Source organism: Mytilus galloprovincialis, chromosome 13 (assembly GCF_965363235.1).
Source record: "Mytilus galloprovincialis chromosome 13, xbMytGall1.hap1.1, whole genome shotgun sequence".
Taxonomy (NCBI): Eukaryota; Metazoa; Mollusca; class Bivalvia; order Mytilida; family Mytilidae; genus Mytilus; species Mytilus galloprovincialis.
This window is the reverse complement of record NC_134850.1, coordinates 11,490,703-11,549,844: the sequence shown is the minus strand read 5'-3', so window position 1 is coordinate 11,549,844 and position 59,142 is coordinate 11,490,703. Positions and strand designations below refer to the sequence as shown.

Sequence of the window (59,142 nt, the reverse complement as noted above, 5' to 3'; positions counted from 1 at the left end):
CTAGCCCTATCATTTTCTTTGTTCAGTGGACCGTGAAATAGGGGAAAAAAACCTTCTTTGGCCTTAAGCTTAGAAAAAAACATATTACTGGAAACATATGTACTAAGTTTCAAGTTTATTGGACCTGACCTTCAACAAAAACTACCTTGACCAAAACATTTAACCTGAAGCGAGAAAACGGACGAAGGAGCAGACGCATAGACCGGAAAACTATAAATGCCCATTTACTATCGTAGGTGGGGCATAAAAAAATTAATCATGATTTTCTGCCAATATGCACATTTACATAGCATGTCCTAACTATCTAAAAAAATCATGAAACTCTGTTGTGGTCTTTAGACAGATTTTATGACAAACTGTTGTAGGAGTATATAGAAAATCAATGAATTGATAATTTCATAATTTCCTCATTATCTACAAAAATTTATAAAACTCTGTTATGTGGTTTCAGAGGAGTTGCAATAACGAGAACAGGACTGACAGACCGATGGATCAAAAACATTGTACCATAAAGAACTTTGTTTGGTTTGGTATAATAAAGGGTCTGCTAAATAATGTAAGGCTGAGATAAATTAGTCATTTGGTCACACCAGTTTTTTGGCGAGGTTCGTTTTGTTCAGTCTGTGATTTTCTTTGTTGTGTTTTGCATTCTGTTGTTGGTTTTTTAATCTTTCTCTTTTTTTTTTGCCGTGGTTTTGTCAGTTTATTATTGACTTATGTGTTTGAATAAGCCTTTAGTATCTTTCGCCTCTCTCTTCGGTCAATTTGAGTATGTGGGACATACAGATTTAGACCCAAACTTGTCTCTGATTGTTTCGTGATTATTGCAGATGTAAATCATACTATAAAATTGAGTATGGAAATGGGGAATGTGTCAAGGAGACAACAACCCGACCATAGAGCAGACAACAGCCGAAGGCCACCGATAGATCTTCAATGTAGCGAGAAACTCCCGCACACGGAGGTGTCCGTCAGCTGGCCCCTAAACAAATATGTATACTAGTTCAGTGATAATGGACGTCATACTAAGCTCCGAATTATACACAAGAAACTAAAATTATAAATCATACAAGACTAACAAAGGTCAGAGGCTCCTAACTTGGGACAGGCGCAAAATTGCGGCGGGATTAAACATGTTTTTTGAGATCTCAACCCTCCCCTATACCTGTAGCCAATGTAGAAAAAACAAACGCGAAACAATACGCACAGTAAAACTCAGTTTAAGAGAAGTCCGAGTCCGATGTCAGAAAATGAAACAAAAGAAAATAAACAAAATGACAATAATACATAAATAACAACAGACTACTAGCAGTTATTGACATGACAGAACCAGACCTTAATTAAACTGATTGAAAGATTATGTCTTCATCATATGAATATCAGGCACAATCCCTCCTGTTAGGGGTTTAGTATTATACCGTCATGAAATATACAACCCTCTTATTTACAATATCATTTGATCAACACCTATTTACAAGGGTCTATTTGATATGATTTTTCTCATTGTTGAAGGCTGTATGGTTGCATATAACTGCTTACATCCACTTTATTTGAACTTCAGTGGATACATGTAGGCGTCTCATTGGCAATCATACCACATCTCCGTATTTTTACAGTATTGTATCAGTACTGTTACCTAATAACAGGACAAAACAAGACAGCAATTTGACAAAACTAAAGACATACATACTTGATTTTACTTCTCTAAAGATATAAACAAAATTTTCATAGTTCGTATCTGAACATGTACACAGCCATGGGAATTTTAAGGGACTATATTTCAGTGTGCATATATTCAGTAGCTAATCTGGCTACTTCCTGTTTATCAGACCGGTACCTTAGAAAAGAATTGTGACAATATATCCAATCTTTTCAAAAACCAAAGACTAACGTCACTAGGAGCAGCAGTTAGTTGTCATAGATACTCTAGATAGAAAGATAATCTGCCACTTTTATAAAAGGGACTACACATAGTTTTTGAAAGGGTATAATCGGTTTGTGCCGAAATTACTTTCTTTAGTCCAGAAACTCATTTGTGCTAAATGGTAATCTCCACCCACATTTAGGACTGGCAGTTATTTGTAGTTTTTATCAACAGCTTGCACTTTTTCTAAATTATATTTGCTTCTTTTAAGACTGACCAAAATTGTTTTTTTACCATTGTGGTTTGATTAAGGTAGTGTATATCAAACAGCTGTTGGAAATATTTTGGACAACCCTCTTATTTACAATATCATTTGATCAACACCTAGTGGTCTTTGGTGGTATCTCGCATAACATTAATAAGGTCTTTTTTAAAAGGCAACTTGAAATTATTGGTCCCATATTTATGTGCTATAGCAAATGTATGGGCTGCTGATCTGCAATATTGCAATATATGATAGCAATATATTCTTATGTTTTCAATGACCCCTTATTTCTCACTCCACTTTATAAGATAGAAATAAATGTTATTCCATATTTTATTGGTTTTTTTTAAAAGGTATCATAATTTAGACATAAAGACAAAACTAAGCACAGTGAAAAAAGTCTACTCTGTCCTGTAAAGTTTGAGATGTTTTTGTTGTTCAATCTTTATCACTTGTATGGAAACACTAAATCTTGATAACCTACAACAGAAATATTATCACTTTTATTTCAATTCAATTGTTGCAGTTATCATGCATGTAATAGAGAAAATGATAAATTAGACCAGATCTCCACATTAATAATATCAAAACTAGAGGCTTCAATGAGCCTGTGTCACTCACATGATACTTTTATTTACAATTGATGCATGATACAGAAATTGTCCATACAACCGTCAGTGTTTACCATACAATACAGTACTTCTATACACTGTCTGTATACAGTATTTGTCGGATTTTGTCCATACCTATCGTCGATGTTTGACATAAAATACAATACTCCTATATACCGTATATCAACAGTATTTGTCTATACCTACCATCGGTGGTTAACATAAGAAATAGTGCTCCTATATACCGTCTATAAAAAGTATTGGTCTATACCTACTGTCGGTGGTTAACATACAATATAGTGCTCCCATATACCGTTGATGTCTATCAACAGTATTTGTCTATACCTACTGTCGGTAGTTAACATACAATATAGTGCTCCTATATACCATCTATCAACAGTATTTGTCTATACCTACCATCGGTGGTTAACATAAGATATAGTGCTCCTATATACAGTTTCTGTCTATACCTACTGTCGGTAGTTGCTCCTATATACCGTCTATCACCAGTATGTGTCTGTACCTACCGTCGGTGGTTAACATAAGATATAGTGCTCCTATATACCGTCTATCAACAGTATTTTTCTATACCTACCGTCAGTGGTTAACATACAATATAGTGCTCCTATATACCGTCTATCACAAGTATTTGTCTATACCTACTGTCGGTAGCTAACATACAATATAATGCTCCCATATACCGTCTATCAACAGTATTTGTCTATACCTACTGTCGGTAGTTAACATACAATATAGTGCTTCTATATACCGTCTATCAATAGTATTTGTCTATACCGACCATCGGTGGTTAACATACAATATAGTGCTCCTACAATGTATATACCGTCTATCAACAGTATTTGTCTATACCTACCGTCGGTGGTTAACATACAATATAGTGCTCCCATATACCGTCTATCAACAGTATTTGTCTAAACCTACTGTCGGTAGTTAGCATACAATATAGTGCTCCTAAATAGCGTCTATCAACAGTATTTGTCTATACCTATCGTCAGTGGTTAACATGCAATATAGTGCTCCTATATACCGTCTATCAACAGTATTTGTCTATACCTACTGTCGGTAGTTAACATACAATATAGTGCTCCTATATACCATCTATCAATAGTATATGTCTATTCCTACCGTCGGTGGTTAACATACAATATAATGCTCCCATATACTGCTATCAACAGTATTTGTCTATACCTACCGTCGGTAGTTAACATACAATATAGTGCTCCTATATACCGTCTATCAACAGTATTTGTCTATACCTACTGTCGGTAGTTAACATACAATATAGTGCTCCTATATACCGTCTATCAACAGTATTTGTCTATACCTACCGTCGGTGGTTAACATACAATATAGTGCTCCCATATACCGTCTATCAACAGTATTTGTCTATACCTACCGTCGGTGGTTAACATACAATATAGTACTCCTATATACCCTCTAGTAACAGTATGTGTCTATACCTACCGTCGGTGGTTAACATACAATATAGTGCTCCTATATACCGTCTAGTAACAGTATGTGTCTATACCTACTGTCGGTAGTTAACATACAATATAGTGCTCCTATATACCATCTATCAACAGTATTTGTCTATACCTACCGTCGGTAGTTAACATACAATATAGTGCTCCTATATACCATCTATCAACAGTATTTGTCTATACCTACTGTCGGTGGTTAACATACAATATAGTGCTCCTATATACCATCTATCAACAGTATTTGTCTATACCTACCGTCGGTAGTTAACATACAATATAGTGCTCCTATATACCATCTATCAACAGTATTTGTCTATGCCTACCGTCGGTGGTTAACATACAATATAGTGCTCCTATATACCGTCTATCAACAGTATCTGTCTATACCTACTGTCGGTAGTTAACATACAATATAGTGCTCCTATATACCGTCTATCAACAGTATTTGTCTATACCTACTGTCGGTAGTTAACATACAATATAGTGCTCCTATATACCATCTATCAACAGTATTTGTCTATACCTACTGTCGGTAGTTAACATACAATATAGCGCTTCTATATACCGTCTATCAACAGTATGTGTCTATACCTACCGTCGGTGGTTAACATACAATATAGTGCTCCTACAATGTATATACCGTCTATCAACAGTATTTGTCTATACATTGTACCTACCGTCGGTGGTTAACATACAATATAGTGCTCCCCTATACCGTCTATCAACAGTATTTGTCTATACCTACTGTCGGTAGTTAACATACAATATAGTGCTCCTATATACCGTCTATCAACAGTATTTGTCTATACCTACTGTCGGTAGTTAACATACAATATAGTGCTCCTATATACCGTCTATCAACAGTATTTGTCTATACCTTCTGTCGGTAGTTAACATACAATATAGTGCTCCTATATACCGTCTATCAACAGTATTTGTCTATACCTACCGTCGGTGGTTAACATACAATATAGCGCTCCCATATACCGTCTATCAACAGTATTTGTCTATACCTACCGTCGGTGGTTAACATACAATATAGTACTCCTATATACCCTCTAGTAACAGTGTGTGTCTATACCTACCGTCGGTGGTTAACATACAATATAGTGCTCCTATATACCGTCTAGTAACAGTATGTGTCTATACCTACTGTCGGTAGTAAACATACAATATAGTGCTCCTATATACCATCTATCAACAGTATTTGTCTATACCTACCGTCGGTAGTTAACATACAATATAGTGCTCCTATATACCATCTATCAACAGTATTTGTCTATACCTACTGTCGGTGGTTAACATACAATATAGTGCTCCTATATACCATCTATCAACAGTATTTGTCTATACCTACCGTCGGTAGTTAACATACAATATAGTGCTCCTATATACCATCTATCAACAGTATTTGTCTATGCCTACCGTCGGTGGTTAACATACAATATAGTGCTCCTATATACCGTCTATCAACAGTATCTGTCTATACCTACTGTCGGTAGTTAACATACAATATAGTGCTCCTATATACCGTCTATCAACAGTATTTGTCTATACCTACTGTCGGTAGTTAACATACAATATAGTGCTCCTATATACCATCTATCAACAGTATTTGTCTATACCTACTGTCGGTAGTTAACATACAATATAGCGCTTCTATATACCGTCTATCAACAGTATTTGTCTATACCTACCGTCGGTGGTTAACATACAATATAGTGCTCCTACAATGTATATACCGTCTATCAACAGTATTTGTCTATACGTTGTACCTACCGTCGGTGGTTAACATACAATATAGTGCTCCCCTATACCGTCTATCAACAGTATTTGTCTATACCTACTGTCGGTAGTTAACATACAATATAGTGCTCCTATATACCATCTATCAATAGTATATGTCTATTCCTACCGTCGGTGGTTAACATACAATATAGTGCTCCCATATACCGTCTATCAACAGTATTTGTCTATACCTACCGTCGGTGGTTAACATACAATATAGTGCTCCCCTATACCGTCTATCAACAGTATTTGTCTATACCTACTGTCGGTAGTTAACATACAATATAGTGCTCCTATATACCGTCTATCAACAGTATTTGTCTATACCTACCGTCGGTGGTTAACATACAATATAGTGCTCCCATATACCGTCTATCAACAGTATTTGTCTCTACCTACCGTCGGTGGTTAACATACAATATAGTACTCCTATATACCCTCTAGTAACAGTATGTGTCTATACCTACCGTCGGTGGTTAACATACAATATAGTGCTCCTATATACCGTCTAGTAACAGTATGTGTCTATACCTACTGTCGGTAGTTAACATATAATATAGTGCTCCTATATACCATCTATCAACAGTATTTGTCTATACCTACCGTCGGTAGTTAACATACAATATAGTGCTCCTATATACCATCTATCAACAGTATTTGTCTATACCTACTGTCGGTGGTTAACATACAATATAGTGCTCCTATATACCATCTATCAACAGTATGTGTCTATACCTACCGTCGGTAGTTAACATACAATATAGTGCTCCTATATACCATCTATCAACAGTATTTGTCTATACCTACCGTCGGTGGTTAACATACAATATAGTGCTCCTATATACCGTCTATCAACAGTATCTGTCTATACCTACTGTCGGTAGTTAACATACAATATAGTGCTCCTATATACCGTCTATCAACAGTATTTGCCTATACCTACCGTCGGTGGTTAACATACAATATAGTGCTCCTATATACCGTCTATCAACAGTATTTGTTTATACCTACCGTCGGTGGTTAACATACAATATAGTGCTCCTATATACCGTCTATCACCAGTATTTGTCTATACCTACCGTCGGTGGTTAACATAAGATATAGTGGTCCTATATACCGTCTATCAACAGTATTTGGATATACCTACTGTCAGTGGTTAACATAGAATATAGTGCTCCTATATACTGTCTATCACCAATATTTGTCTATACCTACCGTCGGTGGTTAACATGGAATATAGTGCTCCTATATACCGTCTATCAACAGTATTTGTTTATACCTACTGTCGGAGGTTAACATAAAATATAGTGCTCCTATATACCAAGAGGGATAACGGATCTGCATCTAGAATTTATCATGCTGCCCTTTTTTTGGATTTTTAAAATTCTTGTTATCCCTCAATTTTTACATTCATCCCAAATAATACAACAGTAGTCAATTAGGGGCAGAACACCCATTGTATTATGTTTTCTTGCAGTTATATAAAAAAAAATGTATTTAAGAAAGATGGTATATTCTGGATGATATATTAGCACAACCTTGGTCAATTTGAATTCTCCAGTTACTTAGTGGGCTGTCAATTTTGAAACAAATATTTTTTCACATGAAGAATTTTGTAATACTTTAATTTATTATCAAGTTTGGTTGAAAAGTCTGAATAGTTTCTGCTTTGTTCCAGTAATCAAACATTTTGTTTCATTTGCATCTATGAACATGTTATTCATTTTACACCACTCTTCAACCCTGTATAAATCTTCTTGAACATCATCATTTATATTTTCTAGATGTTTCCCCCTGATTTATGAATAGTGGTGTCATCAGCATATACAACGATATAGGTCTGTTTCACAATTTCTAATGCATAAGGGAAGGTCATTTATAAATAGCACAAACAATAGAGGACAAGGTATAGAACATTGGGGAACACCAAATTTTACATGTTGTTGTTCAGAGTTAACATTACAAATGTATACCTTTTGTTATTCAGGTACGACTTAAAAAAACTAACAGTAGTCTCACTAAATCCATACATGTCGAGCTTTAAACAAAGAAAGTCATATTCTACCAAATCAAAAGCTTTTTTTTAAATCTTATAATATAAAATTGCTAGGTTTAAATTACCATCTTTCATTTCTTGCAACCATGTGTCAATGATATTAAATAAATGTCAAGCTCAATCCAGTATATATTCCAAGTTATGGACAAATGATAATGCTATTAAAAATACCAAATCATAACCAGTGCTTTTCTCTTTTTCTATTTACAGTATATGACTAGGTAATAATGATTACTTTTTTCAACTATTTTCATACTTTTTTGTTTCCTCTGCTTTTGTATCAAGGGCATAATTGTTTATGGCAAACTAAGCATCTGCATAATCAAACTATTCCTAACTATACTCTACCTCAAATTCTGGAAACTGCAGAATTTTTGTCATAGCAGTCTTATGGTAGCTGAACTATTTCTATTTTTTGTAAATCTGGATTAATAAGTCTTTTGTCACATTCTGGGGCTATAGAAAAAAAAACATTACAGAATTATCAAAATTATGTGTGTATAATGTTTGTGTACAGTCATTCAACTAAAAAAGGACAAAAATTATTTTTTTGTGTATAAATAAATAATTGTGATTTTAATGTCTTAATATTATGAAAAAAACTTCAAAAGATTAAATTTAAATTATAATCTAAACATGAAAGAGCACATATAAATCAACCTTTTACTCAGATTTATATCTAAAACCAGTTATAACTAGCTACATGTATAATATCTCTGACTTCACAAATATCATCATCTAATTTTACAAATCAGTATTTATTTGGTGGCACTTCCTGCACACTAAGTATGTTATGCCTTAGGTTTAATTTTGATGCAATCACATTTCAGAAGGTACATGTCTTGAACTGTTTTAATGAATAAATTACAGTTTTAAACTCAGTTTAGGCTGACCTGAGGTCAATAGTCTTAAACATTGTCATCAAACTATCAGTTTTACTGTAATATTTTGATATTGTGACATTTATGTTTTTTTCATACAGGAGGAAGACGTCAAAGCAAAAAAAAAACCCAACAAAACAAAATAAAATAATAGCCTGTCAAGACGTCCTTATATCATAATAATTTGGTCTAATTTTGGGATAATACATTTAACTTCCTTTGATGTCGGGGAGGGGATAAGTTTTGACGATTAATTATTCTTGAAACTAACAATAATTATTTCTTATTGTTACTTTGTTAAGGCAGCAACCATTTGATTTTCTGGGGGGGGGGGGCTATGGTTTTTTTTTTCTGGACAATTTTTTTTTTTCACCTGTGGCGAAAAACAATCTATTTTTTTCGCGACAAGTCGAAAACAATTTTTTTCTTTCAATTTTAGCATTACATATAGTGGCAGCTGAGGGTGAAACAAACAATTTTTTTTTCTCAGAATCAAAAACAAATTATTTTTTTCTCCAAAAACTGGAAACAAACTTTTTTTTTCCAAAAAAACCCATAGCCGGCCCCCCCCCCCCCCCCAGAAAATCAAATGGTTGCTGCCTAAGCGAGCGCGATGTGTGGTTCTCGAGTTATTTAAAAAAAAAGGGGGGGGGGTTGTTGTTACTATTATATCAAATTTACCCAGTTTGGAGACAAGAAATATTTAAAATCTAACCATAAACTCCAATGTTCCTGCTTTTTTTAGAAGAACAAACACGATGGCATTCTCGTCTCTGTTATAATCAATAGTTAACTCATTTCTTCTTCCAGGTTATTTCTTAATCAATTATGATTATCAGCTGTCTATCTATTTACCATGTTTATGTTAATTAAAGGGATAATTCGCGATTTTTCACTTATCATCTTATTATGTTCATAATACCATAAAAAACATATTCACCAAGTTTTATTTTGATATGAAATCTAATAAAGAAGAAAATTGGGAATTATTAATTTTATTTCTTGAAGCTTCCTGACTTATGTGACGTAGTTTAAGTCTTTGATGCATGCCGGGAGTGAAAATATCTCATTTAAGTCTTGTTCGTTAACAATCTAATTACGCGATTTAAAGCGCATCGACGACTTTTGGTGTAGCTATTAACCAACGAAAAATAAGTGATAGCCATGCAACTTTTAAAATTAGATCGTGTGGATATTTTAAAACGAATTTTAATAATAAAATTAATTCATACATAGAACATTTTTATGATTTGTTTTGTACAAATACTTTAAACAAACATATGAAATTGACATGATCAATAGTGTATTAAAAATACATGTTTGTATTCTGACGTTTTTGCTTCATTACAGCAAACATTTTCACTTGCTTGTACGGTGGAAATAAAATGTGTATTGTTTTGTGACACCTAAAGAATGTTGAATGCGTAGGTTAACTCAAGGTAATTAAAAGATTAGCATTATGTAATTCTAATCCTTTCATCCTCATTCAGTGAAATCTAGGCGTCACGGTTCACTGGCATTCAGGTGTGAACAACATAATTGTAAACGGGACTCCGACAAAATTTCAGACACATGAATGTAAAAAAAAAATTAAGATTAATTAACGGGAATAATAAGATCGCACAATTACTGGATAGCTGTTGTATATTTTTATATTTTGCATAAGATCACTTTTTAATGAATTATGACTTTTGATTACTTTAGTAACGATAAAACACTGAATTATTTTAATTGAAGAATTTATAAATAAAAATAGCCTTCTAAACACGAGTTTATGAACTAAAAATTGTACTATTTCAAATAAGGATCGGCAGCCTTAAATATTTCAAACAGATCATTAACAATTGCAATTATATATTTTAGTCCATCCAAAGTGATCTTTAATTACCTATTTAGAAATTAATGTGCTCATCAAAATATTTTAAATCTGACAACACATGAAGACTTCAGATATTTAAAAAGAAAAATGTTTAAAAAAATTCACAGGAAATTAAAGGATCTAATTGGAATGGAATCGACAAATTACGAACAGATATGCTTTTCAAGTGTGAAAAACATCAACAAAATGTATACATAATCGGGAATATGTCCTTCTTAAAATACTCTTCGTCTCACACCGTAACTATATATAATACTTTAGCTATTTGACCAACGATGTATAAAAAAAGACAACGAATTTAATGTCATCCTTCCCTATTTTTTAATGTAATTATAAGTCTGTTTCAACTGGCAAGAATACCACTAAAGCGGACAAGCAGTTTCTTTAAATTGCTGTCATTGAATATCTAGAGAAAAAATAAATCCCGAAATTGATTTGAAACTTTGATACTCTATAGTTTTCCCGGAAAATATTCACATCCCTCGGTATAAGTGTACTTCCAGTGGCGTATGCATTTTGGAACAATTGTGACGAAGACGAATTTCTTCCTTTTTTCGAGAACAATCTAATTGAATTATAAATGTCCATAACTTCGATGAGCCAAATAAAGTTATATATCGACCTGTGTTTAAATCTCTTCTTCTTCTCCTTCTTCGTTTGGTATACAATAATCTATCGACATTTGATCATTACTTACTGTTGGCATACGTGGACTTTTCATTTTACAAAACTTTTACCCCAATTTACGCAAAATATATTATTCTTTCTTATGTTCTATGTATAAATGTATATATTTTAATTTGCGCTATAGTTCCGTAACTTATAATCCAGGCGTATATACGAATGGTCGACTAGTGCGTACCTTTTTTTAAATCAATATATTTCTGGTATGTTCCAATCTGTCCTTCACCATTGACAACGAGTATATATTACATTTTACCAAATTTACTGTTCGATTTTTTTTTTATTTCATCAGATCTGGTTTTTTTTTTTTTGGTATTATTTATATTTTTATAAATAATTTTCTTTTAACCAGAAATGTTATTCATAAACAAGCGTATATGTTTAGTAATGACTATATATTATATCACTTTCGGACACGCAAGATAGAGATGTATATTATACACCTAATAGTTCAAAATGGAAAGTTATAAGTTATCGGCCGTGTACACTTATCAATACACTAAGAAGTGAAACGATGCATGAATTTGCAAACTCGACAGGAAATCGCTTGAATACCTGGACGTGTCACCTCACACCCCCTACAATACCTTTGGGAGTAATACCTTTAGCCATGCGGGTGATCAGTGGAGCGAAGATCCTAATTTATTTGAATAAAGTTTATTACATAAAAGAATTATGAACTAATTAGATTGCCGAAAACAATTCAAGTTTCACGGAAGACTTATTTATGATTTGAAATTTTGACCTTTTCACTAATACCTATATTATCAGTCTTAAAATAACAGATCATGGTTATTAAAAAAAAAGAAAATTTTCCGTATCAAGTTAACTAGTCGGATAAAACAACCGTACGATTGACGAGATATCGACACGCAATTACGACTACATCGGGTTACTGTAGTTCTGGTCCTTAGACATATCGCGACTGCAAATCGGACAAGGTGACAAAATGGCCGACCGGAGAGAATTGATACACTAAATTTAAAATCGATGGTGATCTCTTATCTAGCAGAATAAAACTTTAATACCTATGAATTTGAGCATTTTTATACAGAATAAACATAATATCAATTTTTGATTTTTTTGCGAAGTTTCCCTTTAAACTGGTCCGTAATTCCATCGTAGTGTATCGATAAGTGAACACAACAGGGATCCAGTTTATTAAACGTCTGTAAACCGAGGTATATAATATACAAGGTTCCTGAGTCAGTAACCGTAACTATCACCGTGCTTTGTGCGCACGCGCAATAAACACCAACAACAAGGATAAAACAAGGTACACAGTTCCGTAATTTCGTATATTTTTCTTATCTTCATACTAAAGAGCTCCAAAAGTAGGCGTGCTTAGGTGCACTGGGCGGGTCTAAAAACCGACTCTCGGTGGTTAACGTCTCTCGATGGTTAACTTTAAGTGCCTACCGTACTTTTCCGGTAATCGTCCTAAGGAGTCGAAAAATTCTGATGGACCCGATGCGGGGAAATGAAATGCAACCCAATGACTCCCCTTTTGATCACAGTTGTCCGTATTGACCACAAACCTTCTACGCCTGTCGCTCACATATCTAGGCAAGTCTTCTGCACAGCAAACGGTCACGGGCAATCCACTCAAAGCATCCTCTACATCTTTCCCGGTCATCGTTAAGGGCAATGCCGTTTTTATTCCCACAACCTTGCTGACGTTGGGCTTCTCATCCACGTAGGTGAGCAAACACTAAGTACTCCGCAATCCTGACAGGCGATGAGATCTTTCCGTGTTTCAGCATCCTCTGACGAAATATGTGTTGTCTCGTCGGCAATATCTTCGTCTGATGAGACCGAACTATCGTCTTCAAAAGTATTCGAGAGACGGTCGTCATCCCTCTGTCCGTCTGGTGTCTCTCCTTGACCGACCTGCAAGACCTCTGTGTGCAATCTGGAGGCTTCTGGGGTTCTAGCTTTTAGGTCAACAAGAAATTACCCGAAAGGTGTCCTCTTTGCCTCTTCAAATTTCCGGAGAAAGAAGTCCCCTCGAGAAGGATACATCTGTCGGCCAAGAGTCACGATGGGCTGTCGATCAATGGGGTTATTAAAGAGAATGAGATAATGACAGTTTCGTCTCTGGGTGGGGTCTTTGCCAAAGTATAAATTCTGATTAAAAACGACGACCGATAAATTCCTATGGTGACACCCTTCCGTAAACAAATCATTTATTCTGGAGTCTTTGTCCGATGTCGACATGAGGTCATCTAATAGGATCATGTTTCGAATGTTGGGATCGAAAAAATCGTCCCTTTCGAGATCAAAAGGAATTCCACGAATGAATTCAACGCGTGGAAGCACTGCATGTTCGTTGTATTTCCTCGTAAAGAGGTTGCCACCTTTTATACAACCAAACGATCCTGTCTGGACTAGGACTTCACAGTTTTTTTATGTGTTGAAACAAATAAAATAAAATAAGTTTTATCGCAGGAGGTTGGACCGGACACAATCATGGTGAAAGGGTGTCTAAACACGAAAGCCTTCTGCTGCTGCTTTTGCTGCTGCTGCTTCTTTTTCTGCTGCTGCTGTTACTGCTTTTGCTGCTGCTGGGTAACACCTGGGTGGTATAGTGGCTCATCGGAAGAATGCTTACTCCTTATATGTCTTTGACGATCGTGCGGCCACACATACACTTTACAGCAAATATTGCAATTAAACATACTCGTAATTTCCTAAATGACAGTGAGTAGTTTCCTCTTATAGATTTACTTCACTTCCTTCGAAAATATAGCAAGAGAAATACATGGTCATCTTTTAGACGACATATTTGAAGATGATCGTATCTCAAAACAAATTCGATGTGATACAATTCATTCCTGGTTACCGTGAAATAGACTGGTTTCCCAAACGTCACGTCCGTGATATCTTCATTTAATCGCATCGACTGGAGAATATGGAGAGATTTTTCCTAACGTACGACTGGTGCACGAAATCGGAACAGAAGTACATACGTCTCGTTTAGGCTTCTAATTCCGGTATGAACGACACCTTCAATGCACATTCCCACGATCCATCCAACGTATAGCGTTTTGCAAGACGCACTTTGAAATTGCCACGTACGTTATTTTCAAACGATGGATGAAAGCGAGTTTTCGCTATTAATAAATAAACAAAACTCGTCCATAGTGTTAATTCCAGTGAAACCTTTAGTATCTCTCTTACAGCTTTGTTATACTCAAAGCCGTATTTAAGGAAATAAACGGAAATAGTAATTGATTGCTTAACGTCCAGTGGCAAATAATTCATGAATGTTTAGAACACGTTAACCATAAATACAATAGGTATAGGTCTTGTAAAAGAGGCCACCCCGCGGGATAAAGGGTATATTGGATAGGAACATAAATTTTGCCTTGCAATATACGGTTGAAATAATTTTTATAGTCAATACAATTTTTTGTGTTTCTGTATAATTAATGAATCCTCCTGATCATCTTTCTTCCTTAAGCATTTAGTAATCTTCATCATTATTTTATGTTAAGGACTAATAGACATAAAACTTGTTTAATTTGACCGTATGCTAAGAGCCGGCCACCTACAGAGCCAGAATCATCTCATTTATACCGGTTCAAACCGGTTCTTGTTTCTCTGCACGGACATAATTCTTGCACGTGCACAAACAAACAAAAAATGCTACTGTAATTATATACTGTTACAGTCGTATTTGTTTGTATTCCTTTATAATTTTTTTTATAGTTTAACATCCCATAATTTTTAATTCCTTATATTTAAGCAGCCGTATATTTCTCTATTCGATATATTTTACCAGTCCCTATTTCACTATTCTTTATATTTATTTTGGTCATATTTCTTTATTCTTTATTTTTCTCGCCCATATCATTCTTTATTTATTTTTTCGTCCATTATTCTCTATTCTGTAAACCCAATCCAAACTCCTTGTATATAAATATTGATTGATTAAATATATTATCCGTGTATTTTTGAAGATAAAAACCAACTACGACCGTGGAATTTTCAAATATATAGTTAAGATTATGTTAAATGAGAAACAATTTTAAATGACCAGACGTGGTTTTAGTTAATCATTTGGGTTGAAATCCTAATCATATGATAGTTATTATATGTGGTTGAAATGAGTTGGAATGCAATACTACTCAATGTTTACGGTTGTCATTCTTATCTAAAAGATAAAGATAATTATTTAATGTCACAGACTATATTTTTATAATTGGTGTCCGTTAATTAGAACCAAATAAAAAAGTGTACACCTGTAAACATGTTATTGAAAGAAAGTGTATAAAGATACTTATTTTTAATCACCACATGTGCTTTATCTCTTAATCTAATTATTTGAGATGTCATGTTAAACAGGACCATAGGATATTAATTAAGTGGTTCAAATAAGTCGGAAAGCTACGGACGCCCATAGGACCTCCCACAAATATAATTTGAATTCGAAATCACGAATTTAAATCGTTATTACGAATTTTATAAGTCGTTATAACAGCTTAAATTTGTGAGAACGAATTGTTGGAAATCGTTATATCAGATTTTGTAATTCGTTACGAATTATTACGAATTAAATTCGTTATCACAATTTTTTGTAATGTGTGATACCGAATTAAAATCGTTATAACGCATTGTATAAATGGTTATTACGGATTAAATTCGTGATAACGAATTTGTGGAATTTGTTATCACATTTTTTTTTTAATGTAATTTGTGATTCCAGATTAAAAACATTTTCACCTAAATTTGAACTACCTCACCTGGCACACAGGGTTAAGTTAGCTTTTTTCTCTTTACTGAAACCTTTTGGTCAAAGTTAAACAAACTTGACCACGAGCAATTTAGTTTTAACGATTTCTATTTTAAAAATTAGCAAAATTGATTGGACACTTAATTTGGTTGTTTGTTGGTTTTGTTTTGTTTTTGTAAATTAGCGCTGAATGGGCACAAGTTCAGAACGGTAAAAGTGACGTCACCCAATTTCAAACTTGATCATCAGACTCAGTGTTTTGTGTTAATAAACATTGTGTATTAATTCAATAACATTTGGTTGAGGCAAACTAAATGTAGAGAGCGGAAATTACAGAATAAACACTACTTCTTTGACCATTTGTAAAGGGGCATAACTCACGAACTATAAAAGAGACGCCCTTCAATTTCAAATTTTATCTGTGTGTTTTAGTAATTGGCAAAGTGTATAAGTTGAATTTATAACATTTGGTTGAGGCAAACGGAAACCATTTCTGGGAACGTACCCGACAAACGGACTGGACTGACGGACAAGGGCTAGACTAAACTTCTCCCACGCCTAGCGGCGGGGGCATAAAAAATGTGTTTGATACCCATAATTCGTGACAGTAACATTTGTATTCCTTTTTCTTAATTTAAAGTCTTCTCAGACAGGCGATTTCCTTCGTGTGTATCGCCAATTAATATATTTTACACAGAAGCAAAAGAATTAGTTTCGGCAACATGGTTAAGCGAAGTGTAATACCTAAGATTTTAATCCCTAGGTTTACATTTCGATAAACCATGTTGGCGAAACTATTTCCGTTGCATCTGTGTAAAATGTATCCAGGTACACACACTAATGATATTCACCGCTTAAAAAAACTTTGGTAGAAAATAAAAAATAAAAATATTTCGGTCAAGAAATATGAGAATTAGACATATTTTCCCCCGGAGAGTTTCGGTGTGTAAACTGGGTCACTGGCTAATAAACCCACCCGTTTACACGACAAAAATTTCTAGGTATAGTGTAAAATGCGTTAAAACTAAATTGATTGCGGTCAAGTTTGTTTCACTTTGTCAAAAAGGTTTTAATGAAGAAGATTTTTGTAAAAGTAATAAACAGCGATGGGTGCAGAGTGAGGAAGAAAGCTCTCTTTATTCTGTGTGCCATGTGAGCTAAAAATCTGTGATAATGAATTTTAATCTGAAATTACCAATTACAATAAAAACTGTGATAACGAATTCCACAAATTCGTTATCACAAATTTAATCAGTTTAAACAAATTCTACAATTCGTTATAACAATAAAATCGTTATAACGAATTTATCGTTATCACAAATTACAAAAAATTGTGATAAGGAATTTAATTCTTAATAACGAATTACAAGATCTGTTATAACGATTTTCACCAATTCATTATCACAAATTTAATCTGTTAAAACGAATTATAAAATTCGAGATAACAATTTAAATTCGTGATTTCGAATTCAAATAATTTTATATTTTTGGGAGGTCCTAAATGGGCTTCCGTAGAAAGCAATACTACTGAATGTTTCACGATTGTCATGTTAATAAGATAAGAAATCCAAAAATTAAAAAGATAAAGACAAATATTTTATGTATTGATATCAAACATTTTAATCCAATTCTCTTTACACGGGAATAGTTCCGCCTACTGCATTGAGTGACAGTTTTTCTGATTAATATAAATAGTATATCTTGGAGAATTCTTACAGTTGTTATAAACATGTATAAGCAGTTAATTATTTAAGAGGTAGAAGATTCTTTTCAGAATTATCACAGACTTATTACCTAGGGGTTGGGTAAGCGTTGATCAAAGACAAATTCTCGTCCATTTTCGAGAATATACCGTCCACTTTTAAGGGTATGACGTCACTTTAAAGGGTAGTCTGATGCAACATTAAGGTATAGCGTCCAAGTTTAAAGCCCAAATATGACGTCGGTGTCTCGATGTCCGAATCATACGGTCCAACCTCAAATTCGCGTCCCGATTTCATGGTCGACCATGGCGTCCGCGTTAAGGCCCAAATATGGCGTCGGCGTTCACACCCAGGTCCAAATATAGCGTCAGCGTCCGACTTCCACCTTTATGGGTTCATTCTGTCCCACAAACACTACTGACAACTCTCCACAAGAGACCAAAATGGCACAGAAATTAACAACTATAGGTCACCGTACGGCCTTCAACAATGAGCACAGCCCATACCGCATAGTCACCTATAACAAGTCCCGAAATGACAATGTGAAACAATTTAAACGAAAAAACTAACGACCTAATTTATATACAAAAAATGAACGAAAAACAAATATGTAACATATAAACAAACGACAACCACTGAATTACAGTCTCCTAACTTGGGACAGGCACATACATACAGAATGTGGCGGGGTTACACATGTTAGCGGGATCCCAAACCTCCAAAAACCTGGGACTTTGGTGTAACAGTACAACATAAGAACGATCTATAAAAATCAGTTGAAAAAGGCTTACTCATCAGATGGAAAAAAATACAAATATATAAGATCCATACAATACATACAGACCATATATCGAAACCAATATATACTAAGCATTCAGCCAATCAAACAAAATGCATCTTAGAACCAAAGATCATTTTCACACTGTATATGGGTTAGAGATCTTAAAACAGAGTTTTTTGGGACACTGTATATGGGTCAGAGATACAGTTTGTATACAGACTGAATCTAAAAATTAGACCCATAGATAAAGTATACAGAAAATGCATACAGACTGTATATAAGAGCCACAGGCAGTGCACACACTTTATCTTGCAGTAACAGGCAAAACATACAGACTTTTATTTCAACTTGGAACAACTTACAATGCATACATACTTTGTCTCTGATCCATAGACGGTGTTAACCGACTAAATCTAAGATATACCGACAATAGAAGTATCTTAGACTCATAGTCAAAGCATATAAACAATGTATAAAGACTAAGAACGACGTACAATACATAAACTTAATTTAATTTACAACAAAGAAAATGCATACAGACTGTATATGGGAAGCACAGACAATGCATTGACTGTGTGTAATTAAAGAACCTTTGTGAGCACGCTCACATACTTCACAGCCCGACATTGTCACTAAGCAAACAAAATTTCAACAGATTATTTAGTTCAAACACGCATGAAATTCTGTTGTGTAATTTCAGAAGATATGCAGAAGTATATTTAGGCCGAAATCTAAGTTCAGAAGGCATAGTTCCTAATTCCTAACAAGAGTACACACGTTGAAATTTCTCGCCTTATTTATGTTGATAGACCTAAATATAAAGTTTTACTACAATTATCACATAAACTTATTAATAACATGACCAAAGAAAATGAGATCAAGGTCATATGACCAAAATGAGGAATACATTTACACCTTACAATCATTCAATACAAATCAGGTCAAGGTCAGATGACACTTGGCACAAAAACTAAACACTGAACAATGAACCTCGAAAATGAGGTCAAGGTCAAATGAGACTTGCGAGGCTGACATCATAAGATATTTCCAGACACCAAATAAAGTTGACCTATTGCAAATAGTATTAGAAAAAAACGAACAAAACTCAAAAGCTTAACTTTGACCATTGAACCAAGGAAATGAGGTCAAGATCAGATGACACCTGTCAGTTGGACATGTACACCTTACAATCCTTCCATACACCAAATATACAAGACATATTTCATATAATATCTGAGATATAGACTTGACCACCAAAAACTTAACCCTTTTCATTGATCCATGAAATGATGGCGAGGTCAAGTGAAAACTGTCTGATGGGCATGCTGACCAAGGTACGCAAATACTAAACATAGTTACCCATAATATGAGAGAAATTACAAAAAACTTTAACTTTTTTTCAAGTAGTCACTGAACCATGAAAATGAGTTCAAGGACAATGGACATGTGACAGACGGAAACTTCCAAACTTAAAGCATCTGCATTTAAAGTATGGAGCATCCAGGTCGTTCGCCGTCTAAAATATAAAGCTTTTAAGAAGTGAACTGACGCTGTCGCCGCCGCCGCCGGATCACCATTCCTATGTCGAGCTTTCTGCGACAAAAGTCGTAGGCTCGACAAAAACAAGAATGTGTCCATCGTACACCGTTCCCCACTTGCCCTATCATTTTCTTTGTTCAGTGGACCGTGAAATAGGGGGAAAAAACCTTCTTTGGCATTAAGCTTCGAAAAAAACATATTATTGGAAACATATGTACTAAGTTTCAAGTTTATTGGACCTGACCTTCAACAAAAACTACCTTGACCAAAACATTTAACCTGAAGCGAGAAAACGGACGAAAGAGCAGACGCATAGACCGGAAAACTAATGCCCATTTACTATCGTAGGTGGGGCATAAAAAAATTAATCATGATTTTCTGCCAATATGCACATTTACATAGCATGTCCTAACTATCTAAAAAAATTCATGAAACTCTGTTGTGGTCTTTAGACAGATTTTATGACAAACTGTTGTAGGAGTATATAGGAAATCAATGAATTGATAATTTCATAATTTCCTCATTATCTACAAAGATTTATAAAACTCTGTTATGTGGTTTCAGAGGAGTTGCAATAACGAGAACAGGACTGACAGACCGATGGATCAAAAACATTGTACCATAAAGAACTTTGTTTGGTTTGGTATAATAAAGGGTCTGCTAAATAATGTAAGGCTGAGATAAATTAGTCATTTGGTCACACCAGTTTTTTGGCGAGGTTCGTTTTGTTCAGTCTGTGATGTTCTTTGTTGTGTTTTGCATTCTGTTGTTTGTTTTTTAATCTTTCTCTTTTTTTTTGCCGTGGTTTTGTCAGTTTATTATTGACTTATGTGTTTGAATAAGCCTTTAGTATCTTTCGCCTCTCTCTTCGGTCAATTTGATTATGTGGGACATACAGATTTAGACCCAAACTTGTCTCTGATTGTTTCGTGATCATTGCAGATGTAAATCATACTATAAAATTGAGTATGGAAATAGGGAATGTGTCAAGGAGACAACAACCCGACCATAGAGCAGACAACAGCCGAAGGCCACCGATAGATCTTCAATGTAGCGAGAAACTCCCGCACACGGAGGTGTCCGTCAGCTGGCCCCTAAACAAATATGTATACTAGTTCAGTGATAATGGACGTCATACTAAGCTCCGAATTATACACAAGAAACTAAAATTATATATCATACAAGACTAACAAAGGTCAGAGGCTCCTAACTTGGGACAGGCGCAAAATTGCGGCGGGATTAAACATGTTTTTTTAGATCTCAACCCTCCCCTATACCTGTAGCCAATGTAGAATAAACAAACGCGAAACAATACGCACAGTAAAACTCAGTTTAAGAGAAGTCCGAGTCCGATGTCAGAATATGAAACAAAAGAAAATAAACAAAATGACAATAATACATAAATAACAACAGACTACTAGCAGTTATTGACATGCCAGAACCAGACCTTAATTAAACTGATTGAAAGATTATGTCTTCATCATATGAATATCAGGCACAATCCCTCCTGTTAGGGGTTTAGTATTATACCGTCATGAAATATACAACCCTCTTATTTACAATATCATTTGATCAACACCTATTTACAAGGGTCTATTTGATATGATTTTTCTCATTGTTGAAGGCTGTATGGTTGCATATAACTGCTTACATCCACTTTATTTGAACTTGAGTGGATACATGTAGGCGTCTCATTGGCAATCATACCACATCTCCGTATTTTTACAGTATTGTATCAGTACTGTTACCTAATAACAGGACAAAACAAGACAGTAATTTGACAAAACTAAAGACATACATACTTGATTTTACTTCTCTAAAGATATAAACAAAATTTTCATAGTTCGTATCTGAACATGTACACATCCATGGGAATTTTAAGGGACTATATTTCAGTGTGCATATATTTAGTAGCTAATCTGGCTACTTCCTGTTTATCAGACCGGTACCTTAGAAAAGAATTGTGACAATATATCCAATCTTTTCAAAAATCAAAGACTAACGTCACTAGGAGCAGCAGTTAGTTGTCATAGATACTCTAGATAGAAAGATAATCTGCCACTTTTATAAAAGGGACTACACATAGTTTTTGAAAGGGTATAATCGGTTTGTGCCGAAATTACTTTCTTTAGTCCAGAAACTCATTTGTGCTAAATGGTAATCTCCACCCACATTTAGGACTGGCAGTTATTTGTAGTTTTTATCAACTTGCACTTTTTCTAAATTATATTTGCACTTTTTCTAAATTATATTTGCTTCTTTTAAGACTGACCAAAACTGTTTTTTTACCATTGTGGTTTGATTAAGGTAGTGTATATCAAACAACAGCTGTTGGAAATATTTTGGACAACCCTCTTATTTACAATATCATTTGATCAACACCTAGTGGTCTTTGGTGGTATCTCGTATAACATTAATAAGGTCTTTTTTAAAAGGCAACTTGAAATTATTGGTCCCATATTTATGTGCTATAGCAAATGTATGGGCTGCTGATCTGCATATATGATAGCAATATATTCTTATGTTTTCAATGACCCCTTATTTCTTCACTCCACTGTATAAGATAGAAATAAATGTTATTCCATATTTTATTGGTTTTTTCAAAGGTATCATAATTTCTAAAGACATAAAGACAAAACTAAGCACAGTGAAAAAAGTCTACTCTGTCCTGTAAAGTTTGAGATGTTTTTGTTGTTCAATCTTTGTCACTTGTATGGAAACACTAAATCTTGATAACCTACAATAGAAATATTATCACTTTTATTTCAATTCAATTGTTGCAGTTATCATGCATGTAATAGAGAAAATGATAAATTAGACCAGATCTCCACATTAATAATATTAACACTAGAGGCTTCAATGAGACTGTGTCACTCACATGATACTTTTATTTACAATTGATGCATGATACAGAAATTGTCCATACCAACCGTCAGTGTTTACCATACAATACAGTACTTCTATACACTGTCTGTATACAGTATTTGTCGGATTTTGTCCATACCTATCGTCGATGTTTGACATAAAATACAATACTCCTATATACCGTATATCAACAGTATGTGTCTATACCTACCGTCGGTGGTTAACATACAATACAGTCCTCCTATATACCGTCTATCAACAGTATTTGTCTATACCTACCGTCGGTGGTTAACATGCAATAAAGTGCTCCTATATACCGTCTATCACCAGTATTTGTCTATACCTACCGTCGGTGGTTAACATACAACATAGAGCTCCCATATACCGTCTATCAACAGTATTTGTCTATACTTACTGTCGGTAGTTAACATACAATATAGTGCTCCTATATACCATCTATCAACAGTATATGTCTATACCTACCGTCGTTGGTTAACATACAATATGATGCTCCCATATACCGTCTATAAACAGTATTTGTCTATACCTACCGTCGGTGGTTAACATACAACATAGAGCTCCCATATACCGTCTATCAACAGTATTTGTCTATACCTACTGTCGGTAGTTAACATACAATATAGTGCTCCTAAATACCGTCTATCAACAGTATTTGTCTATACCTACCGTCGGTAGTTAACATACAATATAGTGCTCCTATATACCGTCTATCAACAGTATTTGTCTATACCTACCGTCAGTGGTTAACATACAATATAGTGCTCCTATATACCGTCTATCAACAGTATATGTCTATACCTACCGTCGGTGGTTAACATACAATATAGTGCTCCCATCAACCGTCTATCAACAGTATTTGTCTATACCTACTGTCGGTAGTTAACATACAATATATTGCTCCTATATACCGTTGATCAACAGTATTTGTCTATACCTACCGTCGGTAGTTAACATACAATATATTGCTCCTATATACCGTTGATCAACAGTATTTGTCTATACCTACCGTCGCTGGTTTACATACAATATAGTGCTCTTTGATACCGTCTATCAACAGTATCTGTCTATACCTACTGTCGGTAGTTGCTCCTATATACCGTCTATCACCAGTATTTGTCTATACCTACCGTCGGTGGTTAACATAAGATATAGTGCTCCTATATAACGTCTATCAACAGTATTTGGCTATACCTACCGTCAGTGGTTAACATACAATATAGTGCTCCTATATACCATCTATCAACAGTATATGTCTATACCTACCGTCGGTGGTTAACATACAATATAATGCTCCTATATACCGTCTATCAACAGTATTTGTCTATACCTACTGTCGGTAGTTAACATACAATATAGTGCTTCTATATACCGTCTATCAACAGTATTTGTCTATACCTACCGTCGGTGGTTAACATAGAATATAGTGCTCCTACAATGTATATACCGTCTATCAACAGTATTTGTCTATACCTACCGCCGGTGGTTAACATACAACATAGTGCTCCCATATACCGTTTATCAACAGTATTTGTCTATACCTACTGTCGGTAGTTAACATACAATATAGTGCTCCTAAATACCGTCTATCAACAGTATTTGTCTATACCTACCGTCGGTAGTTAACATACAATACAGTGATCCTATATACCGTCGATCAACAGTATTTGTCTATACCTACCGTCAGCTCCTATATACCGTCGATCAACAGTATTTGTCTATACCTACCGTCAGTGGTTAACATACAATATAGTGCTCCTATATACCGTCTATCAACAGTATATGTCTATACCTACCGTCGGTGGTTAACATACAATAAAGTGCTCCCATAAACCGTCTATCAACAGTATTTGTCTATACCTACTGTAGGTAGTTAACATACAATATAGTGCCTCTATATACCGTCTATCAACAGTATATGTCTATACCTACCGTCGGTGGTTAACATACAATATAGTGCTCCCATAAACCGTCTATCAACAGTATTTGTCTATACCTACCGTCGATGGTTAACATACAATATAGTGCTCCTATATACCGTCTATCAACAGTATTTGTCTATACCTACCGTCGGTAGTTAACATACAATATAGTGCTCCTATATACCGTGTATCAACAGTATTTGTCTATACCTACTATCGGTAGTTAACATACAATATAGTGCTCCTATATACCATCTATCAACAGTATATGTCTATACCTACCGTCGGTGGTTAACATACAATATAGTGCTCCCATATACAGTCTATCAACAGTATTTGTCTATACCTACCGTCGGTAGTTAACATACAATATAGTGCTCCTATATACCGTGTATCAACAGTATGTGTCTATACCTACTGTCGGTAGTTAACATACAATATAGTGCTCCTATATACTGTCTATCAACAGTATTTGACTATACCTACCGTCGGTAGTTAACATACAATATAGTGCTCCTATATACCATCTATGAACAGTATTTTTCTATACCTACCGTCGGTGGTTAACATACAATATAGTGTTCCTACATACCGTCTATCAACAGTATTTGTCTATACCTACTGTCGGTAGTTAACATATAATATAGTGCTCCTATATACCGTGTATCAACAGTATTTGTCTATACCTACTGTCGGTAGTTAACATACAATATAGTGCTCCTATATACTGTCTATCAACAGTATTTGTCTATACCTACCGTCGGTTGTTAACATACAATATAGTGCTCCTATATACCGTCTATAAACAGTATTTGTCTATACCTACCGTCGGTGGTTAACATACAACATAGAGCTCCCATATACCGTCTATCAACAGTATTTGTCTATACCTACTGTCGGTAGTTAACATACAATATAGTGCTCCTAAATACCGTCTATCAACAGTATTTGTCTATACCTACCGTCGGTAGTTAACATACAATATAGTGCTCCTATATACCGTCTATCAACAGTATTTGTCTATACCTACCGTCAGTGGTTAACATACAATATAGTGCTCCTATATACCGTCTATCAACAGTATATGTCTATACCTACCGTCGGTGGTTAACATACAATATAGTGCTCCCATCAACCGTCTATCAACAGTATTTGTCTATACCTACTGTCGGTAGTTAACATACAATATATTGCTCCTATATACCGTTGATCAACAGTATTTGTCTATACCTACCGTCGGTAGTTAACATACAATATATTGCTCCTATATACCGTTGATCAACAGTATTTGTCTATACCTACCGTCGCTGGTTTACATACAATATAGTGCTCTTTGATACCGTCTATCAACAGTATCTGTCTATACCTACTGTCGGTAGTTGCTCCTATATACCGTCTATCACCAGTATTTGTCTATACCTACCGTCGGTGGTTAACATAAGATATAGTGCTCCTATATAACGTCTATCAACAGTATTTGGCTATACCTACCGTCAGTGGTTAACATACAATATAGTGCTCCTATATACCATCTATCAACAGTATATGTCTATACCTACCGTCGGTGGTTAACATACAATATAATGCTCCTATATACCGTCTATCAACAGTATTTGTCTATACCTACTGTCGGTAGTTAACATACAATATAGTGCTTCTATATACCGTCTATCAACAGTATTTGTCTATACCTACCGTCGGTGGTTAACATAGAATATAGTGCTCCTACAATGTATATACCGTCTATCAACAGTATTTGTCTATACCTACCGCCGGTGGTTAACATACAATATAGTGCTCCCATATACCGTTTATCAACAGTATTTGTCTATACCTACTGTCGGTAGTTAACATACAATATAGTGCTCCTAAATACCGTCTATCAACAGTATTTGTCTATACCTACCGTCGGTAGTTAACATACAATACAGTGATCCTATATACCGTCGATCAACAGTATTTGTCTATACCTACCGTCAGCTCCTATATACCGTCGATCAACAGTATTTGTCTATACCTACCGTCAGTGGTTAACATACAATATAGTGCTCCTATATACCGTCTATCAACAGTATATGTCTATACCTACCGTCGGTGGTTAACATACAATAAAGTGCTCCCATAAACCGTCTATCAACAGTATTTGTCTATACCTACTGTAGGTAGTTAACATACAATATAGTGCCTCTATATACCGTCTATCAACAGTATATGTCTATACCTACCGTCGGTGGTTAACATACAATATAGTGCTCCCATAAACCGTCTATCAACAGTATTTGTCTATACCTACCGTCGGTGGTTAACATACAATATAGTGCTCCTATATACCGTCTATCAACAGTATTTGTCTATACCTACCGTCGGTAGTTAACATACAATATAGTGCTCCTATATACCGTGTATCAACAGTATTTGTCTATACCTACTATCGGTAGTTAACATACAATATAGTGCTCCTATATACCATCTATCAACAGTATATGTCTATACCTACCGTCGGTGGTTAACATACAATATAGTGCTCCCATATACAGTCTATCAACAGTATTTGTCTATACCTACCGTCGGTAGTTAACATACAATATAGTGCTCCTATATACCGTGTATCAACAGTATGTGTCTATACCTACTGTCGGTAGTTAACATACAATATAGTGCTCCTATATACTGTCTATCAACAGTATTTGACTATACCTACCGTCGGTAGTTAACATACAATATAGTGCTCCTATATACCATCTATGAACAGTATTTTTCTATACCTACCGTCGGTGGTTAACATACAATATAGTGTTCCTACATACCGTCTATCAACAGTATTTGTCTATACCTACTGTCGGTAGTTAACATATAATATAGTGCTCCTATATACCGTGTATCAACAGTATTTGTCTATACCTACTGTCGGTAGTTAACATACAATATAGTGCTCCTATATACTGTCTATCAACAGTATTTGTCTATACCTACCGTCGGTTGTTAACATACAATATAGTGCTCCTATATACCGTCTATCAACAGTATTTGTCTATACCTGCTGTCGGTAGTTAACATATAATATAGTGCTCCTATATACCGTCTATCAACAGTATTTGTCTATACCTACCGTCGGTAGTTAACATACAATATAGTGCTCCTATATACCGTCTATCAACAGTATCTGTCTATACCTACCGTCGGTGGTTAACATACAATATAGTGCTCCTATATACCGTCTATCAACAGAATTTGTCTATACCTACCGTCGGTGGTTAACATACAATATAGTGCTCCCATAAACCGTCTATCAACAGTATTTGTCTATACCTACTGTCGGTAGTTAACATACAATATAGTGCTCCTACAATGTATATACCGTCTATCAACAGTATTTGTCTATACCTACCGTCGGTTGTTAACATACAACATAGAGCTCCCATATACCGTCTATCAACAGTATTTGTCTATACCTACTGTCGGTAGTTAACATACAATATAGTGCTCCTAAATACCGTCTATCAACAGTATTTGTCTATACCTACCGTCGGTAGTTAACATACAATATAGTGCTCCTATATACCGTCTATCAACAGTATTTGTCTATACCTACCGTCAGTGGTTAACATACAATATAGTGCTCCTATATACCGTCTATCAACAGTATATGTCTATACCTACCGTCGGTGGTTAACATACAATATAGTGCTCCCATCAACCGTCTATCAACAGTATTTGTCTATACCTACTGTCGGTAGTTAACATACAATATAGTGCTTCTATATACCGTCTATCAACAGTATTTGTCTATACCTACCGTCGGTAGTTAACATACAATATATTGCTCCTATATACCGTTGATCAACAGTATTTGTCTATACCTACCGTCGCTGGTTTACATACAATATAGTGCTCTTTGATACCGTCTATCAACAGTATCTGTCTATACCTACTGTCGGTAGTTGCTCCTATATACCGTCTATCACCAGTATTTGTCTATACCTACCGTCGGTGGTTAACATAAGATATAGTGCTCCTATATACCGTCTATCAACAGTATTTGGCTATACCTACCGTCAGTGGTTAACATACAATATAGTGCTCCTATATACCATCTATCAACAGTATATGTCTATACCTACCGTCGATGGTTAACATACAATATAATGCTCCTATATACCGTCTATCAACAGTATTTGTCTATACCTACTGTCGGTAGTTAACATACAATATAATGCTTCTATATACCGTCTATCAACAGTATTTGTCTATACCTACCGTCGGTGGTTAACATACAATATAGTGCTCCTACAATGTATATACCGTCTATCAACAGTATTTGTCTATACCTACCGCCGGTGGTTAACATACAACATAGTGCTCCCATATACCGTTTATCAACAGTATTTGTCTATACCTACTGTCGGTAGTTAACATACAATATAGTGCTCCTAAATACCGTCTATCAACAGTATTTGTCTATACCTACCGTCGGTAGTTAACATACAATATAGTGATCCTATATACCGTCGATCAACAGTATTTGTCTATACCTACCGTCAGCTCCTATATACCGTCGATCAACAGTATTTGTCTATACCTACCGTCAGTGGTTAACATACAATATAGTGCTCCTATATACCGTCTATCAACAGTATATGTCTATACCTACCGTCGGTGGTTAACATACAATAAAGTGCTCCCATAAACCATCTATCAACAGTATTTGTCTATACCTACTGTCGGTAGTTAACATACAATATAGTGCTTCTATATACCGTCTATCAACAGTATATGTCTATACCTACCGTCGGTGGTTAACATACAATATAGTGCTCCCATAAACCGTCTATCAACAGTATTTGTCTATACCTACCGTCGGTGGTTAACATACAATATAGTGCTCCCATATACCGTTTATCAACAGTATTTGTCTATACCTAGTGTCGGTAGTTAACATACAATATAGTGCTCCTATATACCGTCTATCAACAGTATTTGTCTATACCTTCCGTCGGTAGTTAACATACAATAAAGTGCTCCTATATACCGTCTATCAACAGTATTTGTCTATACCTACCATCGGTGGTTAACATACAATATAGTGCTCCTATATACCGTCTATCAACAGAATTTGTCTATACGTACCGTCGGTGGTTAACATACAATATAGTGCTCCCATAAACCGTCTATCAACAGTATTTGTCTATACCTACTGTCGGTAGTTAATATACAATATAGTGCTCCTATATACCATCTATGAACAGTATATGTCTATACCTACCGTCGGTGGTTAACATACAAAATAGTGCTCCAATATACCGTCTATCAACAGTATTTGTCTATACCTATCGTCGGTAGTTAACATACAATATAGTGCTCCTATATACCTTGTATCAACAGTATGTGTCTATACCTACTGTCGGTAGTTAACATATAATATAGTGCTCCTATATACTGTCTATCAACAGTATTTGTCTATACCTACCGTCGGTAGTTAACATACAATATAGTGCTCCTATATACCGTCTATCAACAGTATATGTCTATACCTATGGTCGGTGGTTAACATACAATAAAGTGCTCCCATAAACCGTCTATCAACAGTATTTGTCTATACCTACTGTCGGTAGTTAATATACAATATAGTGCCTCTATATACCGTCTATCAACAGTATATGTCTATACCTACCGTCGGTGGTTAACATACAATATAGTGCTCCCATAAACCGTCTATCAACAGTATTTGTCTATACCTACCGTCGGTGGTTAACATACAATATAGTGCTCCTATATACCGTCTATCAACAGTATTTGTCTATACCTACCGTCGGTAGTTAACATACAATATAGTGCTCCTATATACCGTGTATCAACAGTATTTGTCTATACCTACTATCGGTAGTTAACATACAATATAGTGCTCCTATATACCATCTATCAACAGTATATGTCTATACCTACCGTCGGTGGTTAACATACAATATAGTGCTCCCATATACAGTCTATCAACAGTATTTGTCTATACCTACCGTCGGTAGTTAACATACAATATAGTGCTCCTATATACCGTGTATCAACAGTATGTGTCTATACCTACTGTCGGTAGTTAACATAAATATAGTGCTCCTATATACTGTCTATCAACAGTATTTGACTATACCTACTGTCGGTAGTTAACATACAATATAGTGCTCCTATATACCATTTATGAACAGTATTTTTCTATACCTACCGTCGGTGGTTAACATACAATATAGTGTTCCTACATACCGTCTATCAACAGTATTTGTCTATACCTACTGTCGGTAGTTAACATACAATATAGTGCTCCTATATACCGTGTATCAACAGTATTTGTCTATACCTACTGTCGGTAGTTAACAAACAATATAGTGCTCCTATATACTGTCTATCAACAGTATTTGTCTATACCTACCGTCGGTTGTTAACATACAATATAGTGCTCCTATATACCGTCTATCAACAGTATTTGTCTATACCTGCTGTCGGTAGTTAACATATAATATAGTGCTCCTATATACCGTCTATCAACAGTATTTGTCTATACCTACCGTCGGTAGTTAACATACAATATAGTGCTCCTATATACCGTCTATCAACAGTATCTGTCTATACCTACCGTCGGTGGTTAACATACAATATAGTGCTCCTATATACCGTCTATCAACAGAATTTGTCTATACCTACCGTCGGTGGTTAACATACAATATAGTGCTCCCATAAACCGTCTATCAACAGTATTTGTCTATACCTACTGTCGGTAGTTAACATACAATATAGTGCTCCTATATACCGTCTATCAACAGTATTTGTCTATACCTACCGTCGGTGGTTAACATACAACATAGAGCTCCCATATACCGTCTATCAACAGTATTTGTCTATACCTACTGTCGGTAGTTAACATACAATATAGTGCTCCTAAATACCGTCTATCAACAGTATTTGTCTATACCTACCGTCGGTAGTTAACATACAATATAGTGCTCCTATATACCGTCTATCAACAGTATTTGTCTATACCTACCGTCAGTGGTTAACATACAATATAGTGCTCCTATATACCGTCTATCAACAGTATATGTCTATACCTACCGTCGGTGGTTAACATACAATATAGTGCTCCCATCAACCGTCTATCAACAGTATTTGTCTATACCTACTGTCGGTAGTTAACATACAATATAGTGCTTCTATATACCGTCTATCAACAGTATTTGTCTATACCTACCGTCGGTAGTTAACATACAATATATTGCTCCTATATACCGTTGATCAACAGTATTTGTCTATACCTACCGTCGCTGGTTTACATACAATATAGTGCTCTTTGATACCGTCTATCAACAGTATCTGTCTATACCTACTGTCGGTAGTTGCTCCTATATACCGTCTATCACCAGTATTTGTCTATACCTACCGTCGGTGGTTAACATAAGATATAGTGCTCCTATATACCGTCTATCAACAGTATTTGGCTATACCTACCGTCAGTGGTTAACATACAATATAGTGCTCCTATATACCATCTATCAACAGTATATGTCTATACCTACCGTCGATGGTTAACATACAATATAATGCTCCTATATACCGTCTATCAACAGTATTTGTCTATACCTACTGTCGGTAGTTAACATACAATATAATGCTTCTATATACCGTCTATCAACAGTATTTTTCTATACCTACCGTCGGTGGTTAACATACAATATAGTGCTCCTACAATGTATATACCGTCTATCAACAGTATTTGTCTATACCTACCGCCGGTGGTTAACATACAACATAGTGCTCCCATATACCGTTTATCAACAGTATTTGTCTATACCTACTGTCGGTAGTTAACATACAATATAGTGCTCCTAAATACCGTCTATCAACAGTATTTGTCTATACCTACCGTCGGTAGTTAACATACAATATAGTGATCCTATATACCGTCGATCAACAGTATTTGTCTATACCTACCGTCAGCTCCTATATACCGTCGATCAACAGTATTTGTCTATACCTACCGTCAGTGGTTAACATACAATATAGTGCTCCTATATACCGTCTATCAACAGTATATGTCTATACCTACCGTCGGTGGTTAACATACAATAAAGTGCTCCCATAAACCGTCTATCAACAGTATTTGTCTATACCTACTGTCGGTAGTTAACATACAATATAGTGCTTCTATATACCGTCTATCAACAGTATATGTCTATACCTACCGTCGGTGGTTAACATACAATATAGTGCTCCCATAAACCGTCTATCAACAGTATTTGTCTATACCTACCGTCGGTGGTTAACATACAATATAGTGCTCCCATATACCGTTTATCAACAGTATTTGTCTATACCTAGTGTCGGTAGTTAACATACAATATAGTGCTCCTATATACCGTCTATCAACAGTATTTATCTATACCTTCCGTCGGTAGTTAACATACAATAAAGTGCTCCTATATACCGTCTATCAACAGTATTTGTCTATACCTACCATCGGTGGTTAACATACAATATAGTGCTCCTATATACCGTCTATCAACAGAATTTGTCTATACGTACCGTCGGTGGTTAACATACAATATAGTGCTCCCATAAACCGTCTATCAACAGTATTTGTCTATACCTACTGTCGGTAGTTAATATACAATATAGTGCTCCTATATACCATCTATGAACAGTATATGTCTATACCTACCGTCGGTGGTTAACATACAAAATAGTGCTCCAATATACCGTCTATCAACAGTATTTGTCTATACCTATCGTCGGTAGTTAACATACAATATAGTGCTCCTATATACCTTGTATCAACAGTATGTGTCTATACCTACTGTCGGTAGTTAACATATAATATAGTGCTCCTATATACTGTCTATCAACAGTATTTGTCTATACCTACCGTCGGTAGTTAACATACAATATAGTGCTCCTATTTACCATCTATCAACAGTATTTGTCTATACCTACCGTCGATGGTTAACATACAATATAGTGCTCCTATATACCGTCTATCAACAGTATTTGTCTATACCTACTGTCGGTAGTTAACATACAATATAGTGCTCCTATATACCGTTTATCAACAGTATTTGTCTATACCTACCGTCGGTGGTTAACATACAATATAGTGCTCCTATATACCGTCTATCACCAGTATTTGGCTATACCTACCGTCAGTGGTTAAGATACAATATAGTGCTCCTATATACCGTCTATCACCAGTATTTGTCTATACCTACCATCAGTGGTTAACATACAATATAGTGCTCCCATATACCGTCTATCAACAGTATTTGTCTATACTTACTGTCGGTAGTTAACATACAATATAGTGCTCCTATATACCATCTATCAACAGTATATGTCTATACCTACCGTCGTTGGTTAACATACAATATGATGCTCCCATATACCGTCTATAAACAGTATTTGTCTATACCTACTGTCGGTAGTTAACATACAATATAGTGCTTCTATATACCGTCTATCAACAGTATTTGTCTATACCTACCGTCGGTGGTTAACATACAATATAGTGCTCCTATGTACTGTCTATCAACAGTATTTGTCTATACCTACCGTCGGTGGTTAACATACAATATAGTGCTCCCATATACCGTCTATCAACAGTATTTGTCTATACCTAGTGTCGGTAGTTAACATACAATATAGTGCTCCTATATACCGTCTATCAACAGTATTTGTCTATACCTACCGTCGGTAGTTAACATACAATATAGTGCTCCTATATACCGTCTATCAACAGTATTTGTCTATACTTACCGTCGGTGGTTAACATACAATTTAGTGCTCCTATATACCGTCTATCACCAGTATTTGTTTATACCTACTGGCGGAGGTTAACATAGAATATAGTGCTCCTATATACCAAGAGAGATAACGGATCTGCATCTAGAATTTATCATGCTGCCCTTTTTTTGGATTTTTAAAATTCTTGTTATCCCTCAATTTTTACATTCATCCCAAATAATACAACAGTAGTCAATTAAGGGCAGAACACCCATTGTATTATGTTTTCTTGCAGTTATATAAAAAAAAATGTATTTAAGAAAGATGGTATATTCTGGATGATATATTAGCGCAACCTTGGTCAATTTGATTTCTCCAGTTACTTAGTGGGCTGTCAATTTTGAAACTAATATTTTTTCACATGAAGAATTTTGTAATACTTTAATTTATTATCAAGTTTGACTGAAAAGTCTGAATAGTTTCTGCTTTGTTCCAGTAATCAAACATGTTGTTTCATTTGCATCTATGAACATGTTATTCATTTTACACCACTCTTCAACCCTGTATAAATCTTCTTGAACATCATCATTTATATTTTCTAGATGTTTCCCCCTGATTTATGAATAGTGGTGTCATCAGCATATACAACGATATAGGTCTGTTTCACAATTTTTAATGCATAAGGGAAGGTCATTTATAAATAGCACAAACAATAGAGGACAAGGTATAGAACATTGGGGAACACCAAATTTTACATGTTGTTGTTCAGAGTTAACATTACAAATGTATACCTTTTGTTATTCAGGTACGACTTAAAAAAACTAACAGTAGTCTCACTAAATCCATACATGTCGAGCTTTAAACAAAGAAAGTCATATTCTACCAAATCAAAAGCTTTTTTTTAAATCTTAATAAAATTGCTAGGTTTAAATTACCATCTTTCATTTCTTGCAACCATGTGTCAATGATATTAAATAAATGTCAAGCTCAATCCAGTATATATTCCAAGTTATGGACAAATGATAAATTAAATGCTATTAAAAATACCAAATCATAACCAGTGCTTTTCTCTTTTTCTATTTACAGTATATGACTAGGTAATAATGATTACTTTTTTCAACTATTTTCATACTTTTTTGTTTCCTCTGCTTTTGTATCAAGGGCATAATTGTTTATGGCAAACTAAGCATCTGCATAATCAAACTATTCCTAACTATACTTTACCTCAAATTCTGAAAACTGCAAATTTTTTGTCATAGCAGTCTTATGGTAGCTGAACTATTTTTATTTTTTGTAAATCTGGATTAATAAGTCTTTTGTCACATTCTGGGGCTATAGAAAAAAAACATTACAGAATTATCAAAATTATGTGTGTATAATGTTTGTGTACAGTCATTCAACTAAAAAAGGACAAAAATTATTTTTTTCTGTATAAATAAATAATTGTGATTTTAATGTCTTAATATTATAAAAAAAACTTCAAAAGATTAAATTTAAATTATAATCTAAACATGAAAGAGCACATATAAATCAACCTTTTACTCAGAGTTATATCTAAAACCAGTTATAACTAGCTATAATATCTTTGACTTCACAAATATCATCATCTAATTTTACAAATCAGTATTTATTTGGTGGCACTTCCTGCACACTAAGTATGTTATGCCTTAGGTTTAATTTTGATGCAATCATATTTCAGAAGGTACATGTCTTGAACTGTTTTAATGAATACATTACAGTTTTAAACTCAGTTTAGGCTGACCTGAGGTCAATAGTCTTAAACAATGTCATCAAACTATCAGTTTTTCTGTAATATATTGATATTGTGACATTTATGGGAAAGAGCATATGAGTTAGTCATATTGGTCAATACAATGGAAAGTTTATAGCTGAGACTACTATAACACTATGTGTTATACTAGTAGTCTCAGTTTATAAGTATGTTAATGTCAATTATATACATGACATAATAATTAAATCATTTAAAAAACTATTCCAAAGATTTCTCTCAAATCATGTTTACATTTTTTTAGAGAAGAGTCTCTCTGAAATATATTCAGTGGTAGTCCAAATAGTTATGACTTCTTAAAAAGCTATATTATGGGGAAAGGGGGGGGGGGGGTCTATTATGTTTTTTTTCATACAGGAGGAAGACGTCAAAGCAAAAAAAAAAACCCAACAAAACAAAATAAAATAATAGCCTGTCAAGACGTCCTTATATCATAAAAATTTGGTCTAATTTTGGGATAATACATTTAACTTCCTTTGATGTCGGGGAGGGGATAAGTTTTGACGATTAATTATTCTTGAAACTAACAATAATTATTTCTTATTGTTACTTTGTTAAGCGAGCGAGATGTGTGGTTCTCGAGTTATTTAAAAAAAAGGGGGGGGTGTTACTATATCAAATTTACCCAGTTTGGAGACAATAAATATTTAAAATCTAACCATAAACTCCAATGTTCCTGCTTTTTTTAGCAGAACAAACACGATGGCATTCTCGTCTCTGTTGTAATCAATAGTTAACTCATTTCTTCTTCCAGGTTATTTCTTAATCAATTATGATGATCAGCTGTCTATCTATTTACCATGTTTATGTTAAACTGGTCCGTAATTCCATCGTAGTGTATCGATAACTGAACACAACAAGGATCCAGTTTATTAAACGTATATAATATACAAGGTTCCTGAGTCAGTAACCGTAACTATCACCGTGCTTTGTGCGCATGCGCAAGAAACACCAACAACAAGGATAAAACAGGGTATACAGTCCCGTAATTTCGTATATTTTTCTTATCTTCATACTAAAGAGCTCCAAAAGTAGGCGTGCTTAGGTGCACTGGGCGGGTCTAAAAACCGACTCTCGGTGGTTAACGTCTCTCGATGGTTAACTTTAAGTGCCTACCTAATTTGTTAACACAGTTGGCAATCTAGTATGGAAATGTTACCGCCCATGCAGGTAAACACTGAAAACTTTGTTTTTACAATGTTTGTTGTGATATACTGTTATACTGAGGACGCCATAAATCTACAGAAAAAAGTTCTTGTAAAAAGTAACAATAAAAAAGTTTTGAGTTGAAAAAAATCAATACAAGGTTGTCATTCTCCATCTAACATAGCAGACGACGATTATTGTGAAAATGGTTTAAATGGTGCTATGTGGATAAGTACAAATTTCAATTTCTTTTCTTCTTGCGTCAAACCTCTCTGGAACGTGCAAATAATTGTAAATGTTTGTAGCTAGTTCTGAGAAGTTCTAATAAATAGATTGATATACAGCAAAAATTAACACTTTTGAAATATAGTTACTTAGCCAATTCTAACGGACCTAATCCAAAATGGAAGCATTCAATTTGAATAGATCGAGAAGACTGCAAATACAATAAGCAAAAACGAATTGACCTATTTTTTAATTGTACAAAACATATATAAAAATCGTTAAACGGATAGTCTTCTTTGTTTACGTATAAATCTTCAATTTTTATACCTTTACACACATAACTTTAAAACTGTTTTATTCACGTTATGCCAATATGTCTGTATTGAACGTTTACCTGACAGGTGTACTCGAAACATTCGTGGAATTATGTGGAACACTGTACACATTAGTGAATAAAAAAAGTTTTTAGATTTTGTATAAACATTATTTTAATTTTTTTCTATCAATGTGAAAGCAGAGATCAACAATCTTTTGAAAGTTCAATTTCTCCACTTTTTAATCAATTATCTCTATAATTCATCAACATAAAACATTGCGAAATTGCAAGTATATTTCAGATAACAGAGTTTGATAAATTTGGTCTTTGAAATGTGCGCTTGTTGTTTTGAAATAACTTTTGAAATGTATTGTCACCTAAATTTTTTTTTTTAATGATTTTCTCGACTTTTTCTTGGGAAGAATGACCGATCTATTATTCTTTGTGATCAGTTTTGCCGTTAAATATTCAGTCTAAATGTAAATATTTATATAGACAAAAAATGAAAATAAGACCGTCAAATACTCTTGTGTGCGATAATTTCGATAAAGTTACTTCTCTGCGTCAAACAACAAAAAAGGGCTGTCAAACTTTATCGATGATGTTGTATCGAAATGAATTGAGAATGAATTACGTGCATAACTAATTCCTTATGTTTTTGAAATACGAGTCAAAAGTCTATGGCCACTGCAATTTAAAAAAAAAGGCAAATATCGAGAAAGGATTCAGTTGGTGAACGGATTGATCATTAAATCATGATTTACTCATTCGTTAATAAAGTTTTGATGAATATTTTTACTCTATTGAAATTATTCTTTATTGATTTATAATTTATCCTAAATATTTATGTTTCAATATTCGATAATTAGCATGCTTATTTTGTTCTTAATTTGTTATGTTATATTCTGACAAACGCAGGTGGAGATGTAACAATAAGATGACTAAACAGTTGTTGATATTATTGGAATTCGATAAAGAGAGTTGATTTTAATCATTATCGCTATTTTATGAATTTTTCATTTGATCTTACTGACTGATAATTTTCTTTCTCAACACAGTAGAGTGATATGAAAAATATCGATAGAAATTAAGGATGCTCATGTCGTTGTCAATGAAATTAACAACGTCGCCATAGGTAAAATAGCGACAAAGAGATTATCATTGGTCATCTCAACTGGATTGCTTTTTTCACTTTCGCCGGTTCAAGGGAGAAACCTAATCTTGTTGACATGACCAACGAAAGTCTCATGAGTTTTTATATGTATATCTATTATGCTAAAAAGATCTGTCCTGTAAAAATAATATCGAAATAGATTTCCGCAAATGTTTTAAGAATAATATGTCTGTTACTCAGACTACGATTAATATTAAACGTGTTCACGTGTTTATGTACACTTATGAATGTAATTAAATTTGACAAAATGATACTGAAAACTGTGAGTGTTTTGTATATTGAGGAAATCACAAATGGCCTTTGTCATCATTGACCTAATGAATAGCCAATTGAATGTAAATAGCACATTTCGTAAATTATTTCAGAATAAGTCAAACAAGTTAAAGCAAGTTATGTATCATTTATTCAAATCTAACTACTTTCAGTGTGATACGAGACTTCTTTTGGAAAGAGAGGTACGAAAGATACCAAAGGGACAGTCAAACTCATAAATAAAAAAAAACACTGACAACGCCATGGCCAAAAATGAAAAAGACAAACAGACAAACAATAGTACACATGACCTACACAGAAAACTAAAGAATAAGCAACACGAACCCAACCAAATTGTTGTTTACTTTAGTCCAGTGACACATGTTTCATTTCTTGTCAAGACGAGATCATTTAAAGAATATAGCTTCTTATGTATTTCAGAAAATATACCAACCACAGGGAAAGCATTCGAAGAAGCTCAAACACCTGTCAGATACAACCTTCCTGTTTGTCACTTTACGTCAACAGCTAGAATTTAAAGAGTCAGAAATAGAAAATTTCGAAATTATTACACTGTATCAAATTAGGCAATACATTAGTGTTTACCGACTGTAAAAATCGACTAATGTTTGCACTGTCATAAGTCAGGAATCTGATGTGCAGTAGTTGTCGTTTGTTAATGTAATTTATACGTGTTTCTCGTTTCTCGTTTTTTATATAGATTATACTGTTGGTTTTCCCGTTTCAATGGTTTTACACTAGTAATTTTGGGGCCCTTTATAGCTTTTTGTTCGGTGTGAGACAAGGCTCCGTGTTGAAGGCCGTACATTGACCTATAATAGTTTACTTTTATAAATTGTTATTTGGATGGAGAGTTGTCTCATTGTCACTCACACCACATCTTCCTATATCTAATTATCACTTGTAGTGTAGGTGGTACTGATGTTCATTACATTCGTCTGTCTTATAGTTCATTCTATATAGCGAGACTGTGGCAATATCATCTGACCGAATCATCCTTCTAACCAATATATCTACGGGTAACGTCACCAGTACAATCAAAACCAGTCATAGCTGCTTGGAATTATCATATGATGATAATAAGCTATACGTTCTTTTTAAAAGGAATACCATGCATGAGATGGAGGACCTAGAAGGTAAAGTAATACGTCATATATCTTTACCTTCAGACAGTATATCAAACATTACAGTCCACAGAGACAGTTTGGTCTGTATCAGTAATACATCAGTATTCTGCTGCTTGTTAAATGGACAAATAATGTGGAAGTTTGAACATGTTGAAGATGATAAATATAAAAGTTTCCATCGTGTGACAACAGATAATGAGGGGAATGTGTATGTAACAGATTTCAATACCATCACCGTTGTGGTAGTATCTGATAATGGTGGACATTTTAGAGCAATTCTAATTAAATGAGATGGAATGAAATATCCATTTGGAATTTATTTTGACAACATAGAAAATGTTCTAGTTTCTAATTTTCATTCGATAAAGGCTTTTCTTTTTTTTACATCAAATAGAAACATAAAAAAGCTTAATTTCTTTCAAATAATTAGGTCTATTTTGTTTGTTTGCTTGCATTCAGTTATTCATGATGATTTATTAACTCACCACGCTTCGCAAAAGCAAGGGTAGCAATACACAGTTAGAAGTTTAGTTTCGCATTATGGCCCCTGTGAATTTTTTAAATATGAAAGTTTTTGTACAATAAAATTGATTTTTAGGTAATTGAAGAATAACATAGTCTTCTTAGTGGGTTTATATGAACATTTAGATTGATTTTAACATGTTTTATAGGCCATTTCAATGATTGACAGTCCGTATTTTCCTATCCGTACCGTTCATAGGTCCATAAACTATTGTAGTGTTTATCAACAAAGATTTTGCGCTCGATCTTTTCAATTCAATTTTATGGAAAAACGAGCAGGAAGGCATATGATTTTTTTTGGACCACTTGATAGATATAAACCTATGGATTCAGGAAAGGTATCACTGTAATTCATTGAAATTTTCCTTTAGACCAAATTTTGGAGACTTTTGTGACATGTTCACCCCCCTTTTTTGCTATATTTTGTATCTAAGAAATGCAGATTGTTGCCATGGTTACACCCAAAAGGGATTATATTTCACCCTTATGACCATTAGAAATCAAATCGATGGAAGATTCTCTTTCTACAAGTATATACATGCATAACACACATATAAAGCCTTCTTTGTTAGACAGGAGGGGAAAGGGGGTGTTTAAAAATTATGAGTGTCAATTTTAAGTTTTTTTCCTAACTGTGTATTGCTACCTTATGGCATTTGACAAAGCAAATAATTGCCTTTTTTTCAGACAAACATACCACAAAACTATTGATATTTAGGTTATAGATACAATTCTAAGGAAGAAACAACCTTTAGTATGACAATGTATGTTAGTTTTGTTGTTTATTGTCCATAGCAACCAATATAGACATTTTGACACATAGACTTGGTTCCGTTATTAATTGATACTTTATTGGCTACCCCTTGGAAAAGAAGATTGCGCGTTATGTAGAAACCTTAGAAGGGAACGCTTTATATTTTTTCATGCGACTAAATCAAATTTATTATTTTAGCAAGTATAAAGTCACAATTTAGCATGGACTAAGCCCAATTTTTTCCCCGCTGTTATAAATAAATTCAGTATTGACTAAATTTTAACCAAGGCCTTGGTATGGTAATACACAACAAAATTGACATTCTAGAGCTTTAAAATAGCTTTAACTTGTAAAAGTTGTCTACTGTTAAGGTTAATTTAGGTTTTTAAACAAGGAAAGACAGTCTTAGAAGGTATAGTTTTAGAAAGTTGACTAAAAAAGGAGAAAATGCACTTTGACATGGCATGTTTCATAAAATCACTTTTTTGTTGCATTTCAGTGTCAACTGCTAACCTTCATAAAATATTTATTTCTGAACCGATTTTAAAAACTAGCAGGCGAAAATGCTCGTTTTAACTAGTAGAAAACAGAAATCCATTTAAAGTGGAATTGGGAAAAAAAATGTTAATCCTTAAGGTAGCAATACACAGTTAGAAGTTTAGTTTCGCATTATGGCCCCTGTAAATTTTTTAAATATGAAAGTTTTTGTACAATAAAATTGATTTTTAGGTAATTGAAGAATAACATAGCCTTCTTAGTGGGTTTATATGAACATTTAGATTGATTTTAACATGTTTTATAGGCCATTTCAATGATTGACAGTCCGTATTTTCCTATCCGTACCGTTCATAGGTCCATAAATTATTGTAGTGTTTATCAACAAAGATTTTGCGCTCGATCTTTTCAATTCAATTTTATGGAAAAACGAGCAGGAAGACATATGATTTTTTTTGGACCACTTGATAGATATAAACCTATGGATTCAGGAAAGGTATCACTGTAATTCATTGAAATTTTCCTTTAGACCAAATTTTGGAGACTTTTGTGACATGTTCACCCCCCTTTTTTGCTATATTTTGTATCTAAGAAATGCAGATTGTTGCCATGGTTACACCCAAAAGGGATTATATTTCACCCTTATGACCATTAGAAATCAAATCTATGGAAGATTCTCTTTCTACAAGTATATACATGCATAACACACATATAAAGCCTTCTTTGTTAGACAGGAGGGGAAAGGGGGTGTTTAAAAATTATGAGTGTCAATTTTAAGTTTTTTTCCTAACTGTGTATTGCTACCAAGACTCAGATGCATTTTGTTTCTTGCTGTTGTGGGACTTGGGGTGCTGATTCCGGCGGTGGGGTTGGGGTTGCGGCAGTGTTAACAATGCATTAGTTTGTGATTATGACAGTTTATTGAAAAAACATAGTTGTAGTTAAATCATATATTGCACAGTTGTATGAACAGCTAGAAATCTTTTCCAATGAGATTATTTAACCCATCACTTCAGTGAAAGTATATTGACTAAGAAAACTATTTGCCAAATGTACACGTATTACTTTGAATTCAGTTCATCTAAAGGAAAACCACAAATGGTAGGTCAATGATATTTGGTATTCAGATGTTTTACCACTGATATATCTTTTTACTATTAACACCACTGGATCGATGCCACTGCTGGTGGACATTTCGTCCGCGAGGTCATTACCACCCCAGTAGTCAACACTTCGGTGTTGACATGAATATCAATAATGTTGTCATTTTTATAAATTTGCTATTTACAAAGCGTTGAATTTTTCGAAAAAATAAGTATTTTCTTATCCCAGGCATAGATAACCTTCGCCGTATTTGGCACAACTTTTTGGAATTTTGGATCCACAATGGTCTTCAACTTTTTACTTGTTTGGCTTTATAAATATTTTGATATGAGCGTCACTGATGAGTCTTATGTAGACGAAACTCGCGTCTGGCGTACTTAATTATAATCCTGGTACCTTTGATAACTATTTACACCACTGGGTCGATGCCACTGCTGGTGGTCGTTTCGCCTCCGAGGGTATCACCAGCCCAGTGGTCAACACTTCGGTATTGACATGAATATCAATAATGTTGTCATTTTTATAAATTTGCTGTTTACAAAACTTAGATTTTTTTCAAAAAACTAAGGATTTGTTTTATCCCAGACATAGATAACCTTAGCCGTATTTGGCACAACTTTTGGAATTTTGGATCCTCAATGCTTTTCAACTTTGTACTTGTTTGGCTTTATAAATATTTTGATATGATCGTCACTGATGTGTCTTATGTAGACGAAACGCACGTCTTGCGTACTAAATTATAATTCTGGTACCTTTGATAACTATTTACACCACTGGGTCGATGGCACTGCTGGTGGACGTTTCGTCCCCGAGGGTATTACCAGCCCAGTAGTCAACACTTCGGTGTTGACATGAATATCAATAATGTGGTTATTTTTATAACTTTGCTATTTACAAAACTCTGATTTTTTCGAAAAACTAAGTATTTTCTTATCCCAGGCATAGATAACCTTAGCCGTATTTGGCACAATTTTTTGAAATTCTGGATCCTCAATGCTCTTCAACTTGTACTTATTTGGCTTTATAATTTTTTTGATATGAGCGTCACTGGTGAGTCTTATGTAGACGAAACGCGCGTATGGCGTACCAAATTATAATCATGGTACCTTTGATAACTATTTACACCACTGGATTGATGCCACTGCTGGTGGACGTTTCGTCCCGGAGGATATTACCAGCCCAGTAGTCAATACTTCAGTGTTGACATGAATATCAATAATGTGGTAATTTTTATAAATTTGCTGTTTACAAAACTTTGAACTTTTCGAAAAACTAAGGACTTTCTTATCCCGATAATTTTAGCCGTATTTGGCACAATGTTTTGGAATTTTAGATCCTCAATGCTCTTCAACTTGTACTTGTTTGGCTTTATAAATATTATGATATGAGCGTCACTGATGAGTCTTATGTAGAAGAAACGCGCGTCTGGCGTACTAGATTATAATCCTGGTACCTTTGATAACTATTTTTCCAAGGCAATTTCGTTTGCTACGGTCTATTGACTTTAAATGCTTAGTATAGCTGAAATGTTATGTTCTGTGATTCGATGAGTTCAAGTTAACTCTTCATAGGTATCTGTCATAAAAGTGTGTACAGCAAACGTCAGTGTCGTGTACAATAGACTCATCAGTGACGCTCCAAATAAAACAAAATAAATATGTCAAATAAAGTTCGGAATTAAAGAGCTTTAAAGACCCAAAACGCCTAAAGGTTTTTTCCAATAGTAGCTAAAGTAATCTATGAACCAATAAATAAAGGTTTAGTCAATAATATTCAGTGTGCAGTCGTATTATCATTTGCAAGTCTAATGTCAATGCGATTATACGGTCCTCATCACGGATCATAGTTTACGCTTCAAGGTTTGTGTTTTGGTTGTTTAAAAAGTACCACTTAACCTGAGTGATATACAATGACTGCGGAAAGTGGTTTGTTCGAAACTCTCGAAACTCGTTGATAAAACGAACAATAATGAATAAAAGGTACAATGATAAATAAAATGTACAAGATAATAAACAAATAAACATTGAGAGAATAAAAACAAAACGGACGACCTCTGAAGAGAGTTACCTGGAATATAATTTCGAAAGAACTCGAAACATTGTACACGAAGCACGTCATCAATGTAAGGTCAGAAATGTGATCCATACTATAAACGGGTGGATATTGGATCAATATACTTATAATTTATACAATGACTGCGGAAAGTGGTTGGTTCGGAACTCTCCCGGTTAAAAACAAAGATTCTATTATTTGTTGCTTCTCCGCTGAGCACGTTTCGCTAAGGACTAAGAACAAATTATGGTAGGCTGGAAGCAAATGAAACAAGCAATGACCAATAGTTCTACCATAGTATAGATGCCATCTTAAAGTAAAAGCTTTTCAGATATATTGACAAACAAGATGTTCTATGGCGAACTATCTAGGTTGAGTATTCAACCATCAGAACGAGTGAAAAAGATAATATTGGTCCACCAGGTAAGCATTTTAAGAAATAATGTCTCTTTAGTGATGCTAGTAACCAACATATTTGAAAACCAAATCATTATCACATTTGTAGAGCAATTCAATTCAAAATCAAAATTAGAAAAAAATAGAAAAATCAAGGAATCAGGGCTTTGTAAAAGAGAAATAAATTCATTTGATGTTTAGATAATTTCCAAAATTTTACAACTGCAAATTTGAATTGAGCAATACCTGTGTTTTCATATCAGTTACGAAGTACTAACTACTGAGCTGGTGAACCCACGGGAAATTATTCTAATAGGAGAGGCATCGACACAATATAAGTAATGATATAAACGTTACTAATTTTATTACATAAGTTGTGCATTTAGAAATTTCGATTACAAAAAAACAATTCTTATCAAATATCTTGATATACTTGTTTTACATTACGTTCTCTAATAATTGTACGGTAATTCTTCCTGTTTTGTTAACTTTAACACATTTCAATAGAAAGATGCCGGTGTCCTCTCTTCGACGAAGGTCAGGGAAACCCTTACATGATATTGACTGCGTTTACGAAACTTGAGTAATCTTGTTTATCTCAGGTGCTCGCCATAACGAATTCTCGTTTCGATAGTTACTTATGTTAGATAAAATGTTTACTGATTATCAATAATGTTTAAGATTAATGATAATTCTAGCACAGTTTGTTTTTATTCTTTACTAGAAGATCATGATTGGTGTAGAATGGTTGCCTTATACAACAAAATAAGCTCATTTGCCCCTTCTAAATACAAATAAAATGTCAAAGCTCGCCTTTTTATACATTTAATAATCACTCAAGTATTGATGTCTTTATATTTATTATCATATAATATTAATTACAAATTTCATAGTTATTTCAACGATTTAAATAGTATTTAAAACAGAAACAACTAAAATCGTTATGTGAGCTTTTTTAAAGAAAAAAAATATTATTACCTCACTTTTTCAAAGTTTAAAAACCAAATAAGGATATCCGATGATAGAAACTTCTTCGTTTGTAACACATCTACGATATGTTTTCTCCTATTGACAAATGAAGCAATGCAATGGCTTTACATGGCGTTCACTATTACAAACCTTGTTCGACTTTAATGTAATACAAAAGTATGAAATCTGTATTTTTTGGACAATAAATATATAAATATATGTATTGTTTTTATCTAGGAAGGGGTTATTATGCCTTCAATATGTACCCTTTGCTTTCTTTGAGAATAGGATATACAGGACTACACTATGTACCTTTTTACATTTGAAATTCTGCGCAATTAATACTTCTCATTTTTAACGGCCCGTCAGCAGGACTAGAACATGTGCATGTATTAAGGTTTCCCCTTTTTTAAACATAGGAAATTTCGTTTAAAAATGACTATTTCTAATTTGTTAAAGTGGTTTTACTTTGTTAGTTCGCTGAAGAATATGGCTGAACAATTATCTTGTGTGTATTTTTATTTACTATAACACATTTCAAATAAAGAGTCTAGTTTATTACTTGATTTATTTCATTTGACTGGGCGGGGTTTAACCAGTTCGATCATCAACGATCAGTCCATCTAGGTGGTATATACGAACTCTGACTAAACATATCATAATTATGAACCAATAAAAAAAAAAAGTTACCCATTAGGTCTCTATGTTACTTCTATATTTTTCTTTAAATAAAATACTCAATGGAGTAAGTATGAGTGGTGCAACAGTCTTCCATTCGAAGCAAAAACATTAGACATGTGCTTTTAACCTGTTTTATTGTACCATATGACTGTACTCATTTAAATAACTCTTGTCATGTGATTACTGAGCTTTCTGTATGCATAAATTTGGATTTTTTCATTGCTTTCAGAAAGTAACATGGTATATGTGATTTTGCATAGGTGGTAACATTACCTACATTCTTATTTTTTAAAATTAATCATGGTCTTGTGATCCGATGTATTTACGGATGACTTAATTAACTGGTTTGACCTTTAAAAAATCAAAATGGCGACGATAAAGAATGACGTAGTTGCTTATTCTGCTGAAGTATTAGAATCACGATAAAATCGAAGTGAACAATACCGAAACGGAAGAATTCCTCAGACAGTAAGTTTATATTTGAATAAATTTTAAATGTTCTTTGTTTGTGTCAAAGACTCTGGGAGAAGTAAGAGGATAGACATGATAGAAGATAAAGTTTTTGGAGAAAAAAATGGCCATATGCATAAAGCCAGAACAGTTATCTTGCCGAAATTAATGATGGAAGTATTAGTGGAGATGGTTCATTTCTATTTTCTCAAATTATTGATGTAAAGAAAAATGTTTATTGTTATGATGATCTTTGAAAATGACCCTACATAATTTCTATATAGCATGTGTTAACAACCCGATGAAATATAATATCTGCAAACATTTAAACTTAACCAATGTATATGGATGAGTAGTTTTCTATTGATTCATTAAATAGACATGCAAGGTTATAATTTGAAACGATAGTTAGTTTATGGCCGTGTTCACATTGACCTAAATTCGGTGTTGTGTTAGTGTAACTCACACATAAACTAAACTAAGTTCCCATTGTTAAAACTCAATGATTACATGTAGTTTAAATCATGTTTTGTCTACATGCAGTCGACGATAGTCGATGTAGACCTTGTGTAGGTTATGTGTACACAATAGTTATCAAAAGTACCAGGATTATAATTTTATACGCCAGACGCGCGTTTCGTCTACATAAGACTCATCAGTGACACTCAAAACTAGGCATTCAGAACTTTAATTTTCCCATGAATATTTAAAAAAGAAACGATTTTTATATAAAATTGATACTTATAACACTTATTAATAAAGTTCTTTACAGAAATATTTGTCTAAACTTGATATATATATTTTTTATAAAAACACTTTACGTAGCCTTAGTTACCTCTTATCAAGACTCATCCATCATCATTGCCGAACACGTAATTCATTTGAAAAGGTCTTCCCAAATCGACTGGACGTACACACTGACAGAAATATGTTTTTTTCTATGTACCAATTCAATGTTCAACACTATAATGTATAGGGAAACTTTGGATTGAGAATATGAAACTATTAAATATTTTATTTGAATATCAGTTAATCTGAAATACTTCATGCGAAACTTTCAAAACTTTAAAAACCCTATAAAATGGCGAAAAACACGCAATAACAATGCAATGAAAATATACACCTGCTGGCATTTAAACACTTCATATTCCGTGTTAAATTTCAAGGGTACTGAGCTTATAGGTTGCATTTCTGTAAATATTGACAATGCAATTTCCCATAGGAACTCCTTTTACGGCTAAAACTGTACCACTTTTACTATGAAGTTTTGAAAAAAATCTTATCCTAGAATTGAAAGTTCATATGCACCACAATTTTTTTCAAAATATAGGGCTGTGCGGCATATTTTCAACGTTTATATTCCCTGAACTTCTCAGAGTTTAAACTTACACTAATTTTCTTAACTACCCCTACCTCGAATGAAAGGTTACCACAGATTTCAATGTAAACAATATGCACGTGTTTATTTACTGGTAACATTCCTAAGTTCTGTCTCTGCAATATATGGAACACAGAGAGCATAACTGGGAACCAGTATGTAAACAAAATGAATGTTCTATGAATATTCAATTACTCCCCAAAAGAGGCGTGTTTTGAGAAACAGCTGTATTTACAAAGTGCAACCTATGCAGACATTTATTCAAATAGAAAACTCTCTAAAATCAGTTTTTCTCACATTAATACTCATTTATCAGAATTAAAGTCTTAAAGAAATCACTGTGTATACTCTAAGTTTTTCTTTACTATACATTTTATACCCCCTCCCCTGTTTCAATTTTTTAAAGAATTTGAAAACAAGACTTTAATTATTGCCAGCTTACCCTATTTGCATATTTTCTGATAAAAAATGCCAAGAACCTGTTAAAAACTGTTTTGATAACATATTGAAAGCATATCAGAATATCATAAATGTAATGTTTAGCAGTCAATCATTACAACATTCAAGATTATATAAAGTATCCAATCCAGCCTCTATCTCCAGTCCACATCTTACTGTATGCCTATTTGTCAATTAAAGAACACATTTTCTGCCTCAAATGGTCAATTTAGAATTCTTGTTACAACAGTATCATCTTTAACCATATATCTGACACAACTTAGCTACTATATATACTAGAAGTGTTCAAACAAAGCCATATTTGCAATAGTTGTATGTATGCAGATACCAGTCTGAGATATAAATTCACTTAAAATGTTGTAGAGATGACTGCTAACATTTGATTTTTGCATAACTTCCAAGCATAGTTATTGTTTTCTATATCAAGAACTTTAAAATCATAAAATCATAGCATTTACAAGTTAAATTATTTGTTTTATGACCCAGGGGGTAGGCAATTTTCTAGGTTTCTTGCCCCTGGGGCCTCAAATTTCCTAAATAATTCTACTGTTTCTAGCAATTTGGAATATTTAGTACATATTCAGGATAGAACACACTATTGTAAGTTTTCTTGAGATATTTTTGTTTTTCTAGCTTGTATTTATTATGCCGTGGTGACAAAAAAAGCAGATTTAGGTGTTGCGGCTTACTTTTGGGTTATCGAAAGGACACAAATACCCAATAAATAATATTCAGGAAGGATCTATGACTTTCAATGACTGCGAAGAGTAAATATAAGCACTTCTTAACAATTTAACTTACAAATATGCAAATATTATGATTTAATTTTGTATCCAGGACTTTAAGTAAACTATGCATACTGTAAACTGTGAATTTATGCTGAGTCATCATATTTAAGGCCCAGGATTCTATCAATCTTCATTAAATATTTATAAAACTTCCTATTTGAGTTAATTTCTTTAAAATCTGTAAAATAAAGCAAATTTGGTTAAATTCTGAATGTTCCCCCTTTTCACCCTATATAGGTTTCATTTCTGTAAATATTGACAATGCAATTTCCTATAGGAACTCCTTTTACGGCTTAAACTGTACCACTTTTACTATGAAGTTTTGAAAAAAATCTTATCCTGGAATTGAAAGTTCATATGCACCACAATTTTTTTCAAAGGTCAAAATATAGGGCTGTGTGGCATATTTTCAACGTTTATATTCCCTGAACTTCTCAGAGTTTAAACTTGCACTAATTTTCTTAACTACCCCTACCTCGAATGAAAGGTTACCACAGATTTCAATGTAAACAATATGCACGTGTTTATTTACTGGTAACATTCCCAAGTTCTGTCTCTGCGATATGGAACACAGAGAGCATAACTGGGAACCAGTATGTAAACAAAATGAATTTTCTATGAATATTCAATTACTCCCCAAAAGAGGCGTGTTTTTTGAGAAACAGCTGTATTTACAAAGTGCAACCTTTAGGATCTCTGTTGACACTACTATCAAAATACATATGATTGGTGCATTACAAAACTGTTAAACTTGGAAGATGTAAACATTTTTTTTTGGTTTGATTTTTTTCAGTTTTTACACCCGAACAACATTTTGCTTTGGAAATTATTGATACTGACGGACTTTAAAAACCATACACATATAATGATGACTATTTTTTTAAACCAAATCTTGATTGATTCTTCTGTTTAGAAAATTAATACCTGACTTACCTGATGTTATTGGAAATAACTATAATTTTCATTTTCATATATATATTGAAAATTTAAAAAATGAGAATTGAAAGAATACTCTAGTGTTGATTTTTCAATTTCCGTCCGTTTATAAATATCATCTATCTAATGTGAATGTACTAAATAATCTAAGACTTGAGTGACTCTTGTAAAGATTCTGTAATACTGTATGTAATAGATATAGTAACTATTTTATGAAGGAAATTAATCTCTCCTACTTTTTCATTAAAATATCGAAAAATGTATTAGCATATTAAATGACTCTCCGTTTATAAATTTAGAAATTATTACGAAACTAAGGTTTCAACTCCCTCAGACAAAGTTGGCTTTGAATGAATTTGGCTATTTATTTTAGTTATTTTTGACATATAGCTCTTCAACGGTTTCAGTACTTATACATCTTCGGATTTCAAATGTTTTGCTTTGAGCGTTCCTGATGAAGGTAAATCCAGAAAAGCGCTTCGGTCGCAAGAAATTCAATAGGTGACACATGTAAAAGATAAATGTCTTTCTATAGACGTAGATCAGTGGTTATGTAAGAATATAATACAAAAAGTAAGAAACAATTTTCGTAAGATGTTTTAGGATAATAACACAAAGAAAAGAAATACAAACTATTCGTAAGATCTTCTAATTTCGTTTAAGATTTGTATTCAGAATTACATTGCTTAGCCTTCGACCAGTCAGATTGACAAATGGTTTTTGAGAAATTATAGATGTGTCTTTATACAATTGGCCCTCTTTTCTTTTTTTTTTTTTTATAGAAATCAGCAAATACAAACACACTGGTAGAAATCTTATATTATCAATTCTCAATAAAACATAAGATAGACAGTATTCGTTTATGGTGGCTATGTCACCTTTTTCACCTTTCGATATATTGATGATGTAATGTCTCTTAATAATGATGGATTCAGGGATCACTTACATTTAGTTTATCCAAGTGAACTTGAAATTAAAGATACTACCGACACAGATAAATCTGCTTCATATTTATACCTTTTTTTCGAAATGACTACTGATGGCAGGTTGAATACCAAAATTTTTGACAAACGCGATGATTTTAATTTTCCTATAGTCAACTTTCCATTTCTTTGTAGCAACATCCCAGCGGCACCAGCATATGGATTATACGTGTCTCAATTGACACGTTACTATAGAGCTAGCTCAAAGTACGTTGATTTTGTTGAACGGGGAAATACTGCTTTCTTAAAAGTTGCTAAGACAGGGCTATGAATTAACTAAATTAAGGTCATCACTCAAGAAATTTAACGGTCGCCATCATCAGCTCATTGGCCATTATGACAAAAGTGTTTCAGAAATCATATCTGATATTCTTTCTCAGTCATAATAACCTTCCATCATTACCGAACTGAACAAAGAAATAACACGACGGGTGCCGTATATGGTGCAGGAAATGCTTACCCTTCCGGAGCACCTGATTTCACTCCCGGTTTTTAGTAGAGTTCGTGTTGTTTTCTAATTATTATTTATAACTGTTGATGTAAATGTCCTTTGGTTTTGTGAGTCTTTGTTTATTCATTGGTTTCGATTGTTATTGTCTCATCAAAAACAAATAAAACCTAAGAATTGCATTTAGGTTATATAATCAAATCTCAATAACGTATCGAATTAAAAATGAAAAAAAGAGGATGTGTAACTATAATGTTTGGTTTTAACAAGATAGTGAATGCTTATTATTATTTCTATCAAGATATTACATTTTCTTTGCAGATCGATACCATTTCGTTATGTCTATAAGGTTGTGCCTGTAAGAAATAATGTGGTGGCCTGATAAAATAACATAGCATGATGTCCGATCTATTCAAACATCGTCATGCGAAGCTAGGATGCATGGTCCTAAGATTGTTTCCTAGAGTTATGCAGACAGTTTTAAAATATTATTTTACTACACAAGGGTTAAGAAAAAAATATTTGCAGACAGATTTTCGTTTTGTTTTTACGCAAAATGAAAGTGTTTTAATGAATATGCTTCCAAATATGGACGAATTTACAATTGAAATATGCTACAAAATACTTAGATTTGAAAAAATGCTAGATGAACCTAAGTGCAAATGGGGAAACAGTCCCCATGATACTGAAATAGGAATTGCCGATGATATACAACGGCTTATACAAGCAACAAATTCAATAATTGGCAAAAAATCAGAAGAGGTAACCGAACACTTTGCCGAAAAGTTGCTAGAGGAAATAAAATTGATGGTCACAAGAATTGATTCGTTTTTGGAACAAGACACTTTGGGAAGTATGTACAACAATTTATGTCGATCTGAAACAGATTGTATTTCCATTTTACAAGATCTTACAAGTGTAAAAGTAATCGAAGGTAAGTTAAAAAAATATCTCTATTTTGAAGAAAAAAAGATATAACATTAATAAAAATTAAACGGTAACAATTTCCTGCTCAAATATTTTACCCATTCTTAATTTCGATGTTAATCCTGCATTTGGTCTGGAAAAAAGATAATATGCAGGTAATTCAAGATACATAAATTTGCCAGTAAAAGGTCTGCATCACACTTAATAAATTATTAGAGGAAGTGCCATACACTAAGTAACCAGTGATTTGATACAATTTGTCTTCTACATACGATTATAATTTAGAAAATATCTCATTACGAAAGTCATACCAGTTCACTTTATTTTTGAATGCAATGCTGTGTTATACGTTTAAAGTCAGATGAAATTGATTGTTCTTAAAATTTGTTTTTTAATGGCAGAATCCTTAACGAATACTGAGAGTGAGAAGAGAGAAAGGTATTCTAGACTATCGATCCCTATCATCGAAACTTTTCCCAACATTCTACGAAATGTTATTGGACAAATTATTCCTGTCATTAAGCTGTACCATATGTGTGCCCTTGATATAAAGAAATTCCATCCAGAACAACAAGCAAACATTCAAGAGCTACAGAACTCAAATACATACAATTCGTTAGATGTTACATTAATTTACCAACTATTAAGACATTTTAAATTAATACAACCACCCCAAAAAGGCTGGGGAAGTATTCCAGACAAGGTAGATATACAATTAGGTGATGATGTTGAACGGATTCGATACTATAGAAATAAGCTTGCTCATCGAAGAGACACCAAAGTTGATAAAAAGGAGTTTAATGAATATTTCGACGAGTTTCGTGAAATTGGTTATAGAATGGATCAGAAATCCCTCCAACCGACGAATTACGAACAGGAGATAAGTGGTTACAGAACATGTGTGATGGATACAGCTATGCAGGCAAAATATGAAAATGCATTGAAGGAGATTGAAAACATAACATGTAAGGATGTATCCATTTTTTCTAAAACGTATCTTATAACGGCAGCATCTAATTTTTTTTATATGCATACTAAATTAATGACTTTTAATATACAGGTTTTAATTACAGACTTTATAACACACATGCTTTATATAACACTATAGAATGAAATTTAAAACAGTGTGGCTGTGGCCATTGATTGACACATTAAATTCATCCATTGACTGGGACAATTTAGGTGAACGTTTGTTAACACACAGTCTTTAGTTATAGACTTGTTAACACACAGTCTTTAGTTATAGACTTGTTAACACACAGTCTTTAGTTATAGACTTTATAACACGGTCTTTAATTGTAGACTTTATAACACACAGGCTTTAATCATCATTATAGACTTTGAAATCTACAGTTGATGTTAAATAATTCCAGAATATCCTTATAATCTCAAAGTTTGTGCTAGTAAGAAGAGAATATAAATGCAAGAACAACATTTTGATATCTAACCTATATCTCCTACAGTTTCAGAACAAAAATGTGAAAATTCATGAAGATAGCAATTTACCATGCTTTGAATTAAAATTATTTATTATGCTATTTGATTTAAACTATATTTCAGTAACTACGATACTTTTATTTCAGAGCTATGTGTATATTATTTGTGAACCATGTATCAATCTTTTGAAGTTAGCTAATTGCAACTGTCTCGTGAAAGCGGAGGGTTTGTCGCTCTATCGCCCGTCCCATGTCAGGATTCCGAAGTAAAGTTGAGACGGGAAAAGGGAAATATGTCAAAAAGACAACACGACCAAAGAGCAGATAACAGCCGGAGACCACCAATGGGTCTTCAACACAGCGAGAAATAAAGGACCTCAGCTGGCCCCTAACTATAAATGTGTACTACTTCAGTGAAAATGGAACGTCATACTACACAACAAAACATATAAATGAGCTATAATTTAAAAATAATACAAGACTAACAAAGGCCAGAGGCTGGGTTCATAGATATAAGAAGATGTGGTATGGGTGCCAATGAGACAACTCTCAATCCAAGTCACAATTTATAAGGTAAACCATTATTTGTCAAAGTACGGTCTTTAACATGTTTCGTGAGATCTCCCCTTTACCTCTAACCAATATATAATTTGGAAACCCACATCAATACGAACAGTAAAACTCAGTTTAAAAGATGCAAAAGTCCGATGTCAGAGTAGGTAACAAAAGAAACTTAGCAAAATGGCAATGATACATGAATTAAGGACTACCATCAGTTACTGTCATCCCAGCTTCAGACCTCAAGTAAACTATAGCTATATGAAAGATAATGTCTTCATCAATTGAAAATCATGCATAATCATAAGGGGTTTAGTATCATTCCATCTTAAAATATATGACAACATAACCCGTATCATGCCAAAAACTGGTTTGAGAAAAAATGTGTTTACATCCAGTGTAAAGACCCGATGAGTGAATTAAAATTAATAACAAAATATGCCATCCTTAATGACCTGACCTGACCTGGTTGGGATCCCGCTAACATGTTTAACTCCGCCACATTATTTATGTATGTGCCTGTCCCAAGTCAGGAGCCTGTAATTCAGTGGTTGTCGTTTGCTACATATTCGTTATTCGTTTTTCGTTCATTTTTTTACATAAATAAAGCCGTTAGATTACTCGTTTGATTGTTTTACATTGTCTTATCGGGGCTTTTTATAGCTGACTATGCGGTATGGGCTTTGCTCATTGTTGAAGGTCGTACGGTGACCTATAGTTGTTAATGTATGTGTCACTTGCGAACAGTTGTCTCATTGGCAATCATACCACATCTTCTTTTTTATATTGACAACAGTATTGTAACTATATTCCTTGAATAAGTCTGTTTAAAGGTTTGGTTATGCCGACAACAAAACAAACAACAAAGTTTTTTTATTGTCAATTATGACGCCCAATAATTTGAGCAGTACAATTAAGTTCAATTTCATACAAGTGATTACATATTGATTACATCATTATTTAACAATTAAACAAAGTAAAGTCTTCTTCAACAAAATAATTTCTGCAGAAATGATATACATTGTTTTACAATATAATATAGATGGACAAACAACCGGTGACTAAACTGTATCCAGAATTGATTTTCTCTCTTTGAATAAAGTACACAATAATAAACTTACTTTTTTAATTATAACATTATCCTCAGATGACATTAACCATATTAATTTTGATTTATTTGGGAGACTTTTAAAGTTTTTGTTAACCTTATTTAAGTAATTTATATATTCAGATCTTTTATTTTCTAAAACAGGACACTGAAGAAGAAAATGAATTTTTTTGAAGTATTTTTCCATATAAGTATTTTCTTTAAATAATCTGTAAGTTCTTAGTTTATTTCCATGCTGTTTATTTTGTTTATCATTGTAAAGTTCAGATTTCCAAATACAAGAATATTTCTGTTTTAATTTCCGGTAAATTAGTGATTTTAAATCCATCTTTGAATTTTTAACAAGTTTAAGATCTATATCAAGATATTTCATAAGAATAGCAATACAACTATACCAACTATTTTTGTTTAAACTATTTAGTGATCTAGAGACATTCAGGGCTTCAGAGAGAAGGATATCATCAGACTTTAATATATATCTATAATGTCCAAACATATTTAAAATTTATATATAATTTACTTCAAGAAATAAGGGATATCTTTCCATTTCCACCAATACAGCTACATTTGTAGATTTTTTACCTAAACCCATAGAAAATGTACAGAATTTGACATGAATACTTTCTTGTTTCATGTCCTTGCAAAGTTTAAATTAAGTGTGTCATTTTTATTTAGTAAAAATATATACAAAATTTAGTCCTGGTATCTCTGATGAGTTTAATTAATACTGAAGATCCCCATATTTCACTCCCATATAACAACACAGGTTTCACAATATGATCAAATATATGTGAAAGTGTATTAATTTGAGGTTTATATAAGTTAATACTTTTTTTTTATTTAAATAAAGCTTTCAATCCCCTTTCATATAAATCTTCTTTTGCCTCTGTAAAGCTTCCACTTGTACTTGCATAAATTCCTAAATATTTTTAGCCTCTAGCCCTTTCAATAGGTTTATTATTAACATTAAATATTTTTTCATCTAGTTTTTCTGTTTTATAAAATACTACTGATTTAGTTTTTTATATTTATTTGGAGCCCCCATTTATCACAGTAATTATATAGTTTATCAATACACCTCTGTAGATCATCAGCTGTTTCAGACATCAATACTAAGTCATCTGCATACAATAAGCAATCAAGCTGTAAGGAATTTAAAATAGAAGTTTACAGGTCTCGTAAAAAAAAAGTGGGTATTAAATGATCCCCTTGTTTGACTCCTATGTTAGATAGTTTTCAGTCATAGAATATTTGTCTACCTTTACACAAAGTTCAATATTATTGTACATATCTTTTAGTGTGTAATAAAATAAATCACTGACTTTAATATTTCTCAGTTTATAAAAAAAAAGTCCATCATGTCTAACAGTATCAGAGGCTCTGCGTAGGTCAACAAAGCATGTAAAGAATTTTGTATTGCCTTGTTGAGTATACTTTTCTATAAGAGTTCTCAAAACTAAATGATGATCACTGGTGTGCTTGCCTTTACAGAAACCAATTTGTTCCGGTTTAATAATATTTCTACTTGTCAAAAATTTCTCTAAACGAATATTTAAAATTTTCACAAATAATTTGCCTAAACAACTTCCAATGGTAATTCCTCTATAATTTGAAAGATCATCTTTTGGACCACTTTTAAAAAAAAAGGAACTATATATCCTTTTGCCCAAATTTTGGGGAAATGTCCTGAGTTTAAGATACAATTAAACAATTTTTGAAAACAAGAAACTAAATATATTTGACTGGACTTTAACATTTCATTTAAAATTGAGTCAAAACCACTGGCTTTTTTATTTTTT

At 33.7% G+C, this 59,142-nt stretch overlaps 3 long non-coding RNA genes across 3 annotated transcripts in view; 1 reads left to right on the top strand and 2 right to left on the bottom strand.

The window, feature by feature from the left end:
* Positions 1-2,448: 2,448 nt before the first annotated feature.
* Positions 2,449-10,510, bottom strand: LOC143056416 (uncharacterized). Its single transcript, XR_012972326.1, has 3 exons — positions 9,683-10,510; positions 8,435-8,542; positions 2,449-2,609 (listed from the first exon to the last, which is right to left on the bottom strand). It is a non-coding gene; the product is annotated as an uncharacterized LOC143056416 (long non-coding RNA).
* A 12,400-nt stretch (positions 10,511-22,910) lies between these two features.
* LOC143056599 (uncharacterized) lies at positions 22,911-37,612 on the bottom strand. The gene is made up of 3 exons (XR_012972419.1): positions 37,298-37,612; positions 36,074-36,181; positions 22,911-23,025 (listed from the first exon to the last, which is right to left on the bottom strand). It is a non-coding gene; the product is annotated as an uncharacterized LOC143056599 (long non-coding RNA).
* A 16,037-nt stretch (positions 37,613-53,649) lies between these two features.
* Positions 53,650-59,142, top strand: part of LOC143057162 (uncharacterized) — a 9,922-nt gene continuing 4,429 nt past the window's right edge. The window contains exons 1-2 of the long non-coding RNA XR_012972652.1: positions 53,650-54,248; positions 54,643-55,206. This is a non-coding gene — a long non-coding RNA (uncharacterized LOC143057162). The remainder of the gene's footprint in view (positions 54,249-54,642; positions 55,207-59,142) is intronic.